Source organism: Bos grunniens, chromosome 7 (genome assembly GCF_055505025.1).
Source record: "Bos grunniens cultivar Pamir isolate PY7600 chromosome 7, Bosgru_T2T1.0, whole genome shotgun sequence".
NCBI lineage: Eukaryota > Metazoa > Chordata > Mammalia > Artiodactyla > Bovidae > Bos > Bos grunniens.
Window position 1 is genome coordinate 41,757,213 of NC_141171.1, and position 72,089 is coordinate 41,829,301.

At 37.0% G+C, this 72,089-nt stretch overlaps 3 protein-coding genes across 3 annotated transcripts; 2 read left to right on the forward strand and 1 right to left on the reverse strand.

Moving 5' to 3' along the window:
- Positions 1-12,669: 12,669 nt before the first annotated feature.
- LOC147369219 (olfactory receptor 2L2-like) lies at positions 12,670-13,892 on the forward strand. The gene has a single exon (XM_086411145.1). The coding sequence runs from the start codon at positions 12,937-12,939 to the stop codon at positions 13,873-13,875; it is 939 nt and encodes a 312-aa protein (XP_086267271.1). The 5' UTR covers positions 12,670-12,936; the 3' UTR covers positions 13,876-13,892.
- Positions 13,893-32,439: 18,547 nt separating this feature from the next.
- LOC147369220 (olfactory receptor 2L8-like) lies at positions 32,440-33,378 on the forward strand. Its single transcript, XM_086411146.1, has one exon. The coding sequence runs from the start codon at positions 32,440-32,442 to the stop codon at positions 33,376-33,378; it is 939 nt and encodes a 312-aa protein (XP_086267272.1).
- Positions 33,379-49,428: 16,050 nt separating this feature from the next.
- LOC147369221 (olfactory receptor 2L13-like) lies at positions 49,429-50,466 on the reverse strand. The gene has a single exon (XM_086411147.1). The coding sequence runs from the start codon at positions 50,464-50,466 to the stop codon at positions 49,429-49,431; it is 1,038 nt and encodes a 345-aa protein (XP_086267273.1).
- Positions 50,467-72,089: the final 21,623 nt, after the last annotated feature.

The following is a 72,089-nucleotide window of genomic DNA, read 5'->3' on the forward strand; positions in this document are numbered from 1 at the left end:
TAACAAACACATGAAAAGATGCTCAACATCACTCATTATCAGAGAAATGCAAATCAAAACCACTATGAGGTACCATTTCACACCAGTCAGAATGGCTGCGATCCAAAAGTCTACAAATAATAAATGCTGGAGAGGGTGTGGAGAAAAGGGAACCCTCTTACACTGTTGGTGGGAATGCAAACTAGTACAGCCACTATGGAGAACAGTGTGGAGATTCCTTAAAAAACTGGAAATAGAACTGCCTTATGATCCAACAACCCCACTGCTGGGCATACACACTGAGGAAACCAGAAGGGAAAGAGACACATGTACCTCAATGTTCATCGCAGCACTGTTTATAATAGCCAAGACATGGAAGCAACCTAGATGTCCATCAGCAGATGAATGGATAAGAAAGCTGTGGTACATATACACAATGGAGTATTACTCAGCCATTAAAAAGAATACATTTGAATCAGTTCTAATGAGGTGGATGAAACTGGAGCCTATTATACAGAGTGAAGTAAGCCAGAAGGAAAAACATAAATACAGTATACTAACGCACATATATGGAACTTAGAAAGATGGTAACAATAACCCGGTGTACGAGACAGCAAAAGAGACACTGATGTATAGAACAGTCTTATGGACTCTGTGGGAGAGGGAGAGGGTGGGAAGATTTGGGAGAATGGCAATGAAACATGTAAAATATCATGTAGGAAACGAGTTGCCAGTCCAGGTTCGATGCATGGTGCTGGATGCTTGGGGCTGGTGCACTGGGACGGCCCAGAGGGATGGTATGGGGAGGGAGGAGGGAGGAGGGTTCGGGATGGGGAACACATGTATACCTGTGGCGGATTCATTTTGATATTTGGCAAAACTAATACAATTATGTAAAGTTTAAAAATAAAATAAAATTGGAAGAATACAAAAAAGAAAAAAAAATAAAAAAAGAAAAAAAATAGAAAAGATCAATGAAACTGAAAGCTGGTTCTTTGAAAAATCAACAAAATTGATAAACCCTTAGCCAGACTCATCAGGAAGAAAAAGGAAAAGATTCAAGTCAATAAAATTAGAAATGAAAGGGAAGAAATTAGAACCAACACTGAAGAAAAACAAAGGATCATAAGAGACTACTTCAAGCAACTTCGAATAAATAAAATGGACAACGTGGAAGGGATTACAAGTTTTTCAGTTCAGTTCAGTTGCTCAGTCATGTCCGACTCTTTGTGACCCCATGAATCGCAGCACGCCAGGCCTCCCTGTCCATCACCAACTCCCAGAGTTCACTCAGACTCACATCCATCGAGTCAGTGATACCATCCAGCCATCTCATCCTCTGTCATCCCCTTCTCCTCCTGCCCCTAATCCCTCCTGGCATCAAAGTCTTTTCCAATGAGTCAACTCTTCACATGAGGTGGCCAAAGTACTGGAGTTTCAGCTTTAGCATCATTCCTTCCAAAGAAATCCCAGGGCTGATCTCCTTCAGAATGGACTGGTTGGATCTCCTTGCAGTCCAAGGCACTCTCAAGAGTCTTCTCCAACACCACAGTTCAAAAGCATCAATTCTTCAGCACTCAGCTTTCTTCACAGTCCAACTTTCACATCCATACATACCACTGGGAAAACCATAGCCTTGACTAGACGGACCTTTGTTGGCAAAGTAATGTCTCTGCTTTTGAATATCCTATCTAGGTTGGTCATAACTTTCCTTCCAAGGAGTAAGTGTCTTTTAATTTCATGGCTGCAGTCAACATCTGCAGGGATTTTGGAGCCCAAAAAAATAAAGTCTGACACAGTTTCCACTCTTTCCCCATCTATTTCCCATGAAGTGATGGGATCAGATGCCATGATCTTCGTTTTCTGAATGTTGAGCTTTAAGCCAACTTTTTCACTCTCTTCTTGCACTTTCATCAAGAGGCTTTTGAGTTCCTCTTCACTTTCTGCCTTAAGGGTGGTGTCATCTGCATATCTGAGGTTATTGATATTTCTCCCGACAATCTCAATTCCAGCTGTGCTTCTTCCAGCCCAGGGTTTCTCATGATGTACTCTTCATAGAAGTTAAATAAGCAGGGTGACAATATACAGCCTTGATGTACTCCTCTTCCTATTTGGAACCAGTCTGTTGTTCCATGTCCAGTTCTAACTTCTGCTCCCTGACCTGCATACATACTTCTCAAGAGGCAGGTCAGGTGGTCTGGTATTCCTGTTTCTTGAAGAAGTTTCCACAGTTTATTGTGATCCACACAGTCAAAGGCTTTGGCATAGTCAGTAAAGCAGAAATAGATGTTTTTCTGGAACTCTTTTGCTTTTCCATGATCCAGCGGATTTGGCAATTTGGTCTCTGGTTCCTCTGCCTTTTCTAAAACCAGCTTGAACATCTGAAAGTTCACAGTACACATATTGCTGAAGCCTGGCTTGAAGAATTTTGAGCATTACTTTACTAGCGTGTGAGTTGAGTTCAATTGTGCAGTAGTTTGAGCATTCTTTGGCATTGCCTTTCTTTGGGATTGGAATGAAAACTGACCTTTTCCAGTCCTGGGGCCACTGCTGAGTTTTCCAAATTTGCTGGCATATTGAGTGCAGCACTTTCACAACATCATCTTTCAGGAGTTGAAATAGCTCAACTAGAATTTCATCACCTCCACTAGCTTTGTTTGTAGTAATGCTTTCTAAGGCCCACTTGACTTCACATTCCAGGATGTTTGGCTCCAGGTGAGTGATGACACCATCATGATTATCTGGGTCATGAAGATCTTTTTTGTACAGTTCTTCTGTGTATTCTTGCCACCTCTTCTTGATATCTTCTGCTTCTGTTAGGTCCAAACCATTTCTGTCCTTTATCGAGCCCATCTTTGCATGAAATGTTCCCTTGGTATCTCTAATTTTCCTGAAGAGATCTCTAGTCTTTCCCATTCTCTTGTTTTCCTCTATTTATTTGCATTGATCACTGAGGAAAGCTGTCTTATCTCTTCTTGCTATTCTTCGGAACTCTGCATTCAGATGCTTATATCTGTCCTTTTCTCCTTTGCTTTTCACTTCTCTTTTCACAGCTATTTGTAAGGCCTCCCCAGACAGCCATTTTGCTTTTCTGCATTTCTTTTCCATGGGGATGATCTTGATCCCTGTCTCCTGTACAATATCACGAACCTCAGTCCATAGTTCATCAGGCACTCTAAATCTATCAGGTCTAAGCCCTTAAATATATTTCTCACTTCCACTGTATAATCATAAGGGACTCGATTTAGATCATACCTGAATGGTCTAGTGGTTTTCCCTACTTTCTTCAATTTCGGTCTGAATTTGGCAATAAGGAGTTCATGATCTGAGCCACATTCAGCTCTTTGTCTTGTTTTTGTTGACTGTATAGAGCTTCTCCATCTTTGCCTGCAAAGAATGTAATCAATCTGATTTCAGTGTTGACCATCTGGTGATGTCCATGTGTAGAGTCTTCTCTTGTGTTGCTGGAAGAGGGTGTTTGTTATGACCAGTGCATTTTCTTGGCAAAACTCTAACAGTGTTTGCCCTGCTTCATTCCGTATTTGAAGGCCAAATTTGCCTGTTACTCCAGGTGTTTCTTGACTTCCTACTTTTGCACTCCAGTCCCCTATCATGAAAAGGACATCTTTTTTGTGTGTTAGTTCTAAAAGGTCTTGTAGGTCTTCATAGAACCGTTCAACTTCAGCTTCAGCATTACTGGTTGGGGCATAGACTTGGATTACTGTGATATTGAATGGTTTGCCTTGGAAACGAACAGAGATCATTCTGTCGTTTTTGAGATTGCATCCAAGTATTGCATTTCAAACTCTTCTTTTGACCATGATGGCCTTTAAAATCACACACCCCCAAATAAAACTCTTAGAAATAAATTTGACCAAGGAGGTGATAGAGTTATACACTGAGAACTGCTGCTGCTGCTAAGTCCCTTCAGTCGTGTCCGACTCTGTGTGACCCCATAAACAGCAGCCCACCAGGCTCCGCCACCCCTTGGATTCTCCAGACAAGAACACTGGAGTGGGTTGCCATTTCCTTCTCCAATGCATGAAAGTGAAAAGTGAAAGTGAAGTAGCTCAGTTGTGTTCGACCCTCAGCGACCCCATGGACTGCAGCCTTCCAGTTTCCGCCTTCCGTGAGATTTTCCAAGCAAGAGTACTGGAGGGGGGTGCCATTGCCTTCTCCAATACACTGAGAACTATAAAACATTAATAAAGGAAATAAGAGATGATTCAAAGAAATGGAAAGATATAACATACTCTTGAAATGGAAGATTTAACTTTGTTAAAATACAAAGCAATCTACAGATTTAATGTAATCCCTATCAAACTGTGTGTGATGTGTTCCATAAGACTAGGACAAATTGTCCTAAAATTTCTGTGGAAATGTAAAGGAACCAGAATTGTCAAAGCAATCCTGAGGAAAAAGAATAAAGCAAGAGTCATAATCCTCCCAGGCTTCAATCAATACTACAAAACTACAATAATCAAAATAGTGTGGTACTGCAACAAAAACAGACATATTAATCAATGGAATAAAATAGATAACCCAGAAATATACTCACACACCTATGGCCAATTTTTTGTAAACAAAGCAAGAATGTAAAATGGGAAAAAGACAAATCATCAGCAAGTGGTGCTGGATAAGTTTCACACCTACATTTAAATCAGTGGAGTTAGAACATATCCTCACAACATATGCAAAAATAAATACAAAATAGCTCAAAATTTAAATACTTAAATATAAGACACAGCTTTATAAAAATCCTAGAACAGATCATAGGCAAAATATCCTCTGACATTAATCATACCAATGTTTTCTTAGGTCAGTCTTTTAAGACACAGAAATAGAAGTAAAAAATAAAAAATAAATGATGACGTCTAATCAAACCTATAACCTTTTGCATAGCAAAGGAAACCATAAACAAAATGACAACTTATGAACTAGGACAAAAAATTAGAAATAATGTGACTGACAAAGACTTAATTAAAAAATTAAAATTAAACAGCTCCTACAATTCAGTAATAGAAGAAGAAAAAAACTATTAAAAAAATGAACAGAACATCTAACTAGATGTTTCTCCAAAGAAGACATACAGATGGCCAAGAACACGGGAAAATTGCTCAGCATCACTAACTATTATAGAACTACAAATCAAAGCTACAATGAGGTATCACCTCAGCATTCAGAATGGCCATAACCAAAAAAAATTAAAAAATAAAAAAAAATAAAAAATGCTGGAAAAGTTGTGGAGGGAAGGAAATCCTCCTACACTTTGGTGGAAATTTAAGTCAGTTCAGTTACAATGGAAAGCAGTGTAGATGTTCCTCAGAAAATGAAAAATAATATTACCACATTTTCCAGAAATTCCAATGGTCATATATCAGGATAGAATTTAAATTGAAAAGATATATGTACCTCCATGTTCATAGCAGCACTATTCACAGTAAGTAACTAAGACATGGAAACAGCCTAAATGTCCATTGACAGATGAATGGATAAATGGATAAAGATATGGTACACATATAAACAATGGAATATTACTCAGCCATAAAAAAGAAGAAAATAATGCCATTTGTAGCAACATGAAAACAACTAGAGATCATCATACTAAGGGAAGTAAATCAGAAAGACAAATACCTTATGATATCACTTATATATAGAATCTAAAATGTGATAAAAAATGAAACATTAGCAGACTCACAGAAATCAAGAATAAGCTTGTGGTTCCCAAGGGAGAGGGGGACTAGGGAAGGGATGTATGGGGAGTTTGGGATTAGTAGATACAAATGATTATATATAGAAGGGATAATCTACAAGTTTTTACTATGTAGCACATGAAACTACATTCAATATCTTATGGTAAACCACAATAGAATATTATATATATATCTCCACGACTAGAGCAAGAACCACATTTGTTTGTGAAAGAGAGGACTAAATCTATCCAGAGACTATATGCTTTTGTCAGGAGGCAATGACTCATGACTCATTGGATATTTGAGGTATCTTTCTTGGTGAGTAAGTGAATATGATTTTATGGATATTAAGATGTTTACATACAAAAAGCTGGTAGCAAGAATGGCTCCTTGTAACATAATGTGGCAGATGATTTTGATCCACCAACAATTCAGATCCTATCTATAGAATGGAAATTGTTGGTGTAAGAGAGCTGATTAGTCACAGAGTCATATTTCAACTCTTGCTTCAAGTGGGTGAACACTTCCCTTTTTCACTCAAGATTTCCATAGTCTGAAATAAAATCTAATCCTTTGCTTTGGTCCACAGGAAAGAGCCCAAGCAACATAAATGTTAAGAAACTTAAATTTTCACTTCAGTTTTATCTTTACACAAAGTAATGACTGATTGACTTTAATACACACTGTGCATTTCTCAGTTTTCAGATGTCTGGTAAAGATAAAAGTGCCAATAAAAGACTGCAAAAATATTTCCCTACTGTTAAACCTAAGTTCATGAGAGAGATTAGATGTTAAACATCATTTAAGTAGTCTTCTGTGACTATGACTACATTAATGCAATGACATAAGTTTCAGGAGAAAGCATTAGCTTTTGAAGAGGAAGTGCTTAACATCACACAAAGAAAACAGACTCTGTACTGCTGATTGAAATGCAGGTATTGCTTTCTGCTGCTAATTATAAATTTTTGTGTTTATGCCCTGATTAAACATCTCATAAGTTTTAAATGGTCTATCATTATTTTCCCTAGATATTTTATGTGTCCCCAATGTTGTTTTATCATAAAAGTTTTTTATGTGTAGATGTTACAGCAGGAGTGTTTATATTTATGTATCAGTACTATCATCCTTACATCTTCTTAACCACTTAATAAACTGTTGTATCAGATATACAGTTGCACTATATTTTCATATGTAGATATTTGTCTTCCTCTGAATTATTGAGCTTAAGCGTTTCTAGAGAGATAATTTTTATTGTGTTTCACTTCAGAAAAAAAATCACAAGCATCATGTAAAATGTATTTATATCTTTCTGTATCTGATAAGCTAGGTTTCTTAACTAGAAACAGAAAAATTGATTCAGAAATTAATTATGACTGAAAACTCTACAGTTATGAGACATGTCTAAAATGAGCCTGAGAATGGATCCGTGAAGAGAGCACTATTTCCCTCTTGGGTGTCATTTACAGCATCAGAATCACAATATAGGCTTCTCCAGAAACTTCAGAAGTGCATTTATGTTGTATCCACGTTCACTAAGAGATTGTGCCCTTACACCAGTTCTCTGAGCTACCTGCTTCTAAGTTAAAGCATGCAAATATAATGTAGGCTTACATCCTGGTTGAAGGTATGAGTCAGGCAGGGAAGTGAATATTTGTAATATATCACAGATACTGAAACATTTGCTCTCTAAGAAATATCAAAAGAAAATCCTTTTAAAAATAATAAATGGGTTCTAAATTTTGTGCTTAACTAGGGGTCCTGTGATCCCTTATTATCCATGACTCAGGTCATTATCAGTGAGAAAAAGGGATACGTGAGAAGATTTTTTTTTTTAAGATATTAATATAATGTCTGGATAAAAGGATGTAGAAGGTGCAGAAAGTAAACATAATTTGGTCTTTATTCTTTGATTGGCCCATAAATAATTTGTCTGATCCTGTTTTGACAGACAGGGTGAAAGGTAGAAGAGACAGACAAAGACAGAGAAAGAGACACCTATCATTAATTTTGAAACTGGTGCACAAGCATTAGTGCCTTTAGGACCTGATGATCTAATGTGACATGGAGCTGTATAGAAAGGCCATCACTACAATTCAGTAATAAGCACAATGTGGTGGCTATAATACATGATAATCTTTCACTCTCTTTGTCATCTCAAAGGCCCTGCATCTCTCACATTTCTGGAAAGGTGACTTTGTGGGGAGGATCTCAACTGTCATTGTCATTTACTATCACAGAGTAGAAGAATCTGAAGATGACTGTGTTTCTATGACTGTAGTCTCCCAGCACTACAGTGTCTTTCTCTTCTATTTCCTTTTAAAACCCAGACTGACTTGAAATTCTTCTTGGAATTATTTAACTAAAATTGACGTTGATAATGTTATTTTCCTCAATGTGATAAGTAATCACTTCCTTTCAGTTGGTGCATCCCTACATCCACAGGATCACAGAACAATTTCCTGCCTAAAAGTATATATTCTGTTCATGTTAAATTGAAGGTAGTTGCTTTTAAAAATGTGATAAGTCACAATGAATCAAGTATACAACTTCCTGTAGCTTCAATTTACTGTCCAGTATTCTAACATAAAATCCTTTGGCTGGATAAATCACATTTCTCAATGTTCTAAAACTTGAAATCAGGTTCAATTTATGTAAAAAAAGTTGTATCCTTTCTCTCTTTTTCATAAGTCCCAATATTCTTTGGCAACCAAAAGTCTGCTCTCTATGGCTATGAGTCTGTTGATTTCTTTTTTAAATTTTAGCTCAATTTATTAGCAAAAAGTCTTATCACATATATGTCAATTTATAAAGCTAAAGACTCATCCATATTCTATTACCTTTTATAGCAATGTTTTATGATTCATGAATATTCTATAGTGTTTATAACAATATTTCACCTGTATTTTTCATCAGGGGTACACAGAATGGAACATCTTTTTCAAAATATATAAATGTTATTATTCATTAAGAGCTATGAGATTTAAAAAATAATCAAATTGGATTGAAATTAGGGGAAAAATATAATACACAACTCAAGATTTGTTTTTTTTTTTATTTTATTTTTTTAACTTTACAATATTGTATTGGTTTTGCCATATATCAACATGAATCTGCCACAGGTATACACATGCTCCCCATCCTGAACCCTCCTCCCTCCTCCCTCCCTGGACCATCCCTCTGGGTAGTCCCAGTGCTCCAGCCCCAAGCATCTAGTATCGTGCATCAAACCTGGACTGGCGACTCATTTCGTATATGATATTATACATGTTTTAATGCCATTCTCCCAAATCATCCCACCCTCTCCCTCTCCCTCTCCCACAGAGTCCAAAAGACTGTTCTATACATCAGTGTCTCTTTTGCAGATTTGATTTCAATTCTATATTCTTCACTTTCTCTTAGGATAAATGAATGCATGGCTTCATGCTCTTCTTTTGTGTGCCTCCTCTGGAGGTATGTGACACTCAATACCTATTAAACTTTTCACTGCACTCTTTATGGAATACATGCTGTTATTTCAGCATCAATTTATTCCCTGTGTTTGCCAGCACATGAAATGTTCTATGAGAGATTCAGTGCTTTTCTTACTGAACAGATGTTTATTGTGTTTACATTTAGTTATTGTCTGAAGGATGTGGTGAAATAGAACAGAATATTACAGCCTGCATCCTTTTGTGCCCAAACATGGGTATAAATAACCATCCAGGCACAGACATAACTTCACTAGACCTCTGGATTTTACGTGACAGATTACAGCACTCATGTGGAGCACACAAATGAGAACAGACATATTATATTGGGTGGGAAGGACAGTTTAACTCTACCTGAGTCACTCTTTCCCCCAGTAACTTGAAGAACAGTGCAGAGAGAGATTTATTCTCCCATGAGTTAGCAAAAGTCAAGTGAGCATCCAATTTTCATATATACTCAAATATCAAGCCCAATGGCCCAGAACCCTGTGACTATACCTACCCTTGGTTCATGATACTTACCTGCCCAAATTCTCTGGCTGCATTACTGGTTAAAAGCTTTCTGTCTCAGATTGAGTCTATAAAAATTGGAACTACTGAATACTTACCCAAATATGAGAACACCAATGCAAAAATATAAGACTACAAGTTTTACAAGGTTCATAAAGTAATGAATGAAGATCTATAATCTGCCTATTGATCTTCCTTCATAGCTCAGTTGGTAAAGAATCCTCCTGTGATGCAGTAGACCCTGGTTTGATTGCTGGGTCAGGAAGATCCGCTGGAGAAGGGATAGGCTATCCACTCCAGTATTCTTGGGCTTCTCTTGTGGCTCAGCTGGTAAAGAAAATGCCTGAAATGCGGAAGACCTGGGTTCAGTCCCTGGGTTGAGATGATTCCCCTGGAGAAGGGAAAGGCTACCCACTCCAGTATTCTGGCCTGAAGAATTCCATGGACTATGCAGTCCTTGGGGTCACAAAGAGTTGGACATGACTGAGGGACTTTCACTTTCACTTCACTTAACTTCATAATCTGCCTAACAATGAATACATAACATTCCTCTTTATCCATTGATCTGTTGATGGACAATTAACTCACGTCCATATCTTGGCAGTTGTAAATAATTCAGGATGAACAGTGAGGTACATGTATCTTTTCAAATGAGTGTTTTTGGATTTTTCAGATGTATACCCAGGAATGGAGTTGCTGGATGTCTAGTAGTTTTATTATTACCATGTGAGAAACATCAGTAGTGTTATGCACAGTGGCTTCTCCAATTTACATCCCGACCAACAGTTAGGATGGTTCCCTTTTCTCCACATCCTGTCCAACATTGTTTCCACATCTTTGCCAACATTTACTGTTTTTGTTTTTGTGTTCTTTTTTTTTTTTAAACTTTACATAATTGTGTTAGTTTTGCCAAATATCAAAATGAATCCATCACAGGTATACATGTGCTCCCCATCCTGTACCCTCCTCCCTCCTCCCTCCCCATACCATCCCTCTGGGTCGTCCCAGTGCACTAGCCCCATGCATCAAGTATTGTGTATCAAACCTGGACTGGCATCTCGTTTCATACATGATATTTTACATGTTTCAATGCCATTCTCCCAAATCTTCCCACCCTCTCCCTCTCCCACAGAGTCCATAAGACTGTTCCATACATCAGTGTCTCTTTTGCTGTCTCGTACACAGGGTTATTGTTATCATCTTTCTAAATTCCATATATATGCATTAGTATACTGTATTGGTGTTTTTCCTTCTGGCTTACTTCACTCTGTATAATAGGCTCCAGTTTCATCCACCTCATTAGAACTGATTCAAATGAATTCTTTTTAATGGCTGAGTAATACTCCATTGTGTATATGTACCACAGCTTTCTTATCCATTCATCTGCTGATGGACATCTAGGTTGCTTCCATGTCCTGGCTATTATAAACAGTGCTGCGATGAACATTGGGGTACACGTGTCTCTTTCCCTTCTGGTTTTTGTGTTCTTTTTACTGATAGCCATTCTAACAGTTGTAAGGTAATAATGTCTCACTGAGGTTTTGAGTTTCATTTTCCTGATTATTAGCTATGTTAAACATCTTATCATGTTCACACTGGCCATCTGCATTTCCTCTTTAGAAAAAAATGTCTATTTAGTTCTTCAGCCCATTTTTTAATTGGGTGTTGTTGAGTTGTTTTTATTTTGTTTGTTCAGTCACTCAGGCATGCCCGACTCTTTGTGATCCCATGGACTGCAGTATGCCAGGCTTCCCTGTCCCTCACCATCTCCCGGAACTTGATCAAATTTATATCCATTGAATCGATAATGCCATCCAACCATCTCATCCACTGTCATCCCATCCTCCTCCTATCTCCAATCTTTCCTAGCATCAGGGTCTTTTCCAATGAGTTGGCTCTTCGCATCATGTGGCCAAAGTATTGGAGCTTCCTCTTCAGCATCAGTCCTCCCAATGAATATTCAGGACTGATTTCCTTTTGGAAGGACAGGTTGGATCTCCTTGCAGTCCAATGGACTCACAAGAGTGTTTTTCAATTCCACAGCTCAAAAGCATTAATTATCTGGCACTCATCCTTCTTTATGCCCCAACTTTCATATCCATACATGACTACTGGAAAAATCATAGCTTTGACTATATGACATTTGTCAACAAAGTAATATCTCTGCTTTTTAATATGCTGTCTATGTTTGTCATAGCATTTCTTCCAAGGAGCAAGTGTCTTAATTTCATGTCTACAGTAACCATCCACAGCAATTTTGGAGCCCAAGAAAATAATGTCCTTCGCTGTTTCCATTTTTACCCCATTTATATGCCTTTACCTTCAATCTTTCCCAGCATCAGGGTCTTTTCAAATGAGTCAGTTCTTTGCATCAGGTGGCCAAAGTATTGGAGTTTCAGCTTCAATATCAGTCTTTCCAATGATTATTCTGGGCTGATTTCCTGTAGGATGGACTGGTTGGATCTCCTTGCTGTCCAAAGGACTCTTAAATGTCTTTTCCAACACCACAGTTCAAAAGCATCAGTTCTTCAGTGCTCAGCTTTCTTTATAGTCCAACTCTCACATTCATACATGACTAATGGAAAAACCATACCTTTGACTAGATGGACCTTTGTTGTCAAAGTAATTTTTCTACTTTTTCATATGTTGTCTCATGCTTAATTACTAAACATTAAGTATCATCTCTTGATTATATCCACTCTGGCCACAGTGGATGGAGACCTTCCCCTTCCACATACAACTGCCTCCAACTACCTTTTATCTTTCCCTTCTTTCCATCATAGTTAAATCCCACTTTGTGTCTATGATGGTTAGGTTGAGAACACTTTTCCATCTTCTAGGATACATTGCTAAAGTAGAAAAATATTAATTACTATAAAATCTTATATTTTAGTTAGTCTTTCCATATAAATAGTTCCTCTTATTTTGCTTTTCACAGTCAAGAAACTTTAAGGTGATACTGGGAATTTCAAGAAAATGTTTCAAGAGATGTTAAGAATTTTAGAAGAAAATCCTTTTTAATAAAATATTTATTTAGTTTTCTGTATTCTGCTCATGTTGTACAGTCACTCAAATATATCAGTTCTTAAAATGCTATTCTTTATAATTTTAACTTCATCATTATTACAATTTTTCCAATATAGATAACTCCAGTTCTTTATTACAGAGTAGTAAAACTTTAAACAATATTCAGCTGACTAAAATAATACTATAGAAATATATTATTGTTTTAAACTTGAATTATGTACTTTTGTGTCTGCCTTTAGGAATAATTACATGAATGACCCATGGGAAATTATAATCAAACATCAACTGATTTCATTTTATTGGGATTGTTTCCCTCTTCAAGAACTGGTCTGTTCCTTTTTATTCTCATTGGTTTCATTTTCTTAATGGCTCTAGTTGGTAACCTTTCCATGATTCTTCTCATCTTTCTGGACATCCGTCTTCACAAGCCCATGTATTTTCTGCTTAGCCAGCTCTCCCTCATGGATCTGAACTACATCTCTACCACTGTTCCCAAAATGGCCTATGATTTTCTGTTTGCAAACAAGTCTATCTCCATCATCGGGTGTGGGATTCAGAGCTTCTTCTTCTTGGCTATGGCATGTGCAGAAGGATTGCTTTTGGCCTCTATGGCTTATGATCGTTATGTGGCCATTTGCTTTCCTCTTCACTATCCCATCAGAATTAGCAGAAGAGTGTGCATATTGATGATAACAGGATCTTGGATAATGGGCTCTATCAACTCCTGTGCCCACACCACATATATTCTCTCTATCCCTTATTGCCAATCCAGGTCCATCAATCATTTCTTCTGTGATGTCACAGTCATGTTGACAATAGCCTGCATTGATACAACAGTCTATGAATACACGGTGTTTCTGAGCACCACACTTTTCCTTTTGCTGCCCTTCATTGGTATTGCTTTTTCCTATGGCCGTGTTCTCCTTGTTGTCTATCGCATGAACTCAGCAGAAGGGAAGAAGAAGGCCTATTCAACCTGCAGCACCCACCTCACTGTGGTTTCTTTCTACTATGCACCCTTTGTTTACACGTATCTACGCCCAAGATTTCTGCGTACTCCAACAGAGGACAAAGTTCTGGCTGTCTTTTACATCATCCTTACCCCGATGCTCAATCCTATTATCTACAGCCTGAGAAACAAGGAGGTGATTGGGGCCCTGAGAAGAGTAACTCAGAGAATCTCCCCTATGAAAATGTAGACTAAATATTTTTATGAATACCAGGAGTTATATATATATATATATATATATACATACACACACATATATATATATGTATGATATAAATCTGTTTATAACTGTATAGTCATTAAAATATTTTTATTAAATGAAAAGAGTAAAACTGATCTAGAGGACAAGAAAATAGTTCATATCTTGAAAAACCTCAATCTTATTTCTTGTTTCTTTTTTTTAAATCAATTTCAAATGCATTTTGATAGGCTGTCAACTAGAAAGATTCTGTCATTTAGTAGTGAACACAGACATTAACTGAATAACAGAATATCATTCACCATAACAGTTCCACAGTTTTCAATACATTTTTCAACAGGTCTGAACCACATTTTCTGAATGTCTAGATAAAATTAAAAGACAGAATACTTTTTGTTCTTCCTATAGTATAACCATAATTACCAGTAACACTTTTTTTTTTTTTTTAATTCCAACATAGGGAAACTTCTTGTTAGAGATTTAGCTGAGAATTCTGAAGTGCTTATACCACTCTGAACAGAAACTGAGAAGTTTATGTTAATTACAGGGTGATGCATCTATCATATTAGGTATACCTGGAAATCAACAATAGGCCTTGAAAATGCCACAAGAGATTGCTAAGACAATTATACAAGTGGGTCAGCAGTTAGTCTCATTAGTGGAAATTAAAACTGTTGAGGAAATCCATGCAAACAGCTACTCTCAAAACAGCTACTCTCAAAACATACTGTGTACCTGCTAAGTTGCCATTACAACATTTGTATTATATGATGTCTCTCAAATGAGTTTTTATTCTCCACTCACTACATCCCATAGTTTTACTGGGAAAGTTAACTTTGTAAACTAATTTTCTTAGTTCACATGATGGCTTGATCACTTTCTTAAACAGATCTCATCACTGTATCAACAAAAATTCATCAGTTCAAGTAAATTTCCATGCAAATTGTTATCCATTAGTGATCAATGCAGAAATGCACTTGACCTCTCACATGTGGCAGAGAAGGGGAGGTTCATATTCTACATAATATGCAAGGCAAATCCCAAAATGAACATATGAGGACTCTTGCTCAAAAATCAGAAAAAAAAAAGTTAGATTATTGCTGCTCAAATGTAGTTTTCTCTTCAAAATTAATTCTTTAGTTGTGAAATGAAATTACACATTCAAAAAAAAAAATATATATATACATATTGCATATAAACATAATGCTTCATTATCAGATTTGGGAGATCAATCCTTTCCACTTTATTTTCACTAAATTTAAAGCTTTAGAAACTTTATTCTCTGTTAATATAATTAAAGTGTTTTCAGCATCTGGTGATAAATACTAAGTTTCAATGAATTTGTGATGATTTTTAATATTTAAATTTTAAAAGATTCTTTCTGCTTATGTTACTGGAGCTATTAGGAGTGCTTATAGTTTAGGAGAATATCAGGCTGAATATTTGATAAATTATATTAAATATAAATTCTAGTACACACATATCTGATGATTCAAAAGGAGAAGAAATGTTTTCTAAAAGCAGTTATCTTATGAAACAGCTTCAAATTATCAATTAATACAAATCTGTTTTATATAAGTCTAAATTTAACTTTAAATATAAATTTAGTCAATGGCATTTTAATGATTCATCTTCAATGTCTGACAATTAGTTGACTTTGTATAAGAATGATGTTTCAATTATCTGCTCATTCATTTTATCACTACACATTCATTTGTAAGAAAATTAATTTTTAAAATGTTTTAATAATTGTTTTCTGTAAGTTTACATAAAAATGGTATGCTTTTCCACCTCTGATCTTTCAAATTAATTTTAAATCTTTAAGCAAGCTTTAAATATTATTTCTAAGCCTGTGAATATTTGTTTTACAATATTTCAACAGCTTTTAAAACCATAAATTTTATACTCTGATAATAATTCTATGATATGATCTTTTGTAATGATTATTTGTACACTTTTGTAAGTATTTATTGGAAAAGTTTACTCCCTAAACCTATCATTTCCTGTTCTAACACTTGGGTGAGATTGTTAATAATTTAGTAGATTACACAGAGATTAACACTGAATGGAAAAATAAGTCAGCCCCCATCTCCATAAGAGTCATTTCTCCAGCCAAGTAAATCTCCTTCTCTCTCCTAGGCGGTGGCCTAGTCACCACTGTTGTTGTATCTATATTTGCTCTTGTCACCACTACCACCAATCTGGGTTCAAGCTCCACCCAGCCACTTCCCTGGGGTCCTGTAGTGCCCTGAACACTAATGCATGTGTGGACATGGGGAGGCCAGGCATATTGCTTCATGTCCATGTTGCTTGCCCTTATGTGTACAAGTCCTGCTGCTGGACTGAAACTGCATACTAATGCCGCCACCCAGTATAGATCCTCTGCTCACGTGTGTACTCAGTGATAAAATTAAGAATTTCCAAATGGCAGCAGAGCAATAATTAAGCAAGGTTACTATCTGAGTATGAGAACGTATGTAAGCACACATGCTCTATGCTTTGAGAAATGTAGATTGAACAAATACAAAGGGGATGACATCATGTAAAACCAGCAAAATGATGTGGATGTCAGTTTTTGTCATTGGAAATATCCTAAGAAAGTGTGGAAGCAAGCAGGCAAATGCATTCCAGACTCCTTCCCATTTTAGGTAGTGAGTAATAGAAGGAATCAGGAGACATCAATCTATTTCTGTCCTGAAACAATATATTTTGTTCTGCCCTTTAAAAGAAACTGGAAACAATTTTATTTACTTTTTAAGTAACTGCCTAGAAAATGAAGATTTAGCATTATATAAAATTAATTTCCTACACTTACTCCTTGGAAGGAAAGTTATGACCAACCTAGATAGCATATTCAAAAGCAGAGACATTACTTTGCCAACAAAGGTCCGTCTAGTCAAGGCTATGGTTTTTCCAATGGTCATGTATGGATGTGAGAGTTGGACTGTGAAGAAGGCTGAGCACCGAAGAATTGATGCTTTTGAAGTGTGGTGTTGGAGAAGACTCTTGAGAGTCCCTTGGACTGCAAGGAGATCCAACCAGTCCATTCTGAAGGAGATCAGCCCTGGGATTTCTTTGGAAGGAATGATGCTAAAGCTGAAACTCTAGTACTTTGGCCACCTCATGCGAAGAGTTGACTCATTGGAAAAGACTCTGATGCTGGGAGGGATTGGGGGCAGAGGAGAAGGGGACGACAGAGGATGAGATGGCTGGATGGCCTCACTGACTCAATGGACGTGAGTCTCAGTGAACTCTGGGAGTTGGTGATGTACAGGGAGGCCTGGCATGCTGCGATTCATGGAGTCGCAAAAAGTCAGACACGACTGAGTGACTGATCTGATCTGATGTAAGTTCTGGCAGCTCTATGGTGGGATTATTGGCATCCTTCTCCGAGAAGACTTATGCCATTCCCAAGTCTGCTGCACTCAGAGCTCCTACCTCTGTGGCAGTCCACTGCTGACCTGTACCTCCACAGGAGATACTCAAACACAGTTCTGTCTCAGTCTCTGTGGGGTCTCTGTTTCTTCCACAGACTGAGGAAAACAGATTCCAGTCTTGGAGGGCACAAACAAAACCTTGTGTGCACAGAGAATCAGAGGAAAGGAGCAGTGATTCCACAGGAAACTCAACTAAAACTACCTGCTAGTGTTGGACGGTGTCCTGTGGAGACATGGGTCAGCAGGGGCTTACAACAGGGATGGGGGTGGGGGAGTGGAAACAGCTGTCTGGCAAGGTCCCCTTTGGCATAAACTCTCTTGGAGGTCACCATTGACTTAACCATAGCCTCCATAGATCGGGCCAAAACATTGCCAGAAAGAAAGTCAGCATATGGCTGGTGACTCAAAACTGACCAGAGGCAAACACATTAGAAAAGCTTAGAGTTTAATAATAAGTAGGAGAAGGCAATGGCAACCCACTCCAGTACTCTTGCCTGGAAAATCCCATGAATGGAGGAGCTTGGTAGGCTGCAGTCCATTGGGTTGCTAAGAGTTGGGCACGACTGAGTGACTTCACTTTCACTTTTCACTTTCATGCATTGGAAAAGGAAATGGCAACCCACTCCAGTTTTCTTGCCTGGAGAATCCCAGAGATCGGGGAGCCTGGTGGGCTGCCATCTATGGGGTCACACAGAGTTGGACACGACTGAAGTGACTTAGCAGCAGCAGCAGCAAACCATTATTCTGTAAGTGAGGCTTTTGATGATAAACTCAAATGATATTTGAAAAGCAGGATACATAAACTCTGAGAACCAAGGAGGTTTTGGTGGAACATAATTGTTATCAGACAAGGTAAATCTTCCCTGAGACAAGATTATCAAAATTATCACCAACCAATCTGGAGGGGTGTATTGCTGATCCTGTTCATGATGCCGACTATCTAGCTGTATCTCACTGTGTGCACTGTTCATTGAACCCATGGTAGGCAAGGCACAAGCTAAAATGCTGGAAGAAGACTTGAGGAGACATATGAACTGCAGACACATCTATTCTCTCCTGGCTGACGCAGTAGCCGTAGCAGTAGACACACTGTATTCTTTCCTCTCATAGCTGACCCCACAGACACAGCCGTGATGCAGCAGTAATGCTGCTGCTTCTAGGTGGAGCTTGCGTATCCCTACAACACACAACCCGTGACAAAGTGAGTCCCTCATGACATGCATGCACAGTGATAAGCGATCTCAGCTATTACATAGTCATTATTTACAAAATGTGGAGTGAGAGCTTGAATGTGCCATCTTGGCTAATTTGCTCTCTCCCCACAAGGGGTCGTTCTCTTTTGTTAGCCTCTCCTTGCCCTGAATATACAGAAGAGAATTATGAACCAACAATTAATGAGCTAGCTGAGAGATCACATTAAAGAATCTTGGAAAGAAAAGTTCATGATGGAAATTTCAAGTTGACCAACAACTTCTGTGTGGTAAAGAATAGCTCATATGTCAGATTTTTTTCGAAACCTGTGTAATGGTGTTGCTCCCTTATGCCAGGCTTTCCTACTGGTTCTTGTTCATGTAATAAACTTTAACAAAAGAGAAACTACCCAGTGCCAGAGTGTTGTAGCCCCTAGTTTGGGCAGTTTGGCTGACTGCTGAGACCCAGTTAGAGCCTGAAGGTTGAGTTAGAAAGTTAAAAGAAGTACTGAGTTCAGATAAAGACGTGCAGTTGTCCACTTCTCTGATCACTTTGGACTCCCTTTGTCACTCAATCAGTAAAGAATCCACCTGCAATCCAGGAGACCTGGGTTCAATCCCTGTGTCAGGAAGATCCTCTGGAGAAGGAAATGGCAACCCAATCCAGTATGCTTGCCTGGGGAATCCCATGGACAGAAGAGCCTAGTGGGTTACAGTCCATGGGGTGGCAAGAGTCAGACATGACTTAGTGACTAAATCACGTCATCACTGATAGCTTTGGAGTTGACAAACTATGAAGATAGAAGAGCAGCACAAAAATTTGGAGACCTTAGCATGCCATTTTACCAAGCTAGGAGGGCTCGAGCTGTCACGGATTAAGATTCAAGCACTTGTCACTATGCCTGATTAGTACTCTGAGAGGTAAAATTCCTGGAAAACGGAGAAGAGTAAAGGGAAATATGTTGTGGTTATTGACAATAAAATGGATGAATGGAAGATTCCATGCCATTTTATCACTAATACAAAGAACATTTTAAAATAGTAATTATTATCAACTTCTAAAAATAAATATTCCCCAAAACTACTAGAAGAAAATTTACATTCTTTTTTTTTGTCATTTAAAAGTATGGGTCTTATTATATCTCTAAAATGTAAGCAATGCCTACAATTGCTTGAAACTGAATAAATAAATACAGATGGTAAAATTATATAATTTTATATAACATATACATACTGTTAAACATCACCAGTTTGTTCTTTTCTCCTTCATATGCTCAGATTCTATTTATTGAATATTTGTTCTGCCTTCAAATATATACATTTCAAATCATGTCTTGGTTATTTCCAGCCTATTGAATTTCCATGTAATTATTAGAATTAGCTTGCAAAAGTTTTCACCAAAACGTGAGATTTTTTAGTGTGATTGTATGCAATTTGGAAAATAATTTGTGGAGAAAGAAACTAATATTCATTTTGATCGATTTACTAGTAAATCATATTTCACCATATGTATGTCAGTTTAGAAAGACTATGAAGACATCCATCAATCATATAATTTATTTCACATGGATATTTTACTTTATGAGTTCTTGTTATTTTTTTCAAGAATTTTTTGTGAAAATATTTATCACTTGAATTTTTCTATTTGGGAACAGAGAATGGTACCTCTTTTTCAAAATAAGTAAATGTGATATTTCTTTATAATTGTGTGATTTAATGAATAATTTTACTGAGCAGAGAAACTTTTCAAATCCTTTGAAAAAATACACAACTCAGGATATTGTTCAACTTCCATATTCTTCTTTCTTAGGGTAAAGGAAATCCATGATTCCATGCTCTGCTTGGTTTTGTACCATTTTCAAGGGAGATAAGTGATACTCAGTACTCCCCACTTTCCCCTGTACTCTTGGAATTAAAATGACTATTTTAGAATCAAATTATTCAGTGGGCTTGTTGAGGCATGGAATGTGCTGCGTGTGTCTATGTTAGTACTTCTTTGACTAAACACATGGCCATGGTGTTCACACATGGTTATTGTGTTAGAAAGATGGTGGGATAGATTATAAACTTCATCCCTCATGGAAACATGAACATAAATAACTATCCATGCACAAACATAATGTCATTAGAGCTCTGGATCCCAGATGAGAGATTACAGCACTCAGATGGAGCACAGAAATGGGAAAGATACATTGAAGAGGATAGAAAAGACAGTTTTGTTCTGAGTCACTGGTTCCCTGATACCATGAAGTACAGGGCAGAGAGATTTCTCCTTTAGAGTTCTCTAATGAGAAAAAGAAAGCCAAGTGAACCTGCAATTTTAATATAGACACAAACATCAAGCCCACTCATCCATGGACCCTGTAAGCAATCACACCCATGTTATCTGTCTGTTGGCCTGATCCAAATAAAGGCTGTCTCTCTCCAATCTAGTCTAATAAGACTGGACATTGTGACTTATTCAAATGTGAAAACAAAAAAAAAAAATCAGAACAAAAGTTTCACATGTTTGCAAGAGGGTACTATCAAAGGACAAAATAAGGTATAGGTAATTGACCCTAAAGAATTGAAGAGCTAAAAACTACCTAAAAATTTTCAGAATATTTATCATAGAGAAGCTTAGTGAACTGAACAGAATACAGACAATTTAAAAATATCAGAGAATCAATATCTGAATTAAATAATAAGATCAAGAAAAAAAAGAATGTATACATTTAAAAGAACCAAACCAAAATTCTAGAACTGGAGAATGTAGTGACTGAACTAGGAAAAAAAAAAAAAATCAAGGCTCAACAGTGGATGTAATTAAGCCAGAGAAAGACTGAGAAAGATCATTTGAACTTATCTGGGTAGAGGGTAAAAAAAAAAAAAAAAAAAAACAGAATACAAAGGAGTGAAAAATCTAATATAATTTATGAATTTTTATAAACAAACAATATAAACATTATCCCACAAGGAGCAGACAAAGAGAAAGGGGAGAGGAAACTTATTTAAAATAATGACATGAATGTCCCAAATGTGAAGAGGGAAATAAACATCCACATCCATGAAAATAAACAACTGAAGATAATTTAAATGCAAAAATGTCTTTACTGAGACATATTGTAAAAAAAACTCAAATATTTTGAAAATTATATTTAACAAATTGAAGAACTCCAATATTATATCTTCATAAGTAAAAGGTATAATTAGTTGTAACTATGATAAATGTAACAATGTTAATGTATTATCTGCAATAAAATTACTTCACTCTATTTTCTGAATATTGAATCACAATAATATCATTTTCTTTATTTTGATTAATAAGTGAAAATTGTTTTATATTTTAATATGTGAAGTGAAAAAGTGAAAGTGTTAGTCATGTAGTCAGGTCTGACTCTTTGTGACCCTATGAACTGTAACCTACCAGGCTCCTCTGTCCATAGAATTCTCCAGAATATGTATTTCTATCCAAATGGAAACCACTGAAAATATTTATTACTTAAAGTAAACTCCCATATATTTGATATTTTAAGAGTTTGGCTGGTATGCTTTTATTAAGAAGGCAGAGCATGGAAGAATTGATGCTTTCAAACTAGGATGCTGGAGAAGATTCTTGAAGAGTCCCTTGGAAATCAAGGAGATCAAACCAGTCAATTGTAAATCAAATCAACCCTGAATATTCTTTGGGAGGACTGATGCTGAAGCTAAAGCTCCAATACTTTGGCCTCCTGATGCGAACAGCTAACTCAATGGAAAAGACTGAGATGTTAGGAAAGAATGAAAGCAGGAGGAGAAGAGGTGACAGAGCATGAGATGCTTGGATGACAGCACCAATTCAATCAATGGACATCAACTTGGGCAAACTGGGAGATGATGCTTGGATGACAGCACTGATTTAATCAATGGACATCAACTTGGGCAAACTGGGAAATGATGTGGCAGCCTGGCATGCCACAGTCCATGGAGTTGCAATGAGTCGGACATAGCTTGGCGACTGAACAACAACTTGCAGTCATATCATTAATGTGACTTCCTGGAAAGCAATATATAAAGTATATGACCCAAAGTGTTTAGAGTCATAATAATATGGGAATAATCTGAATAAACAAGTCATTTATTTCCCCATTGAAATGACCCTTAAAACGTCTTTCCCAACTTTGGCATCTGGCCATCCTAGGCTATTAGTAACTTAACCTACATTTGCTAAATCTCAGTGGACTTTCCTAAGTCAATAGCAAAAAAAAAAAAAAGTATTAGAATAAACTTTCAGGTAACAAAGTTCTAGAATCATTGGTGCTCCTAAGTTTCCATGGAGGTATTTAAAATGTCAACTATAGAGAAATAAAATATTAATGTGTATATAAATACATTCATTTAGAAAGCTTTCAAAGATTTTACTGAGGAAACAACTTTGTTTATATGATGACCCTTGGACCTCTGCAGCTAATCAAGCCAGTGAGTGAATGGAAGTGCAGATATAATTAAAGGTACTAATACTCTTTGTATTTTTATTTTTATTTTTATTCACTCCACAGTAAGATGGGCTTTTCAGCAAGTACTCAGAGATTTATTCAGAATTAAATGCTTATGTTTATGTGTGTTAGTCTCTTAGTCATGTCCGACTCTTTGCTACCCCATGGACTGTAGCCTGTCATGATCCTCTGTCCATAGGATTTTCCAGGCAAGAATACTGGAGTGGGATGCCATTCCTTTCTCCAATTAACATTTATAATAAGATATAAATCCATTCAGGTATCTCATTAGCCAGAGAACTCCAAAAAGAAAGCTGTATTTGACTGAAACTGTTTAAAATAATACATATACTAGAATATATATCCTTAAAAATATTAAAAAAAAAAAAAATGAACTGCTCGAACACATAGTCATGTGTTTTAAGATGTAAAGCTCTTTTAAACCTGAAACCTGTCATACAATTCCAATAAATGATCTGATTGAGAATGATTGTGAAATGATAGTAAAACCTAGCAAAATCAGTAATAAAGGCAATTGTTGCTATTGTCTGAACTACTGTTCTGGACTTATGCTGAATGGCCTTACTCTTAACTACACCAATTCTTGAAAGATTACTGAATATAATTATGATATTCTATTATGCAGTATGTAATAAGATTTTACATTCTTTAAAATTGCACTTCAACTATTAGAAGAATTTATTTGACCTTAATCAGAAAAAGATCTGTATAGGAGAAAGGAAGTTGAAGGATAAATAATATTTATTAAAGATGGGAGGATTCATTATTGTGTGTATACTATAGCCTGTTGTATGTCCTCTAGAGAAGGGAAAGACTGCAGCAAAGTAGAGAAAGTTTGTAAGCAATATATTTATCCAGTCTTTAGGGGCAGAGAAATGTTCATGAAAGTACACTGTGTAATGGCACAGGTACTGATTCTGTTAATATTGTATTAACCCTTTTGGAAGTTTGGCTATTATACATATTGAAATTATTCAGGATTTAAGATAGTCAGTTTAGGAAATGTTTAATGTGTTCTATGTAAGACATAGGAAGCAAAGAATTTTAAAAGAAGTTTGAGGTCCAGGAGCAGCTGCACTTCTTACTATATAGTTTAGTAGTAACTGTGGCATATGAAATGGACAAAAGAAAGTGGTTTTGGAGTTGATTCATAAATGTGATTTTCTTGATGGGAAATGAGATGAAGGTCTTGGAAGATACTTTGGATGTGTTCAAGTGACAAAGAATAAATTTAACACAAGGATATCAGTGCTAAGAAATATGGAAGACTTTCTTATTTCCAATTTATTATAATTTTTTTAATGAATTAAGAGTGGTTAAATAATCAGTTCAGTTCAGTTCAGTCTCTCAGTCGTGTCCGACTCCTTGCGACCCCATGGACTGCAGCGCTCAAGGCTTCCCTGTCCATTACTAACTGCCAGAGCTTGCTCATTTCATGTCCATTGAGTTGGTGATGCCATCCAACAATCTTACCCTCTGTCATCCCCTTCTCCTCCCGCCTTCAATCATTCCCAGCATTAGGGTCTTTTCCAGTGAGTCAGTTCTTTGCATCAGGTGGCCAAAGTACTGGAGTTTCGGCTTCAGTACCAGTCCTTCCAATGAATATGTAGGACTGATTTCCTTTAGGATTGACTAGTTTTATCTCCTTAGTGTCCAAGGGACCCTCTCCAACACCACAGTTCAAAAGCATCAAATCTTCATGGTAATCTTAATGTTGGTTCCTACCTTGTTCTTTTTTCCTCCATGAATCCACTTTTTCTAATATCTAGAAATTATTTATATGGATTTTATATGAAAATATTAAATGGAGTATATTGTAAAGTTTATAATGGCTAATATTACTTTGTATGTATATACATATAAGTGTTTATAATTATACACATATAATTTGAGGGATAACTTCTAGAAATATTTCAGGTAACAAACCATATGTTTAGGTATAGTTCCAGTTCTAGTGAAGTTGCTCAGTGGTGTCCGACTCTGCGACCCCATGGACTGTAACCTACCAGGTTCCTTCATCCGTGGGATTTTCCAAGCAAGAACACTGGAGGGGTTGCCATTTCCTTCTCCAGGAGATCTTCCCTACTCAGGGATTGAACCTGGGTCTCCCACTTTGTAGGCAGATGCTTTACCGTCTGAGCCACCAGGGAAGTCTCTATGTTTAAGTATACCTAACCATTTTTATTTTAAAACAGAAATATTGTGAATTGAAGTATGTTATGCTGTCAATATTTGCATTTTGTTTTTTACTTCCTGTATACATCAATAACTTTCCAGTGAAGGAAAATAATATCTAAAAAAAAAAAAAAAAAACACTCTGCAGAGGTTTTTTGAATCAAATGGGCATAGCATGAAGAGACAATTGGAAACTGTATCATCATGCAATTGTGATGGATGACAACAATGTAAAAGTGAGTGTACATGATGGTGACAACAGTGACTGATAAAGGTGCTAAAATTTGTAACTACTTTCCAATTATATTTAACCCCAGGTATGTACTATTTTCATATTTTATCTAATGGATCGTTTTTAATATCTCATGTTTCTTTAAATCTGTTCTACAGAAAAGATGCATGTTCAGATAAATTCCTTGTTCTAACCTTACATTACCTATTAGAATTATCTATGTAAATCTAAATGTCTACACGAAGATCATTTTGCATTGCCATCAGTCATCTAAATAGTGATGTAAAATGACTTTCATAGAATCAGAATCCCATTACCTTAGAAATGTGTCCTCTAGTGTGTAGACAAACACTAGTCTACAGTATCCTTACATGGAAGCCTACATAACATTCCACATTCCTTTAAGTGTTTCTACATGTTCTACTAAAGAAGAGACAAAGATTTCATAATGGCTGATATACATTTACTGACTTAGGAATTTTACTGATAGTATGTAATAAGTAATGTGCTTTCAATTTTTGAAGTTATACAGTTTGGGAACCATAATTTTAATAGCATAAGAGATATGAAGCATATAGTGATTATTTCTATGTGTATATATGTGTGTGTTTCTAATGAATATAGTTCAATAAAGTTTTGCAATAATGAATCAGTATTACTAAACAAATAATTAAGTATACAGATATTCTGAAAGATGAAACTTATAATAAGTATATGTCCTTCATGTTTTGTTTTGCAATAAGAATATATTTATTCTCCTTCATTACACAAGTAGACCAGAAAGAGTTTAGCTTTACAACTATTTATATTAGATGTTGAACTAATTATACTAGAATTAAAGCTTATCATATTAGAATTATAATACTACTTCCCTACAAGTAGAATTTATAGAAACACTTTAAGGAATGTAGAATGCTATGTAGGCTTCCATGTATGGATACTGTAGACTAGTATGTTTGTCTAGATACTAGAAGACACATTTCTGGATAATGTGATTCTGATTCTGTGTAAGTCATTTTACAACACTGATGAAAATGACTGATGGCAATGCAAAATAATCTTGTAGACATTTAGATTGACGTAGACCTTTGCAACCCCTACCAGGGGTAGCCTGCCAGGCTCCTCTGTCCATGGAATTCTCCAGGCAAGAATACTGGAGTGGACAGCGGTTCCCTTCTCCAGGGATCTTCCCAACCCAGGTATCTAACCCAGGTCTCCACATTGCAGGTGGATTCTTTACAGTCAGAGCCACCAGGGAAGCCCAAGAATACTAGAGTGGGTAGCCTATCCCTTCTCCAGGGGATCTTCTCAACCCAGGAATCGAACTGGGGTCTCCTGCATTGCAGGCAGATTCTTTACCAGCTGGCCTACCAGGCAAACCTAGTGAGTTTTTAAGAACTAGAATTGATTTCATGAAACTAATGTTTTAGAAGACTCTCATTATAATTGAACTGCTAACCTGGTTTACTGTTTTCTCAACCCTACATATGAGTAAGGAAAATCAGTTTGGAGAGGTCCAACATATCAGGAGATTTTAGGGATCTAGGAAGATAGGCAATGGCACCCCACTCCAGTACTCTTGCCTGGCAAATCCAATGAACGGAGAAGCCTGGTAGGCTGCAGTCCATGGGGTCGCTAGGAGTTGGACACAACTGAGCAACTTCACTTTCACACTTTGAAGAAGGAAATGGCAACCCACTCCAGTGTTCTTGCCTGGAGAATCCCAGGGATGGGGGAGCCTGGCCGGCTGCCCTCTCTGGGGTCGCACAGAGTTGGACACGACTGAAGCGACTTAGCAGCAGTAGCAGCAGGAAGACAGAAAGTGATCAAATTTTCTGAAAACTTGTTGGAAAGAATTTTATGCTTTACAAATTTTAACAAATCTAATCTGAGATTTCCTATAACACTCACAGCAAAGCCAATCCAAGTAGACTTCTTTGGTGAATCTACAGTCTTGCTATTCCTCTGTGAATTCTCATACCAGCTTTATTTTGTAAAGAATGATTTCTGAGATTGACTTTGATGAATACTGAGGAAAGTGTAGAATATAAAAAGTGTGCATCAGTGGAAAATTCTGCATTATCAGAATTTAGAGAATACTCTTCCATGTTTTCTAAGTTGATCACTAAGTCACTATACTATACAGCCTTGAATGACTCACTTCATATCTATAATTCAGGTTTTTAAAACTTTTTTTTAATAGTTGAACTATAGATCTAAAAACTATTTGTTCTAGAATATATATACAATATATATTTTTAATAAATTTATTTATTTTAATTGGAGGCTAATTACTTTACAATATTGTATTGGTTTTGCCATACATCAACATGAATCCGCCACAGGTATACACGTATTCCCCATCCTTAGGAGAATTCACTTGCAAAGGATCATCCATATTAACTGCTGTCTATTCAGATTTCAGATTTCTGTATTCTGTATGATGAATAAAACCATTCAAATGCTGCCCACATGTCAAAATGAATTATGTAAGGCCATCTCTTGGAGTCAATATGCATCAGTTTAATTGCAGATATTATTCCTATGTTTATAGTTAAATATAAAATACTGAAAAACACCTCATTTTAGTGATTCTTTAATATATTCTTTTTACGTGTCTCCTAAGTAGGGACAATTTTGTAATGAGGGCTAGACAGGAATTGGATTCTATTTAGAGATTTTGGGATATCATTTTTGGAAGATAATATCTGTAGTGCTGGGCAAAGTGAAAATGCATTAAAGTCGGTATATATGAGAATATAGAAGAACACATTAAAATGAGTAAACATTGAAATAATTATTTATGTTTTAAAGAACTTTTCACATACATTCTTGTCCTTCTACCAACTGTATAGATCTTTTATTTTAATGATTTAATTTCTGTTTTTTTCTTTCTCACCTTTTATTTATTTTTTGTGTTGAATAGTAAAAAATGACACACCCTTGTTTCAGATGCATTACTTTAAAATATTTAATATTATAAGATAAGATAGAATAGATAAAGGGTGTATTTTTGAGATAGATGGAGATAAATATATGGTAGAACAATCTGGAATCCAGCTATCCAACTATTATGTATTTTAAGATAAAGTCACTTTAAATCTCTGAATCACAATTTTATTATTTAAAAAACATCAGTTGTGATTTCAAACTCAATAGAGAGTGGTAAAGATTAAATATAATTTAATTCTAAAACATCCTGACACACTTTACATGACAACCTATGGAGACAGTCAAAAAAGTTTGTCTCTCCATTTCTCTTCCAGATAAAGGCTTGCTTTTTCTCCCCAGCAAAAAAACATCATAAGACTTTTTTTTTTCCTGCTAGCTCTTTCATCTTATGTTGATATCATCAATGCTAATGCACAGATTAGAATCTTTTCAAGAAGTTTAGAATATAAAGAGATTGAAATGTTTTATAAATTGAAATAGATTATTGTTCTTCCAGTAGATAAAAGAAAACCAAATAAAAAAATAAGTTATTTGGTTTTATCTTTACCTCTAGAAAAAAAATATCCTCCTTACATTAGACTTTGTCGTATTCAAGGCTGATATATTCAACAATTGATTTTGCTTACCTCTAAGACACAGAGGGCTTTTATATAATATCATGTGAAAATATTATAATATAGAACAGTGCAACATGAATAACCAAAGGAAAATGCTCCATTGTCAGTTATAATACATGGATTCAAATCTCAGGATATGGTGTACCATTAATTATTTCCATTCATTGATCATTTTTTCATGTTGAGAGTGTGATAAAATTACCCAAAGGACACTTTTTTAATAGACATCCCTATATAAAATATGCATGATAATAATCACAATAATTTCTTTTATAGTTTCAAATACTGTTTTTAATCTATCAATAATTAAATGACCAATATAAATTGCATACTATGGTATAGTCTAATATCCTATTTACTTTTGGATCCAAATATTATGTATAAAAAGAAATCTGAAATTTTCCATAGAAAGTTTTAATAGACCACATATATTGGAGATCAATTCCTCCATAAACGTTCAAGACCCTGCCATAGGTTTGCACAATATATTTGGAATAGAAATATGAAATAATTGCAGTTACATTTATGTAGTATTTTTTGCTTCTTTGTTGGGGCAAATTTATATGCTATAAAAGTTACCATTTTACCCATTTTTAAGTGTAATTATTGTTGACATTAAGTATATCGACAGTACTGTACAGACATTACCAACATCACCCCAGAATATTGTTATATTGTTCAAATGAGACTGTATATTCATCAAACTCTAACTCTCCATTTCTCACACATCACAGTCCTTAACAACCACCATTCCATTTTCATCTCTATGAATTTGACTACCCTGGATAACTAATATATGTCAAATCATGAATCTGTTTTTTCATGCCTGACTTATTTTATTTAGCATAGTATCTCTAATCTTCTTCCATGTTGTAGCATGTAGTAGAAGTTTCTTCTTTTTTAAGATTAAATTATATATGTTCTGATCATCCATTAACTCATCAATGAATTTTTTGGTATTGCTACAACTTTTCAGTAATGGTGAAGAAGCTTCTAGGAATATAGGTATAAACATATCTCTTAGAGACTCTGCTTTCAGCTATTTTGGACATACATTCAGAAGGGCAGCTGTTGAATCATATGGTGATTCTGTTACTTTTATAGATATTGCCATAACATTTTCCTAAGTGGTTACATCATTTTGCACTCCCACCAGCATTACATTTGCACATGTTCTAGTTCTTTTCACGTTTGTCAACACTTTGCTTTTTAAAAAATAGAAGATTCTTAAAAAATAATCTTTTAAAAATAAAAAGATGATAGCACATCTCATAAAAGTGAGATGTGCTATATCATAATAGTATTGATTTGAATTTTCCTAATAATTAGTGATGTGGAACATCTTTTCTTGTGTTTATCGGCCATTTGAATATCTTATTTGGAGAAATGTTTATTCAAGAATTTTCCCTATTTTAAATTAGTTTATCTGTTGTTACTGAGTTGTGTAGTTCTTTATCTATTCCCTATATAAGTCCATCATCTGATATATATTTTGCAAATACCTTTCCATTTTATGACTTGCTATTCACTCTCCAGATAAATTTCTTCCATGCACAGTAGTTTTTAATTTTAATAAAGTTCAATATATCAATATATATATGCTTTTGGTCACATACGCTTTTCATATCCAAGAAAGCACAGTTAAATTTTATGTCATTAACTTTCTCCCTGTCATTAGTTCTATTCAGTATTCAGTTCAGTCTCTCAGTCGTGGCAACTCTTTGTGACCCCATGAACTGCAGCATGCCAGGCCTCCCTGTCCATCACCAACTCCTGGAGTCCACCCAAACCCATGTCCATTGAGTTGGTGATGCCATCCAACCATCTTATCCTCTGTCGTCCTCTTCTTCTCCAGCCCTCAGTCTTTCCCAGCATCAGGGTCTTTTCTAAGGAGTCAGTTCTTTGCATCAGATGGCCAAAGTATTGGAGTTTCAGCTTCATCATCAGTCCTTCCAATGAATATTCAGGACTGATTTCCTTTAGAATAGACTGGTTGGATCTCCTTTCAGTCCAAGGGACTCTTTAGTACTTTCATCTATTTTAGTTAATTTTCATATATGATTTAAGGCAATCACCCAAGTTTTATTAATTGGACCAGTAAATCCAGTTTTCCAAGCAACTTTTGGTGAAAAGATCTCTAATGAATGGCTTTGAGACACTTATGAAAAATCTTCTCTCAAATTTATGCATTTTTTGTGGTTCTCTATTTTATTTTGTTGGTTTATGTCTATCTTCATGCCAGTACTACAATCTTAAAATCATCATAGTTCTATGGCAAATTTTAAATAAGAAACAGCTAGTTATCCAATTCAGAGAAGGAAATGGCAACCCACTCCAGTATTCTTGCCTAGAGAATCCTGTGGACAGAGGAGCCTGGTGGGCTGCCGTCTATGGGGTTGCACAGAGTTGGACATGACTGAAGTGACTTAGCATACATGCATGCATTGGAGAGGGAAATGGGAACCCATTCCAATATTCTTGCCTGGAGAATCTGTGGACAGAGGAGCCTGGTGGGCTGCTGTCTATGGGGTCTCACAGAGTTGGACACAACTGAAGCAACTTAGCATCAGCAGCAGCAGTTATCCAATTATTTTATAAGATGCTTTTTGTTATATTAAATACCCTAGGATTTCAAAAGAATTTTAGGATGTGTTTTTATATTTCTATAAAAAAAAACCTCATTCAGACTATGACAGATATTATAAAATACTTATCATATAAATATCAGGGAAGCAGAGAGATATTACACATACTTTTTAAAAGTGCTTGCACAGATTCAACAATATACAAGGAGTGCAATGTGTAGGTATTCAGGCAAAGGCTTGCTTTAATTACAGCACTGAGAAACTCACTGAAGAGACAGAAAAGAGTGACTCCTTTAAATTATACCTGACAATAAGTTTCATTTTAGATTTCACAAAAGATAGATCAAAATAATATTTGACTTCAAAGAACCTTGGTTTGACACTTCTAAGTGAACAAAACTAAAAAAAAAAAAATAGCTCCTCAGCATATTTGATAGGTTGCTGGTTTTAGAGGTAAGACTTAGAGATGAACTATGAAAGAGAAATCATATCTTGACAGTAGTAAATACTTATCCCTAATAATATTATACAGTGCTTGAATTTACATTGATTTCCTATGAATATATTTTGAATATGGTATCTGAGATTGGTATTACTTGAGATTGGATAGGGCACTACAACATTTGTATTCTAATGATCTCATAATTAAATGGCTTTATAACATTAAAAATTTATGGAAAACATTTTGTTCAAAATGTTTGTATCTTTATATTTTGATCTTTGGCTCTAAAATAAGACTTTTTTATAAAATTGATGAGTTCAGTTCTTAATTTAAGAGGTGAAAAATGTTAAATAATATATTTTGGTTAAAATAATAAATTAAAAATACCTTTTTGTTTTAAGCCTAGCTTACTCTTCTGTCTGCCCTTAGGAAAAATTATATGAATGCCTCATGGAAAACTGTAATCAAACATCAACTGATTTCATCTTATTGGGATTGTTTCCCTCATCAAGATTTGGCCTGTTTCTTTTTATTCTCATTGTTCTCATTTTCTTATTGGCTTTATTTGGCAACCTTTCCATGATCCTTCTTATCTTTCTGAACATCCATCTTCACAAACCCATGTATTTTTTACTTAGTCAACTATCCCTAATTGACCTAAATTACATCTCAACCATTGCCCCCAAAATGGCTTACAATTATCTGTTTGGAAATAAATCAATCTCATTCATTGGATGTGGGGTACAGAGCTTCTTTTTCTTGACATTAGCAGGTGCAGAAGCATTGCTCTTGGCCTCTATGGCTTATGATCGGTATGTGGCCATTTGCTTTCCTCTTCACTATTCCATCAAAATCACTAGACGAGTGTGTGTGTTGATGATAATAGGATCTTGGATAATGGGCTCTATCAATTCCTGTGCCCACACCACATATGCCCTCCATATCCCTTATTGCAGATCCAGGGCCATCAATCATTTCTTCTGTGATGTCCCAGCCATGTTGACTCTGGCCTGCATTGACACCTGGGTCTATGAGTACACAGTGTTTGTGAGTACCACCCTCTTCCTTTTGTGCCCTTTCATTGGTATTGTATGTTCCTATGGCCGTGTTCTCCGTGTGGTCCATCACATGAACTCAGCAGAAGGGAAGAAGAAGGCCTATTCAGCTTGCAGCACCCTCCTCCCAGTGGTGACTTTCTACTATGCTCCCTTTGTTTACACTTATCTACACCCAAGATATCTCAGATCTCCAACAGAAGACAAGGTTCTGGCTGTCTTATACACCATCCTGACCCCAGTGCTCAATCCTGTTATCTATAGCCTGAAAAACAAGGAGATGATGGAAGCCCTGAGAAGAGCAATTCAGAGAATCTGCTCTGTAAAAATGTAGACAAAGTTTTGGTGTGAATGTTAGTACTTGCATATAAATCCATTTATCATCAGCATTCAATAATTTAAAAGAGTATTTTTCAATTAAATGCCAAGTATAAAATTAATACAGAGGTGAAGAAAGTCAATCATGTTTCAACAAAATTATCTTGCATATATATCAAGCCTTAATCTTTATATTCTCCATGGTGTTGTTTCCCATCAGTTTCTAATATTTTTCCTCCCTATGTTTTCAATTAAAATTTTTCTTTGTCATTAATTAATAAAAATGGAAATGATTTTAATTAACTGAACTTATTATTTAACAGCATTAGTTATGTTTACCATTTATTTTACTAAATTTTTAAAACATGTTTTCTGAATGTATTGATCAAATTAAAAGACTTTTTGTTCTTCTCATAGTATTTCTGTAATTACCAGTAACAGTTATTTTTTTCCTTCAATATGAGGAAACTTTGTCTCTGAGATTTAAACAGACATTCTCAAGTCTTTGTACTGCTGTAAGTGGAAAATGGCAAGTTTATATTTCTTTTAGGGTGGTGGGTTTAATATCCAGCATATCTGGGATCAAAAATAAGGATGAGGATATGCCAAAGAGACTGAGAAAACGGAAGTTAATTATAGAATTAATGGTTTCAATGATTTAGTCTAATTAGTGAAACTTAAAAATAGCAAGGTCCTTCTTGCAAGCATCCCCACACTTGGAATATTTTACCTCCTAAGTTGCTCCTACTATTCTTATATTAGATAATGTTTCTCAAATGAGATTTTATTATCCACTCACTTTGTCACATAATTCTATCAAACCAGGTTGGAGAAAGTTAACTTTCAAATCAAATTTAGCCATTCATATTACGATTAGGTTAATTTCCTAAACAGGTTTCCCACTATATTAAATAAAAATCCATCAGCTCTACAGGAAGCCTGGGGCTGGTGCACTGGGGATGACCCAGAGGGATGGTGTGGGGAGGGAGGTGGAAGGGGGGTTCAGGATGGGGAACATGTGTACACCCGTGGCGGATGCATGTTGCATTATAAAATGCAATAAAAATTATAAACAACACATTTGTGTCAGAATTTTTTATCTAATGACATAGATATTTATTTATGTGATATATTTATTGATTGTAAGGTTTGGGGGGTCCACTTTTTCCTGAATTTTCATCTGAATTTATAATTTAGAAACTTTATTATCTATCTACATAACTGAAAGTGATTCCAGCCACTTGTGATTACATTTTTATTATTTTCTTTTTTTGTTTTGTTTTGTTTTAAAAAAATCATTCTGCCTATGTTATCGGAGCTATTAGGAATGTTAATAGTTTGTGAAAACACTGAGCTAAAATTAATAAATTAAATCAAAATGTATATTTTTAGACAGAAAGATTTGATGACTCTCAAGAAGAATTTTTTTATAAAAAGATTAATCTCAAGAAGCATTTTCAACCCATCAATTCTGAGTCAATTTAATGTAAATCTAAGTTTAATTTTAAATATAAATTAATCAATGGTTCTTTATTGATTTCTGTCAAATTTTTGGTAATTTGTGAACTTAGTATAAGAAACTAGAAGTGGCTTTGTGTTTCAAATGCCAATTCACACATTTTATCACTATAGCTTTATTTACAAATTAAGTTGATATTAAATTTTTTTGTTAATAATTGTTTTCTGAAACTTTACAGGAAAAAAGTGTTATTTTCCATCAGTAATTTTTCACTATAACTAATTTTATATCTTTAAATAATTTTTAAATACCATTTCTACTTTTAAGCTTATGGATATTTGCTTTTTGAAGTTTCGGTAGTTTTTAAGGCCATATATTCTCTACTCTTTGATGAATGCTGATAATTCCCTGATATGCTTTATTGGAATGATAATTTGTGCACTCTTAGTTTGCAATAATTTACTGACAAAAAATTGTTTCTAACAGACAAAGTCCCTAGTGTCTCCTAGGCAGTAACCCATTCACCATTGTTGTTGAACCTACAGTAGCTGTTGTCATCACCACCTTCCTTGACCCCTGTTTCAAATAACCAGTCCCTTGGGTTCCTATACTGAAGATCTTCATTTGTTTTGTTTATTTTCTAGGTAGCTTAATTACTAGGCAGATTGGCTTAAGGAAAACCTTTCATCAGTTCAGTTCAGTTCAGTACAGTTACTCAGTCGCGACTGACTCTTTGCGAGCCCATGAATCATAGCACTCCAGGCCTCCCTGCCCATCACCAACTCCTGGAGTTTACTCAAACTCATGTTCATCGAGTTGGTGATGCCATCCAGCCATCTGATCCTCTGTCATCCCCTTCTCCTCCTGCCCCCAATCCCTCCCAGCATCAGAGTCTTTTCCAGTGATTCAACTCTTCACGTGAGGTGGCCAAAATACTGGATTTTCAGCTTCAGCATCATTCCTTCCAATAATCTCTTATTATTAAGACCAAGTGAATAGGAAAATAAATTTTTTTTGTCTTTTAACAGAGAGAAAAAATCTCCAGTTTTATACCAGTTTACTTTTTACATTAAAAGTCATCAACTTAATTAAATTCATTTCAATCATATCTATTTCTGGACACACATAACATTTCTTTCCAGAATCTTTTTCCATAAATCTCTTCCCGAAAACATACATCCTACTTTCCTTGCATATGAAGATGCTTCTCTTATCTATCTAGTAACTTTAATCACATATATTAGGACTTTTTTAACCTCAAGAAAACTTTACTTTCTGGAGAAAACCAAAATGTATGAAATATAAACTGTTTTTACTTTCTCTTTCTTTACATTAGCATTCTATAGATTGGCAAACTTGCACTTTTTATAATTTCTGGAATGTGATTTCTCATAGAAAATTTCTCATTGTGGTACCAAAAGTATCTATTAATAGTCCTAAATATCTTAAGTTTCTCTGTAAAAGGAAGCCCATGTTCAGTAATATATGTTTCATTATTTTATCTTTTAAGGAAATAATCTAGATATTAAAGGAACTTAACTGATATTTAACTTAACTTACTAAAATCTAAGAGTTTAAGTTAACCAGAGATAATTGGGAAAATAAGTACACTAGATGTACTATAAAACTATTACTGCTAAAAATTACACTAAAACGTTATTTATGTTTTAGTAATTTTTTTCTTAAAAACCATGTTTAGATTATCTTTTCCCCCCAGAAGTCAATAACTCTTCACTGGACATTAGAAAACCTCAACCATTATCCTAAGTGATTTTTCTGGTTGCCAAAATTTTTAAGAGAGAGTACAAGGTTATTTGAGCTCAGAGAGTAAAGCGTCTGTCTACAATGCAGGAGACCTGGGTTTGATCCCTGGGTCGAGAAGTTCCCTAGATAAGGAAAAGGCAACCCACTCCAGTACTCTTGCCTAGAAAATCCCATGGACGGAGGAGCCTGGTGTTCATGGGGTCACAAAGAGTCGGACGCGACTGAGCGACTTCACTTTCTTTTCAACCTTCATTTAAGGAAGTCCCTTCATTTAAGGGACTTCCCTGGTGGCTCAGATGGTAAAAGCATCTGCCTACAATGTGGGACACCTGGGTTTGATCCCTGGGTTGGGAAGATCCCCTGGAGAAGGACATGGAAGCCACTCCAGTATTGCTGCCAGGAAAATCCCATGTACAGAGGAGCCTGGCAGGCTGCAGTCCATGGGGTGGGTCGCAAAGAGTCAGACACGACTGAGCAACTTCACTTCACTTTCAACCTTCATTTAAGTACTATATTTAATATCTTTTGAGGGAGGTCACCATTATCTTCATTACCTCAACCATAATTTCAATTCAGTTCAGTTCAGTCACTCAGTCATGTCAGACTCTTTGTCACCCCATGGACTGCAGTATGCCAGGCCTCACTGTCCATCAGCAACTCCCGGGGTTTACTCAAACTCATGTCCATTGAGTCAGTGATGCCATCCAACCATCTCATCCTCTGTTGTCCCCTTCTCCTCCCACCTTCAATCTTTCCCAGCATCAGGTCTTTTCAAATGAGTCAGCTCTTCCTATCAGGTGGCCAAAGTATTAGAGTTTCAGCTTCAATGTCAGTCCTTCCAATGAACATTCAGGACTGAGAAAATTGGATTAAAGATTTACTGAGAATGGCCCCACGGATAAGAACAAGACTCAGTTTCCCCCTCAGTCAGTCTATTCCATCAGGAAGGTTTCATAAGTCTCTTATCCTTCTCCAGCATAGCATCAGTTCAGTTCAGTTCAGTTGCTCAGTCCTGCCTCACTCTATGACCCAATGAATTGCAGCACACCAGGCCTCCCTGACCATCACCAACTCCCAGAGTTCACTCAAACTCATGTCCATCAAGTAGGTGATGCCATCCAGCCATCTCATCCCCTGTCGTCCCCTTCTCCTCCTGTCCCCAATACCTCCCAGCATCAGGGTCTTTTCCAATGAGTCAACTCTGCATGAGGTGGCCAAAGTATTGGAGTTTCAGCTTCAGCATCAGTCCTTCCAATGAACACCCAGAACTGATCTCCTTTAGAGTGGACTGGTTGGATCTCCTTGCAGTCCAAGGGACTCTCAAGAGTCTTCTCCAACACCACAGTTCAAAAGCATCAATTCTTCAGTGCTCAGCTTTCTTCACAGTCCAACTCTCACATCCATACATGACCACTGAAAAAACCATAGCCTTGACTAGACGGACCTTTGTTGGCAAAATAATATCTCTGCTTTTGAATATGCTATCTAGGTTGGTCATAACTTTCCTTCTAAGGAGTAAGCATCTTTTAATGTCATGGCTGCGATCACCATCTGCAGTGATTTTGGAGCCCTCAAAAATAAAGTCTGACACTGTTTCCCCATCTATTTCCCATGAAGTGATGTGACCAGATGCCATTATCTTAATTTTCTGAATGTTGAGCTTTAAGCCAACTTTTTCACTCTCCTCTTTCACTTTCATCAAGAGGCTTTAAGTTCTTCTTCACTTTCTGCCATAAGGGTGGTGTCATCAGCATATCTGAGGTTATTGATATTTCTCCTCCCGGCAATCTTGATTCCAGCTTGTGCTTCTTCCAGTGGATGGACAGAATGAAAACCACAACTACAGAAAGTTAACCAATCTAATCACATGGACCACAGCCTTGTCTAACTCAATGAAACTATGAGCTGTGCCGTGTAGGGCCACTGAAGATGAATGGGTCATGGTGGAGAGTTCTGACAAAATGTGGCCCACTGGAAAAGGGAATAGCAAACCACTTCAGTATTCCTGCCTTGAGAACCCCATGAACAGTATAAAAAGGCAAAAAGATAGGACATTGAAAGATGAACTCCCCAGGTCTGTAGGTGCACAATATGCTACTGGAGATCAGTGAAGAAATAACTCCAGAAAGAATGAATAGAAGGAGTCAAAGCTAAAAAGACACCCAGTTGTGGATGTGACTGGTGATAGAAGAAAGGTCCGATGCTGTAAAGAGCAATATTTCATAGGAACCTGGAATGTTAGGTCCATGAATCAAGACAAATTAGAAGTGACCAAACAGGAGATGGCAAGAGTGAAGGTTGAAATTTAAGGAATCAATGAACTAAATGGACTGGAATGGATGAATTTAACTCAGATGACCATTATGTCTACTACTGTGGGCAAGAATCACTTAGAAGAAGTAGAGTAGCCATCATAGTCAAAAAAAGAGTCTGAAATGCAGTACTTGGATGCAGTCTCAATGATGACAGAATGATCTCTGTTCTTTTCCAAGGCAAACCATTCAATATCAGAGTAATCTAAGTCTATGCCCCAACCAATAATGCTGAAGAAGCTGAAGTTGAACGATTCTATGAAAATCTACAAGATCTTCTAGAATTAACACCCCCAAAAATATGTCCTTTTCATTATAGGGGACTGAAATACAAAAGAAGGAAGTCAAGAAACACCTGGAGTAACAGGCAAATTTGGTCTTGGAGTACAGAATGAAGCAGGGCAAAGTCCTAATGACTATACTATGGAAGTGAGAAATAGATTAAAAGGACTAGATACGATAGATAGAGTGCCTGATGAACTACGGACTGAGGTTCGTGACATTGTACAGAGAGCAACACCGTCCCCAAGAAAAATAAATACAAATATGCCAAATGGCATCTGAGGAGGCCGTACAAATAGCTGTGAAAAGAAGAGAAGCAAAAAGCAAAGGAGAAAAGGAAAGATATAAGCATCCTAGTGCAGAGTTCCAAAGAATAGCAGGGAGAGATAATAAAGCCTTCCTCAGTGGTCAGTGCAAAGAAATAGAGGAAAACAATACAATGGGAAAGATTAGAGATCTCTTCAAGAAAATTAGAGATACCAAGGGAACATTTCATGCAAAGATGGGCTCGATAAAGGACAGAGATGGTATGGACCTAACAGAAGTAGAAGATATTAAGAAGAGGTGGCAAGAATACACAGAAGAACTGTACAAAAAAGATATTCAGGACCCAGATAATCATGATGGTGTGATCACTCACTTAGAGCCAGACATCCTGGAGTATGAAGTCAAGTGGGCCTTAGGAAGCATCACTACGAACAAAGCTATTTGAGGTGATGGAATTCCAGTTGAGCTATTTCAAATACTAAAAGATGATGCTGTGAAAGTGCTACACTCAATATGCCAGCAAATCTGGAAACCTCAGCAGGGGCCACAGGACTGGAAAAGGTCAGTTTTCATTCCAATCCCAAAGAAAGGCAATGCCAAAGAATGCTCAGACTACCACACATTTACACTCATTTCACACACTAGTAAAGTAATGCTCAAAATTCTCCAAGCCAGGCTTCAGCAATACGTGAACCATGAACTTCCTGATGTTCAAGCTGGTTTTAGAATAGGCACAGGAACCAGAGATCAAATTTCCAACATCTGCCGTATCATTGAAAAAACAAGAGTTCCAGAAAAACATCTTTTTCTGCTTTATTGACTACGCCAAAGCTTTTGACTGTGTGAATCACAATAAACTGTGGAAAATTCTTCAAGAGATGGAAATACCAGATCCCCTGACCTTCCTCTTGAGAAATCTGTATACAGGTCAGGAAGCAACGGTTAGAGCTGGACATGGAACAGTAGACTGGTAACAAATAGTAAAATGAGACATCAAATCTGTATATTCTCACACTGCATATTTAACTTATATGCAGAGTACATCATGAGAAGCACTGGGCTGGATGAAGCACAAGCTGGAATCAAGATGGCTGGGAAAAATATCAATAACCTCAGATATGCAGATGACATACCCTTATGGCAGAAAGTGAAGAAGAACTAAAGCGCCTCTTGATGAAATTGAAATTGGAGAATGATAAAATTGGCTTAAAGCTCAACATTCAGAAAACAAAGATCATGGCTTCTGGTTCCATCACTTCAATACAAATAGATGGAGAAACAGTGGAAACAGTGGCTGACTTTATGTGGGGGGCTCCAAAATCACTGCAGATGGTGACTGCAGCCATGAAATTAAAAGACGCCTACTCCTTGGAAGGAAAGTTATGACCAACCTAGACAGCATATTCAAAAGCAGGACAGTACTTTGCCAACAGTGTGGTCCGTCTAGTCAAGGCTATGGTTTTTCCAGTAGTCATGTATGGATGTGAGAGTTGGACTATAAAGAAGGCTGAGTGCTGAAGAACTGATGTTTTTGAACTGTGGTGTTAGAGAAGACTCTTGAGAGTCCCTTGGACTGCACAGAGATCCAACCAGTCCATCCTAAAGGAAGTCAGTCCTGAATGTTCATTGGAAGGACTGATGTTGAAACTCCAAATCTTTGGCACCTGATGCAAAGAGCTGACTCATTTGAAAAGACCCTGATGCTGGGAAAGATTGAAGGTGGGAGGAGAAGGGGACAACAGAGAATTAGATGACTGGATGGCATCACCGACTCAATGGACATGAGTTTGAGTAAACTCTGTGAGTTGGTGAGGGACAGGGAAGCCTGGCATTCTGCAGTCCATGGGGTTGCAAAGAGTCGGACATGACTGAGCGACCAAACTGAATTTAATGTTGATAACTCCTAAGACATGTTCATGTTGATTAAGCCAATAGACTTAAACTAGGTTTTATTTAGTAAAGATCATATGGACTTAACATTTGAGTCTGTTCTTACTAAATTTTTGGGAATTTGTACAAGTGCTTAATTTTCTTTAAGTCAATTAGATACAATTCTTTCAGAAATTAACTTTGGCAATGTCTTTAGAGGTATATAAATGTCATATCTATAATGTACATATATAGACATAGGTACATACAGAAAGACTGACACACACACATACTTTAATTCATGAATCAAGTACAACACACCACTCACTAGGTTACAAATAACACCTGAAACCAATTAAGTCTACTTGCAGATGGCCAGATTCTTTTATTATTTTTGGAGAGGACTTTAAAATCTGTACTTGCCTTTGGTAAACAATTTTAAGTAAGTTGCTTCCCCTCCCACCTGCTCCCCCACCCCACCCCAATTCTGTGTGGCTTGAGGGATCTCAGTTCCCAAACCAGGGATTGAAACCAGGCCAGTGAAAGTGCTGTGTCCTAAGCACTGAACCACCAGGGAATTCCCAAGGAGGCTATCTTTAATTAGAGTTTAGGCAAGAGAGTCCTCTTACCAGTTTGTGTTCTAAAAGTCCTCTGTCCTCTTTGTTTGCTTGTTTTCTGTTTTGTTTTTTTCTTATAAATTGGAGAAGGTTTTGGTTAGAGCTCACAGAGTACACCAGATAGAACTCTTGCATCTCTAAGGTGTGCAGGTGCCTGCTAAGTCGCTTCAGTCATGTCTGACTCTGTGTGACCCTATGGACTGTGTCTGGCTTCCCTGGTAGCTCAGCTGGTAAAGAATGTGCCTGCAGTTCAAGAGGCCCCAGTTTGATCCCTGGGTCAGGAAGATCCCTTGGAGAAGCAAGCTTCTATCAAAATGTGTTTTTTTGTTTGTTTGTTTGTTAAGAATTGGGGTATAACTGCTTTACAATACTATGTTACTTTCTGACATAGGACAAAGTGTGTCAGTCACATGTATACATCATCTCCCTCTTGAGCCCCCCTCCCACCCCCTCCTCCAATCCCATCCTTCTAAGTCACTACAATTTAAGAGAAAAAAAAAAAAAGTGAAACACACATTTGGATAGAAGGTTACTACTAGTCATGAGGAACAGACAGCTTAGTTAATGGTATTAGTGCTTTCCTAAGTATGGGAAGATCCAAGGATTCAGGTTCATTAAAAAAAAAAAAAAAGTCTTGAAAATACCTATGCAAAGATCTGTTCTGCCAATTTTCTGGGAGAACTGAATGCTTCATCCTGATTTTCACTCTAAATTCTTTCCAGGGTATGCTGTAGATCAGCAACTGCAATGGCTGATGTCATGATTCTTATAGATCTGAATGGTGAACAACATCTTTTTCCTTTTATTTTTTTAAACAATTCCCTTCCCTTTCAGTCTCATTTTGACCAAAGTTTTGGAGGAATTTTGTGCTAAATATATTCCATGGCACTAGGAATGCTCATTCTCAGGTGAGGGGAGGATTTCACAGATAGGCCACTCAAAGTGCTATTACTGGACCAGACCCTGTTCAGTTCAGTTCAGTTGCTCAATCATGTCTGACTCTTTGTGACCCCATGAATCACAGCACGCCAGGCCTCCCTGTCCATCACCAAATCCCAGAGTTCACTCAGACTCACATCCACTGAGTCAGTGATGCCATCCAGCCATCTCATCCTCTGTCGTCCCCTTCTCCTCCTGCCCCCAATCCCTCCCAGCATTACAGTATTTTCCAATGAGTCAACTCTTTGCATGAGGTGGCCAAAGTACTGGAGTTTCAGCTTTAGCATCATTCCTTCCAAAGAAATCCCAGGGCTGATCTCCTTCAGAATGGACTGGTTGGATCTCCTTGCAGTTAACTGTAACCAAAAGCCTTCAAACTGCCTGGAACTTACTTAATATCTGTTATGATCTAGGAAATGGTTCCCTCTTGTTGTTTCTTCCCAGACCTAGAGTTACACAGTTACTGTCACTGATATTATATAACTAAGCTCAGTCACTCTGTCATGTCCAATTCTATAGTCTATAGTCTATCATGACTATAACTCACCAGGCTCCTCTGTCCATGGGATTTTTCTCACAAGAATAGTATGTTGCCATGCCCTCTTCCATGGGATCTTCCCAATCCAGGGTTTGAATTCACATTTCCTATGTCTCCTGCATTACAGTTGGATTCTTTACAGCTGAGCCACAGGGGAAAGCCCATTATATAACTATATATTTGATCAATTGTTTCAACTTGCTTAATCATTAATTCTCTCTGAGGCTCAGTGACTTATTGCCAATGCAGGAAACAATATTTTTGTCCAATAGGTATAAATGCAAATAATATAGATTGTAACATTAATATGGTCAATAAGTAAATATTTGAGCTAAGAAACTTGTTGAGTGTGACTCAGTCTCTCCTCAGGTTGTCTGACCAGTCTGTTCTGCACCAATCACTGTCTTTAAGGGAAATTCTATATTGGCATTATACATACATGTTCAACAAAGATGCCTGCATGCACAAGGTGAGTGAAGATGATCAAGACCCCTTACAGGATATAGAAAGGAATGTTATTATTTAAGAAATTTCATGACTGGCACCAGAATGAGAAAATTTTATCTTTATGGTTGAGCAGGTTTTTCTGCCATTAGAGAGGTCTGGTTAACTCATGATGCAGATGCACAAGGCACAGTATAGGAAATTCAGTTAAGTTCAGTCACTCTGTCGTGTGCAACTCCTTTTGACCCCAGTGGACTGCAGCACACCAGGCTTCCCTGTCCATCATCAACTCCTGGGGCTTACTCAAACTTATGTGCATCAAGTCAGTGATGCCATCCAACTATCTCATCCTCAGTTGTCTCCTTCTCCTCCCGCTTTCAATCCTTCCCAGCATCAGGGTCTTTTCAAATGAGTTAGTTTTTCACATCAGATGGCCAAAATATTGGAGCTTTAGCTTCAGCATCAGTCCTTCCAATGAATATTCAGGACTGATTTCCTTGAGGATAGACTGGTTGGATCGCCTTGCAGTCCAAGGGACTCTCAAGAGTCTTCTCCAACACCACAGTTCAAAAGCACCAATTCTTCAGTGCTCAACTTTCTTTATAGTCGAACTCTCACATCCATACATGACTACTGGAAAAACCGTAGCTTTGACTAGATGGACCTTTGTTGGCAAAACAATATCTCTGCTTTTCAATATGCTGTCTAGGTTGGTCATAACTTTTCTTCCAAGGAGTAAGTGTCTTTTAATTTCATGTCTGCAGTCACCATCTGCAGTGATTTTGGAGCCTCCCAAAACAAAACTTCTCACTGTTTCCATTGTTTCCCCATCTATTGGCCAAAAGTGATGGGACTGAATGCCATGATCTTAGTTTTCTGAATGTTGAGTTTTAAAAAGCTAACTTTTTCACTCTCCTCTTTCATTTTCATCAAGAGGTTCTTTAGATCTTCTTTGCTTTCTGCCATAAGGGTGGTATCATCTGCATATCTGAGTTTATTGATATTTCTCCCCCCGGCAATCTTGATTCCAGCTTGTGCTTCATCCAGCCTGGCATGTCTCATGATGTACTCTGAATGTAAGTTAAATAAACAGGGTGACAATATACAGCCTTGATGTACGCCTTTCCTGACTTGGAACCAGTCTGCTGTTCCTTGTGCAGTTGTTAACTGTTGCTTCTTGACCTGCATACAGATTTCTCGGGAGGCAGGTCAGGTGGTCTGGTATACCCATCTTTTTAAGAATTTTCCACTGTTTGTTGTGATCCACACAAAGGCTTTGGCATAGTCAATAAAGCAGAAGTAGATTTTTTTTTTCTGGAATTCTCTTGCTTTTTCTATGATCCAACAGATGTTGGCAATTTGATCTCTGGTTCCTTTGCCTTTTCTAAATCCAGCTTGAATATCTGGAAGCTCATGGTTCACGTACCGTTGAAGCCTGGCTTGGAGGATTTTGAGCATTACTTTGTTAGCATGTGAGATGGGTACAAGAGAATGACAAAGTGAAGAAAAAAAATTCTACGTTTAAACTTCTCTTGTCTTGCCTGAAAATGTGAATATTTATTTCATCAGTGTGTGTATTAATTGCTCAGTCATGTATAACTCTTTACAACCCCATGGACTGTAGCCCACCAGGCTCCTCTGTCCATGGAATTCTTCAGACAAGAATATTGGAGTAGGTTGCCATTTTCTTCTCTAGGGGATATTCTAGACCCAGGGATCAAACTCAGGTCTCCTGCATTGCAAGCAGATTCTTTACCATCTGAGCCATCAGGTAAGCTCATCATTTCATCAGCATGGTTAATGAAATCATTGGTCATTGGTGAATCAACTCTCGTTCACCTCCTCATTCTGGGCCTCTAGGGAGTAAGACTGAATGTTTCAACCCTTTAATTACAAGTTTTATTCCCCTTGCAACCAGATACTTAGAGCCTTTTTCAAAGTTGCCTCATTTACATAACAAACTTTATTTAACAAGAACATTATTTACATAGCTTTATTTTGCATAACTTTATTTACACAAAAGAAGACTACTGTATTTTTAGTCCCTTAAGAAACTCTAAGTGTTTTACGGGCTCTGTGCCAGGAATGGAGGAAATGAATATCAAATATATGTATCTTTTTGTAAATAAAAAAATTACCAAAACCCATATCAAAATGGCAAGACTCTTATTCATGCAGGGTAATGAAGAGGCAACGAATTTAAAGCTCTGATTCAAAGAAAACTATTTTCCAAATTGAGACTTACTCTTCCTAGCTCTATGACCTGATGGAGAGTTTATTGCTGTCCCAAACCTCCCTGTGCTCACTCAAAGTGGAGAAAATAACAGAATCATAGTATTGCAGAAGGGGTCGTAATTGCTAAATATTAACTGGCATTATTTTCTTAAATATTACTATATTCAATGAGCTTAAATCTAAAAGGACACAAGTATGGACACAGACAAGAATAAGATTCAGTAAAATATGTTATCATAAGCACTGCCATCAGAAAAAAAAGACAGTCTCTAAAACAAATGCACTTATTTGGGGTCTTAGAAAAGCAATTTGGGGAACACAGATTTCAGCAGTAAACAAAACAGGGTCCAGTTTTGGAGTCAAAGATTTTTTTTTTCTTTTTTTTTAAAGGAAAAATAGAGTACAATAGGTTTCACAAGTTGTTTGCCAAGAGCTACAACTGGAGGCTATTATTTTTTCTTTTACAACTTATTCCCTTGCGAAGACATTTCCCTCATTATTAAGAACACCACATTTTTGTACAGTTCTCAGAAATACCTTTCTCAACAGTAGTTCTTAGAAGGCTCTTCCTCAGCAAGTAACATGTTAATTTGCCAGTTATCAGGGTTAGTACAGTTCCATATTTTACCAGACAGAGTCCTGATATACAAAACAGAGTCACTACTGACAAGTACTTCCATAGCACTATAGGAGCGCAGGTGTGGGAGAGGAAGATATTAACTGAATAAGATGATGAGAAGAAAATGTTGTGTTATATATAAATAAAAGTGTAACTCACATTGGCAGTCTCAAAAAAAAATCTGTACCCCAATGTTCATTGCAGCACTGTTTATAATAGCCAGGACATGGAAGCAACCTAGATGTCCACCAGCAGATGAATGGATAAGAAAGCTATGGTACATATACACAATGGAGTATTACTCAGCCATTAAAAAGAATACATTTGAATCAGTTCTAATGAGGTGGATGCAACTGGAGCCTATTATACAGAGTGAAGTAAGCCAGAAAGAAAAACACCAATACAGTATACTAACGCATATATATGGAATTTAGAAAGATGGTAACAATAACCCTGTACACGAGACAGCAAAAGAGACACTGATGTATAGAACAGGCTTATGGACTCTTTGGGAGAGGGAGAGGGTGGGAAGATTTGGGAGAATGGCATTGAAACATGTATAATATCATGTATGAAACGAGTTGCCAGTCCAGGTTCGATGCACAATACTGGATGCATGGGGCTGGTGCACTGGGACGACCCAGAGGGATGGTATGGGGAGGGAGGAGGGAGGAGGGTTCAGGATGGGGAACACATGTATGCCTGTGGCGGATTCATTTCGATATTTGACAAAACTAATACAATATTGTAAAGTTTAAAAATAAAATAAAATTTTTCAAAAATAAATACATAAATAAATAAAAATCTGAAGGCTTCCCTGCTGGTCCAATGTTTAAGAATCTGATTTGCAATGCTGGGAACACTGGTTCAATCCTTAGTCTAGGATGTTACCACATGCTGCAAAGCAACTAAGCCCATGTACCACAACTAGTGAAGCCCTTGCATTCTAGAGCCTGTGCTCTGTAACAAAAGGAGCCAACACAATGAGAAGCCAGCACACTGAAATTAGAGAGTAGCCCCCACTTGCTGCAACTAGAAAAAGCACCTGCACAGCAATGGAGACCCAGTACAGTAAAACAAATAAATAAACATATTTTTAAAGGGTGAAGAAAAACTTTCCAGAAGTGGGAAATAACCCAAGCTAAATTTCAGATGTGGAGACGAATAGACGGCTACAAGGGCAAACTGGAGGTCTAAAGGAATTCTGGCACTAAGTCTGTAGGCTGGATGTTAGACACAGGTAAAGGTAGATTTGATATGCGTTTTAAAAGCACCTGAGCTTGAATTTGAGATTAGAAAGTTTTGTAAATACAATAGTAAACCAAAGATTGTGGAATGACATTTTCATATATATATATATATATATATATGTATATATATATATTTTAGGAAACTAACTTGATTGGGAAATTGTAGGATATATTTTATAATTGAAATGGACTTGAGTCATGAAAACACTTGAGAAGAAATTTAATTTAAATTTAATTTAAAATTTAAACCCTTGGGAAGAAATTTAATTTAAAAAGACCAGGAAAAGATCCTGGGAGCTTAAACTTGGGCAGCAAATGGAGAATGTGTGGGAGAGGGACTCTTCTAAGCCTTTTTTCCCCTATGATCATTAAAACTAACTCCTACATAATCCCAGTCATGAAATAACTTGTGTGTTAGTAAAACACCAGTAGTAAAACTTTCGTTAAACACAACATTATGACATATTAGCATAGAATTTCAATGTGTATAAGCTCACATTTATATTTTACATGTTATAACTGAAATCTGAGACATTGCTTTCATTTTATATGTTGCATGCTGTAGCTCCTCAGTCCTTTGTTTCCCTGCCATTAAGTAAATGACTTTGTTGAATACAAATTTCTTTAAGGTCATTTAAATACATACTTTTCTTAATTTGAACGTAGAATAACACTGTTGATTATTCTCACAATTCTACAAAGGTCACTTAATCTCTATATTGAAATCTGAAAAATTCTAAGCCACATAAGCCCCCTTAAAATAGTATCATAAAGGATATTACATTATGATGGACTCTGGAAGTTAATTACAATCAAAATAAAAGATTGAAACAGGTTAAAAAAAAAAAAACACCTCATAAACACACTAGTAAGCTTGCTTTGCTTGCTACTTGAAGTCCCACTATCCATATTTTATATATCACAAATATAATTTTATACACTACATTTAAAACATTTGAAAACATTTGATTGCATGTTCTAGGCCTGTGTTTTCCAACACAGTAACCACTGGCCCTATATGGCTAATGGGCAGTTAAAAATGTGCGTAGTCAAAAATTGCAATGGCCTATAAGTATAAATATAAGGGCTGTAAAGACTTAGAGTGAAAATAAAGTAATAGATTGCTTCAATAAGTTTGTATCAATTGCATGTAGAAATGATAATGTCAGTATGAGTGTATTATTATAGGTGATATATGCACATATATGTGACAAATATATTGCATAATATTTTACAATAATATGTCATTAATATCAATGTTCTTAATCTCAGTATTGATTATAACTTTGTGATTAAGTAAATACATTATTTAGATTAATTTCACTTTTTAAATGACACTTAGTAGCAATACTTTAAGTGAAAATTTTAAATTACAGAATAGCTCATATATTTCTATCAGATAGTAGTGCTCTAGGGTATTCTAATCACCATAGAAAGAGGGAATAAAAGAGGGTAAAGAGAGCCATAATTATTACTTTGTAAAAGAGAATATCCCAAACATTCTTGTCATGGCCCCCAGGACTTCCTTATTCCTCAGACTGTAGATAATGGGATTGAGCATGGGAGTGAGGATGGTGTAAAAGACTGCCAAAATTTTATCTTCTGCTGGTGAGCGGAGATTCCTGGGCCGAAGATAAGCGTAGACAAAAGGTGCATAGTAAAATGTCACTACAGTTAAATGTGTTGAACAGGTGGTGAGGGCCTTTTTTCTTCCATCTTTTGAACGCATACAGTAGACAGCAAAAAGAACTCGGCCATAGGAAGCAGTGATGCCAAGGAAAGGAAGGAGGAGAAAGAGGCTTGTGCTCACAAAAACCATGTACTCATAGACCCAGGTGTCCATACAGGCCAGAGGCAACATAGCTGGGACATCACAGAAGAAGTGATCAATGGCCCTGGACTGGCAGTAAGGAATATGGAGGGCATAGACTGTGTGTGCCAGGGAGTTGAGAGACCCCAAGATCCAAGATCCCATAATCATCTTCATACACATCCTTTTGCTCATGCAGATACAATAGTGCAGGGGGTGACAGATAGCCACATAACGATCGTAGGCCATTGAGGCCAGGAGTAAGCCTTCAGAGCATGCCATGGTCAGGAAGAAGAAAGATTGCACTCCACATCCCAGGTAGGAGATGCCTTTCTGGCCAGAGAGAAAGTTGAACACCATCTTGGGGACGGTAGTGGAGAGGTACATTAGATCCATGAGGGAGAGCTGGCTGAGGAGAAAGTACATAGGTGTGTGGAGCCGGGGATCCAAACGTATGAGATAAATCATGGCTGAGTTACCCACAGAGGCTAGAAAGAATATCAGGATGATAAGAAGTAGGAGAAGCCGACCAGTTTGATTTGGGAGGAACAACCCCAACAAAATGAAATCATTGGAAGTTTGATTCCATTTCTCCATGAAAACGTATTGCTTTAACTCTCTTGAAAGACTAACAAAGACAAAAAAGAAAAAGAGCATAAAACATGAAATGAAACAAAACAGGAGCATAAAAAGGAACATTTATTAATGTTTACTTAGAATGAATTGTTTTTCCTTCAATACTGAAACTTTTGTTGAATCAATTTCAATATCTGAATTGAATGCTTCACTTCCATTTTTCTCTGGTAAGCATCTTATCAAGTGATCTTTAGTTTAAAATCTAGTATAATAGCCAGCAAAGATAAGCAAGGTAACTAAAGCATTCATTTCTGTATAACTCCTAGCCAGGCTCATCACTCACAATTTAACAAATCACACAAATCTCTGCTTTCCCAGTGTCTGTCAGGTTGCTACAACATATTCACCAAAGTAATTGACTTATGTGACTCAGGGACTTTCTGTATGCTTAAATTCTAGGTCTTCTATTAGCCCTGTTTTTGAGCCTGTGTGGCTACTTCAAACTTCCAGTTGTTTAAATATTTCAAGTTTCCTAATTAGTAAATGCGTTGCTTTGTGTACCATGCCTTATTCAACACAACAGTGTAATCATTGCTCTTTTGAAAAAGATTTGGCTTAATTTCGTATAGATCAAAGCATACTGAAACTGGAGAAGATAGTTACTATTTTTCTTTACTTAATTTGCCACACAGTAGATGGCAGAAGAGTCCTAGCAATTGAAAAACTTTCACTTGGAAGAAAGTTAAAGTGAAGTAGCTCACTCGTGTCTGACTCTTTGCGACCCCGTGGACTGTAGCCTACCAGGCTCCTCCCTCCATGGGATTTTCCAGGCAAGAGTACTGGAGTGGGTCGCCATTGCCTTCTTCAAGGGATCTTCCCCACCCAGGATCGAACGCAGGTCTCCAGCATTGTAGGCAGACGCTTTTACCATAAGAGCCACCAGGGAACTCTCACTTGAAAAAGGGTATGACCAAAAAACAGCTTTTGGTTTGTAGCTTACTGTCTTTAGACTTGACTGTTTAAAGCAAGAAAAGTAATATATTACTTAGAATTTTAAAAATCAAGAAGAGGTAAAAATGAATAAACTTTCCTTTCTGGAAATTCTTCCAACTTTTTCTGTCTACACTTTTCCTTGGGAATTTTTATGTGTAACTCAAGTCAGATGCAACTTAGAGACTGAAGAACAACAATATTTTATGAGCTTCCCCAGTGACTCAAGGGGTAAATAATCTTGTAACACAGGAGACACAATTTCGATCCCTGCTTTGGGAAGATCCCCCCAAGGAGGAAATGGTAACCCACTCCAGTATTCTACTTGGAAAATCCCATGGACAGAGAAGCTTGATGGGCTACAGTCCATAGGGTCACAAAGAGTCAGACATAACTGAGCACATACACTCAGCCTGGCCTGCAGCTGCACCAGAGAATTTCCTTCCTTTTCTTTGGTCACACAGCTCCTGGAGCTCAGCTTCGATTTAGGCCCTACCTCTGCTTGTACAGTGCCTTCTGGCGTCTGTTACCCACCCACACAAGATGTGATGAAAGCAGCAGTCTGATTAGGGCTCACATGCTCATTCAGGCCAGGGAGAGGGACATAACATGGCAATCACCACTGGGATGTGTGGGGAGTGCCTGTAGTAACAGAGGCTGACAGGCAGAGGCCTCCAACATTTTATAGCTTCTTTTTCTCTATGCGTCATGTTAATTATGGGGATATCCTTGGTGGCTCAGATGGTAAAGCGTCTGCCTACAGTGCGGGAGACACGGGTTCAATCCCTGGGTTGAGAAGATCGCCTGGAGAAAGAAATGGCAACCCACTCCAGTATTCTTGCCTGGAAAATCCCATGGACGAAAGAGCCTGGTAGGCTAGAGTCCGTGGGGTCGCAAAGAGTCAGACACGACTGAGCGACTTTCTTTCACTTTCATGTTAGTTATGACCATTTGTACATTCCTTCACTCAGTTTCTCAAACACATATAAGCTGTGAATGCAGTATACTTCTTTTATTTTTAATGTATGTTTTATACCTCATTTGGAGAAGGCAATGGCACCCCACTCCAGTGTTCTTGCCTGGAGAATCCCAGCGGTGGGGGAGCCTGGTGGGCTGCTGTCTATGGGGTCTCACAGAGTCGGACACGACTGAAGCGACTTAGCAGCAGCATACTTCATTTACGCAGCTTAAGCGACAGATAGACTGTATGCTTTCTTTTGTGTTCTTCTATCTGAAGAAGACTCTTAATGCCATGTTATGTCAAAGATTTAAATAATGTTGATTGGGCTATTACTCTTTTAAACAGTAAGGAACAAGAATTAACGGTTTGTTGCAATTATTCCTGTTTCATAACTTAAAATCAACTGTTAGTTCATGTAACTTTGGACAGCATGAATAATATTGTGAGAAAAAAAAACAGCATAGAGAAATGGGGGAAAAATGTTTATATCTGTTTAGTTGGCAAATGCTAGCAATAAAAAATGCATAGTGTCACAAAAGAGGTACACAATATCATTGTTGCTAGAGGAGATCCTTATTGCCAAATAGCTCCTTATCGCCAAATTCAGACTGAAATTGAAGAAAGTAGAGAAAACCACTAGACCATTCAGGTATGACCAAAATCAAATCCCTTACAATTAGACAGTGGAAATGAGAAATAGATTCAAGGGATTAGATCCGATAGACAGAGTGCCTGAAGAACTATGGATGGAGGTTCATGACATTGTACAGGAGGCAATGATCAAGACCATCCTCAAGAAAAAGAAATGCAAGAAGGCAAAATGGTTGTCTGAAGAGACCTTACAAATAGCTATGAAAAGAAGAAAAGCAAAAGGCAAAGGAGAAAAGGAAAGATATACCCATTTGAATGCAGAGTTCCAAAGAATAGCAGGGAGAGATAAGAAAGCTGTGCCCAGTGATTAATGTAAAGAAATAGAGGAAAACAATAGAAAGGGAAAGACTAGATACTTCTTCAAAAAAATTAGAGATACCAAAGGAACATTTCATGCAAAGATAGGCTCAATAAAGGACAGAAAAGTATGGACCTAACAAACATAACATATTAAGAAGAGGTGGCAAGAATACACAGAAGAACTGTACAAAAAAGATCTTCATGACCCAGATAACCATGATGGTGTGATCACTCACCTAGAGCCAGACATCCTAGAATATGAAGGCAAGTGGGCCTTAGGAAGCATCACAACGAACAGAGTGGATGTGACGGAATTCCAGTTGAGCTATTTCAAATGCTAAAAGATGATGCTGTGAAAGTGCTGCACTCAATATGCCAGCAAATTTGGAAAACTCAGCAGTGGCCACAGGACTGGAAAAGGTCAATTTTCATTCCTAACCCAAAGAAGGGCAATGCCAAAGAATCTTCAAACCACCACATAATTGCACTCATCTCACACACTATCAAAATAATGATCAAAATTCTCCAAGCCAGGCTTCAACAGTAGGTGAACCATGAAATGTCATAAGCTCAAGCTAGATTTAGAAAAGGCAGAAAAACCAGAAATCAAATTGTCAATATCTGTTGGATCTTCATAAAAGGAAAAGAATTCCAGAAAAACATCTATTTCTGCTTTATGCTGCTGCTGCTAAGTCACTTCAGTCGTGTCCGACTCTGTGAGACCCCATAGACAGCAGCCCACGAGGCTCCCCCTGGGATTCTCCAGGCAAGAGTACTGGAGTGGGTTGCCATTTCCTTCTCCAATGCATGAAAGAGAAAAGTGAAAGTGAAGTCGCTCAGTCATATCCAACTGTTAGTGACCCCATGGACTGCAGCCCACCAGGCTCCTCTGTCCATGGGATTTTCCAGCCAAGAGTACTGGAGTGGGGTGCCATTGCCTTCTCCACTTCTGCTTTATAGTTTACATCAAATCCTTTTACTGTGTAGATCATAACAAACTGGAAAATTCCTTAGGAGACGAGAATATGAGACCACCTTACCTGCTTACTTAGAAATCTGTATTCAGGGCAAGAAGCAATAGTTAGAATGGGACATGGAACAACAGACTGATCCCAAATTGATAAAGGAGTATGTCAAGGCTATATCTTGTCACCCTGCTTATTTAACTTATATGCAGAGTACATCATGCGAAATGCCAGGCTGGATGAAGCATAAGCTGAAATCAAGATTGCCAGGAGAAATATCTATAACCTCAGGTATGCAGATGACACCACCCTTATGGCAGAAAGTGAAGAAGAACTAAAGAGGCTCTTGATGAAAGTGAAAGAAGAGAGTGAGAAAGCTGACCTAAAACTCAACATTCAAAAACTAAAATCATGGCATCTGGTCCCATCACTTCAAGGCAAACGGATGGAGAAACAATGGAAACAGTGACAGACTTTATTATTTTGGGCTCCAAAATCACTGCAGGTGGTGACTATAGCCTTGAAATTAAAAGATGCTTACTCCTTGAAAGAAAAGCTATGACAAACCTGCTAAATCGCTTCAGACGTGTCCGATTCTGTGTGAAGCCATAGACAGAAGCCCACCAGGCTCCCTCGTCCCTGGGATTCTCCAGGCAAGAACACTGGAGTGGGTTGCCATTTCCTTCTCCAATGCATGAAAGTGAAAAATGAAGGGGAAGTCACTCAGTCATGTCCGACTCTTAGCAACCCCATAGACTACAGCCTACCAGGCTCCTCCGTCCATGGGATTTTCCAGGCAAGAGTACTGGAGTGGGGTGCCATTGCCTTCTCCAATGACCAACCTAGACAGCATATTAAAAAGAAGACATTACTTTGCAGACAAAAGTCCGTCTAGTCAGAGCTATGGTTTTTCCAGTAGTCATGTATGGATGTGAGAGTTGGACTATAAAGGAAAGCTGACCTCTGAAGAATTGATGCTTTTGAACAGTGTTGTTGGAGAAGACTCTTGAGAGTCCCTTGGCCTGCAAGGACATCAAATCAGTCAATCCTCAAAGAAATCGGTCCTGAATATTCATTGGAAGGACTGATGCTGAAGCTGAAATGCCAATATTTTGGTCAACTGATATGAAGAATTGACTCATTGAAAAGGACCCTGATGCTGGGAAAGACTGAAGGTAGGAAGAGAAGGGGATGGCAGAGGGTGAGATGGTTGGATGGCATCACCAACAGGATGGACATGAGTTTGATCAAGCTCTAGGAGTTGGTGATGGATAGGGAGGCTTGGCGTGCTGCAGTCCATGGGGTCACAAAGAGTAAGACACGACTAAGCAACTGAATTGAACTGAACTGAGGGGCAATCCTATATATCTTCTGCTTTTTTAAAATTTCTAGAAATAAAAAATAATGACCTAACAGGTAAGAACAAAGAATAGTCACCATCATTAAAGTGCACTCATTCCTTCAAACAATATTCACTTACTTTTTATTTTTAACAGTACTGCTAGGCACTGAGCTGCTTTGTTAATTAAAACACAATTCTACAACCAAAAGTTAAATTTTAGTAAGTGAAAAAACAATAAAGCAACAAACTCAATGTTGCTATCTGTTGTTATATAATGGTTAGTACTAAAAGTAAAAATAACTAGGGTAAAGAAATAAAGATATATACGACAAAACTGAAAAAATGAATAAATAAATAAACCCAGTAGGCAATATTAATAATAAAACCAGTAGGCAATATTAAAGAAAGTCTGGTTAAAGAATTTTCAACTCAGAGTGAACAACAGGTAAAATGGAATATCTGTTTTGTTTCTCAGAACAATACCAATGAAATCAGGGTTTTTGATAAGTAGAACATTAGGGCATTTGTGTAGGAACTACTATACTATGATAGGAGCTTCCATTTTTTTCTGAGTGAGACAAAGAAGCCAGTGAGAATGGCAGGATTAGGTATGTTTCTAGAATTCATACAAGATGCTCTGGGTGAGTAAACAGTGCAAGGAGGAGTACATGTATGCATAGAATACTAGTTAAGAAGTCAAAACAGCCCCAGACAGTAACCTGCTTCATTTAGGTAATGGCATCAAAATTATTCCAGGCTTTGGAGGCAGTGCACATTTAATGTTAATGTTTGATCTTGAATTCAATAATAAGCTCATATCCCCAGATATAAATCTAGTATAAATCATAGCTGTGATTGCAGAATGCCTAGCATTTATTTTTCTAACTTATTTTGACTTTTACCAAGGTGCTGATACTAGAAAAGTTTTGCATATTTTATCGTTTGTTTATATTTGGCTCTATCATCTGACTTTTGAGTTTGTCATTTTATGCTGGAGATTGTCCTGATTTTAAAACAGAAGCCCTACAAGTCGGACATAACTGAGCGACTGAACTGAAGCCCTGGGAAAATCAGGACGGTTGTTTACCGATTTAGGGATAGGGTATTACCTGATGAATCATCCTTTCTCTGCACCCTTACATAGTGACTATTGCATAGTGGCTTTCAACATTTTATCTGTCTGATAAAATGAATGAAAGCATTGCCTGAAAAGTAGATTAGTGTGACACTCATAAAAGGTAGCCAGTTCAGTTCAAAAATCAGTCTTTAGTATATGTGGCTTGGAAATTAAGAGAACCGAGTCTCATAGGGCACTTTCCTCATTTCTTCATTTAATCCAGTCTAAATTCAGGGGAGGAAAAGTACCAACCAGTCCTCCTAGGAGGTGTGTTTCCAATAGCAAGTGCTATACAAACAGCGCTAGCTCTGTTAATGTATTGTATGGGCCAGTAATTTTGTAGAGAGACACATGAGCATGTTGATTCTATGCTGTATGAATTAGAGCTCAGAGTATCATAAAGATATTTTGATGATAGCTACAACACCTGTTTTTCTTTCTAAACTAAAAACTGACATTTTGTTAGACAATAGAAACCAACAGTTAATTTCAATATCCTATAAATCTGGAACTTGAAGCTTTTAGGACATGGATCACAGAAGCTGGAACTCGGGGTCTCTTTTTGCTGATACCCAACAGATTTCTTTATTGGGTATGGACTTTACTTAGTGCACCAAAGTTACATGAAACAACACCCTTTGGTTATATTATGGCTTGGAGAATATTGTCCCTGAGACTACAACTGGGCGTACAATAAATGCTTCTCTTGGTCATTTTAAGAATCATATTTCTGACATTCATAGAGTTAAAAGGAAAAAAAAAATCTCAACTTACAGAATCTACTATATGTAAATGTGTCAATGTCAGGGTCCTGAATTTATTTTTGCAAAAGTTACATTTCAGGGACCCTTTAAAAAAGTCTTGTAGACAGACAGCCCAAAACCAATAAACAAATTGTCTGAGCCTCAGCTAACTTAATTCCCACAACTTTATAGGACAATTCTGAAGATGGACCTAAACAGACTCTGTGTTCAGCAAGCACAGAGGTCCTCAGTCAGTGTCATTCTTCTTTGTCCATTCTATATCTTAATCATTGATAAATATCACATAGAGAGAAATAAAGTGTCTTAGTTAAGGTAACACACCACTCCAGAGCCACACATAATATATTTCTATCCGGTACATATTACTTCTTTTTACATTTTTATATTTCAGGTTCACACTTTACTTTTCCAATTTGCTTTGAAACGGCTTATTCTCTGTGCAGAACAAAATATTTTCCGAAGACAGGAAAACCATATCTTCAATGTTACTCCCTAGTAACCCAAATCAACTCAATTCTATAAAAATACTATGACTTACCTTTTCTGAAGTTCTTGTGTATTTTGAGAGAGAATGTAGCCTTATAATGGCACAATTTCTTGCTATCAGTACATTGAATTATTTAAAATGTTTAAGTACCAAATTGTACTGACATTGCTTCTTGGGCTAGGCTACAAGATCATGTCATTGGTCAAAAGTGTCTACATCAAATCAAAACTGTCTCTCTGACATAAGAATCTCTGCTTTATTTGCTAAAATTCATGAGAAAGAAATTTCTGAGAGCACATTGTGATATATATTCCTCATTGTTCCTCTGTATATAATTTTCTTTAGCATAAAACTATGGCCATTTTTAGCTTCCTTTTGTCCAAGACTCACTGGAATTAGAAAACAACTTAACTCTGTATAATGAAATATTTTTCCATTTGCATAGGTATTGGTTAGTTAAAGCAACTTTCTTTCCTATTACCTGTTCCAGTGAATGCAGACGAACACATTTTATACTTAGTTCCCGCAGGTCCTACTGTTGGAAGACAGAAAGGTAAGTTGTAACACTTTATATGCAGATTGTTACATCATCAACTCTTTAGCTATTTCTCTCTCTCCTGTAATTGATCCCCAATGTCCAAGTCCACTGTGGCCTAAATCTTGGAAATTTAGTTGACTTTGCTTATTTAAAAGTGAACTCAGTTATGCACCTAGAGAAAAAGAGTCAACTCAATTTATGTTGCATTCCCAGAATCCCCAAGAAAGGATGAACTTCATTATTCCAAAACATGACTTAATACCTGTGAGATGTCACATCATGTATATTAAAATTTTATAAGTTAGAAATCTACAGACTTAAGAGTTGCAGATAGTACTTATTGGTACTTGGCTGAATAATAGAAACAGTATCAGAGACAGTTTTCTACCTACTTGAGCAAATTCTGGGAGATAGTGGAGAACAGGGAAGCCTGGTGTGCTGCAGTTACGCGGTTGCAGAGTCAGACACAGCTTAGTGACTGAACAACAACAACAACAGAGGAAATATTGGTGATTGTGACTAAATTAAATTTTGCTATGTCAAATACTTTCTCCCTTTTATTGAGGAGTAGATAAGTGATACATAAAAATATTAATCCAGTCAGCTGTTCTACTGAAGTGGAAAGTTGACTCCTAGAGGTAATGCAATACAATAAGCATTTAGACACAGAGAGAAACCTAGCCTGCCAGGCCCAGCACTGGTTAAACAGTTGGCTGGGAAAATTTACTTAAGGTTCTAGTTTACTGCTAAGCTTCTACAGTTGTTCTAAAAAATATTCTAAGAACAAAATGGAATAATATATGTCAGATGTTTACACAGTACCTTTCACAGAGAAAAGCCTCAATACATTTTAGGATTTATTACCCCATTCAATTAACAGATTTATAATCAAGAAAAGTATTAAAATGGGGTCATTTGTCCTGGGAAAAGATCATGGAATATTGTTTAGCATGATTTTACTTAATAAATAACAATGTTGTACTTTATATATGGCACATTATATGTATTTATATAGTGAAAATAAAATAAAATATAAAACTGAGTGAATTAATTTTACTGCTTTGCCTTTGATTAGGGGATAAGTTATTAACATGTGCATAAATTTTCTTACAGTAATTATATTAATGTCTATGTCTCCCTGCCATATGGCATCCTCTTTGCATTTACTCTAACCTGGTTAAATCTCATCCTCAGCATGTTATCAAGACCAAAGGACCCACTGAGCAGCAAAACATGACTGTTTTGTATAAAACAGTATAAAATTAAGAACTATGTGACAAATCTCACTTTAAAATTATTAAAAAAGATAAATAAATCTTGAGTTAGCTTCTTGGCAAAGTCACAATATGGCCATAATCTCTGAAGACTTTCTCTAAACTAGTAATCTATGCATCCTTTTCTATGAAAAACTCCAACACACTTTAATAATCTGTAGACTCAGATGCAAAAGAAAAAAAATGTATTAAAACATTATCAATCACAATTCCGATTCTATTAGAACTAAATGTACAAGTGTTCTGAACTTTGGACCCATAATTCCCTATTATTTCCTGTGTCAATGCACAAAATAACCCTGTTACTATTTTTCAGTTGAAAAGTCTTGTCTCACTCTTTGCAGTCCTATCAGCATGCTAAGGCTCTCCTGTCCTCCTCTACATCCTGGAGTTTGCTCAAATTCATGTTCATTGAGTCAGTTATGCTAACAATCCTGTCCTCTGTCATGCCTTTCTTTTGCCTTCAATCTTTCCCAGCATCAGGGTATTTTCCAATAAGTCAGCTCTTCACATCATGTACCCAAAGTATTGGAGCTTCACCATCAGCAACAATCTTTCCAATGAATATTCAGGATTGATTTCATTTCAGATGGATGAGTTTGATCTCTTTGCAGTCCAAGGCACTCTCAAGAGTCTTCTCCAGCACCACAGTTCAAAAGCATCAGTTCTTCAGTGCTCAGCCTTCTTTATGGTCCAACTTTCACACTCATACCTGACTACTAAAAAAATCATGCCTTTAATGCATGGACCTTTGTCAGCAAAGTGATGTCTCTGCTTTTTAATATGCTGTCTATGTTTTTCATAGTTTCAATTCCAAGGAACAATTGTCTTTTAATTTCATGGCTGCAGTCAAGTACTGCAGTGATTTTGGAGTCCAAGAAAATAAAATCTGTCACTGTTTCCACTTTTTCCAATTTTATATGCCATGAAGTGATGAGCCTGGATGGCATTATCTTAGTTTGTTTGTTTGTTTTTCTAATATTGAATTTTAAGCCAGCATTTTTTTTTTACTCTCCTCTTTCATATCGATCAAGAGACTCTTTGGTTCCTCTTCACTTTCTACCATTAAAGTGGTCTCAGTTGCATATCTGATGATGCCACTCTTATTGATATATCTTCCAGCAATTTTGATTCCAGCTTGTGATTCACCCATCGTGGTATTTCACATGACATATTCTGCATATAACTTAAATAAGCAGGTGGACAGACTTGTCATATTCCTTTCCCAGTTTGGAACCAGTCCATAGTTCCATGTCTGAGTCTAACTGTAGCTTCTTGACCCACATACATGTTTCTCAGAAAACAGGTAAGATAGTCAGGTACTCCAATCTCTTTAATAATTTTCCACAGTTTGTTGTGATCCACACAGTCAAAGCCTTTAGCATAGTCAATGAAGCAGAATTAGATATTTTTATGGAGTTCCTTTGCTTTCCCCATGATACAATGAATGTTGGCAATTCGACGTCTTGTTCCTCTGCCTTTTCTAAATCCAGCTTGTACATCTGAAAGTTAACGGTTTAAGCCTAGCTTGAAGGATTTTGAGCATAAAGTTTCCATCATGTGAATGAGGGCAATATTAAAGAAATAGTTTCAATATTCATTGGCATTGCCCTTCTTTGGGATTGTAATGAAACCTAATCTTCTCCAGTTCTGTGCCACTGATTAGTTTTTCAAATTTCCTGGCATATTGAGTGCAGCACTTTCATGGCATCATATTTTGGAATTTGAAATACCACAGCTGGAATTTCACCACCTCCACTAGCTTTGTTCATAGTAATGCTTCCTAATGCCTATATGTTCCAAAGAAAAGCAAGGCCAAAGAATGCTTAAACTACCACACAATTGCACTCATCTCACATGCTAGTAAAGTAATGCTCAAAATTCTCCAAGCCAGGCTTCAACAATACGTGAACCATGAACTTCCAGATGTTCAAGCTGGCTTTAGAAAAGGCAGAGGAACCAGAGATCAAACTGCCACATCTGTTGGATTATCAAAAAAGCAAGAGAGTTCCTGAAAAACATCTATTTCTGCTTTATTGATTATGCCAAAGCCTTTGACCGTGTGAATCACCACAAATTGTGGAAAATTCTTCAAGAGATGGGAATACCAGACCACCTGACCTGCCTCTTGAGAAATCTGTATGCATGTCAGGAAGCAAGTTAGAACTGGACATGGAACAATAGACTGGTTCCAAATAGGAAAAGGAGTCAAGGCTGTATATTGTTACTCTACTTATTTAACTTATATGCAGAGTACATCACGTGAAATGCCAGGCTAGATGAAGCACAAGCTGGAATCAAGATTGCCGGGAGAAATATCAATAACCTCAGATATGCAGATGATACCACCCTTATGGCAGAAAGCAAAGAAGAACTAAAGGGACTTTTGATGCAAGTGAAAGAGGAGAGTGAAAAAGTTGGCTTAAAGCTCAACATTCAGAAAACGAAGATCATGGCATCTGGTCCCGTCACTTCATGGCAAATGGATGGGGAAACAGTGGTAGACTTTATTTTGGGCGTGGGGGTGGGGGGGTGGGGGCGGGCTCCAAAATTACTGCAGATAGTGACTGCAGCCATGAAATTAAAAGACACTCCTTGGAAGAAAAGTTATGACCAACCTAGATAGCATATTAAAAAGCAGAGACAATACTTTGCCAACAAAGGTCCGTCTAGTCAAGGCTATGGTTTTTCCTTTGGTCATGTATGGATGTGAGAGTTGGACTGTGAAGAAAGCTGAGCACAGAAAAACGAATGCTTTTGAACTGTGGCATTCAAGAGGACTCTTGAGAATCCCTTGGACAGCAAACAGATCCAACCAGTCTATCCTCAAGGAAATCAGTCCTGGATATAAATTGGAAGGACTGATGCTGAAGGTGAAACTCCAACACTTTGGCCACCTGATGGGAAGAACTGACTCATTTGAACTGACCCTGATGCTGGGAAAGGTTGAAGGCAAGAGAACAAGGGGACAACAAAGGATGAGAAGGTTGAATAGCATCACTGACTCAATGGGCTTGAGTTTGAGCATGCTCCTTGAGTTGGTGATGGATAGGGAGGCCTGGCGTGCTGCAGTCTATGGGGTTTCAAGAATCAGACACGACTGAATAACTGAACTGAACTGAATGCCTATGTGACTTCACAATCCTGGAAATCTGCCTCTAAGTGAGTGACAACACCACCGTGGTTATTCAGGTTATTAAGTGCTTTCTTGCATATTTCTTCTGTGTTTTCTTGCTATCCCTTTTTAATCTCTTCTTCTTCTGTTAGTTCCTTACAATTTCCGTCCTTTTTCATGCCCATCCTTACATGAAATGTCCCCTTGATATCTCCAATTTTCTTAAAGGATCTCTAGTCTTTTCCATTCTATTTTTTCCCTCTATTTCTTTGCATTGTTCATTTAAGAAGGAATTCTTATCTCTCCTTGCTATTCTCTGAAACTTTGTATTCAGTAGGGTATCTTTCCCTTTCTTCTTTGCTTTTTGCTTCTTTTCTGTCCTCGGCTGTTTGTAAAGCTTGCTCAGTGAACCACTTTGCTTTCTTGCATTACTTTTTATTGGAGATGGTTTTGGTCACCACCTCCTGTACAGTGTTATGAACTTCCATCCATAGTTCTTCAGGCACTCTGTCTACCAGAACTAATTCCTTGAATCTGCTTGTCACCTCCTCTGTGTAATCATAAGGGATTTAATTTAGGTCATACCTGAATGGCTTAGTGGTTGTCCCTACTTTCTTCAATTCAAGTATGAATTTTGCAATAAAGAGCTCATGATCTGTGCCACAGTCAGCTCCAGATTTTGTTTTTGTTGATGTATAGCACTTCTCCAGCTTCAGCTGCAAAGAATATAATCAGTCTTATTTTGATATTGACTACTTGGTTATGTCCATGTGTAGAGTCTTCTCTTATGTTGCTGGGAAAAAAGTGTTTGCTATGACCAGCATGTTCTTCTGGTAATATCATGTTAGCCTTTGCCCTGCTTCATTTTGTACTCCAATGACAAACTTGCCTATCACTCCAGGTATCTCTTGAGTTCCTACTTTTGCATTCTAATCCCTATGATAAAAAAGACATACTTGGGGGGTGTTAGTTCTAGAAGGTGTTGTGTGCAGTCTTCATGGAACTGGTCAACTTTAGCTTCTTTGGCTTTAGCAGTTGGGGCATCATGTTGGATCACTATGATGTTGAATGATTTGCTTTGGAAACAAACTGAGATCATTCTGTCATTTTCTAGACTGCACCCAAGTACTGCATTGTGGACTCTTTTGACTATGATGGCTACTCCTTCATCAAGGGATTCTTGCCCACAGTTTATATATATATATATATATATATATATATATATATATGAACTAAATTTGCCCTTTCTGTCCATTTTACTTCACTAATCCCTAAGATGTCTATGCTCACTCTTGCCATATCTTGCTTCAGTTAATTTCAGTCGTGTCCAACCCTTTACAACTCCATGAGCTGTAGCACGTCAGGCCTCCCTGTCCATCACCAACTCCCAGAGCCTACCCAAAGTCATGTCCATTGAGTCGGTGATCTCCTGCTTGACCACATCCAATTTACCCTCACTCATGGACATAACATCAAGGTTCCTATACAATATTGTTCTTAGAGCATTTGATTTTACTTTCATCACCAGACGCATACACAGCTGGGCATTGTTTTCACTTTGGCTGAGCCTCTTCATTCTTTCTGGAGCAATTAGTAACTGTCCTTCAGTCTTCCCCAGTAGTATATTGGATACCTTCCAACTTGGGAGGCTCATTTTCTGGTGTCATATTTTTTTCTTTTTTCATACTGTCAATGGGGCCATCAGGAAAGAATCCTGGATTGGGTTGCCATTTGTTCCTCCAATAGATCATGTTCTGTCAGAACTCTTCACTATGATCTATTTATTTTGGGTGGCCTTGCATAACATGGTTTATAGATTCATTGAGTTACTCAAGCCCCTTTGCCACCACAAGGCTGAGATCCATGAGCAGAGAAATGATCCTACTCCTATCCAAATCCATTCCTTTTACTTAAGCATGAGGCTAATCCCTTCTCACCATATTCTCTTTCCATTGTATTCTCTCCTGGATTATCATCATCAGCATGTAAATGCTTGAGAATTAAAAGAAAATATGGCTCCAAAGGATTTGATCTTGCTCTTCAAAATAATATAAAAATTGAACAATGGGGCAAAGTCAGCCTCTTCAATAAATGGTGCTGGGAAAACTGGATGGCAAATTGTAAAAGAATGAAATTAGAACACTTTCCAACACCATACACAAAGTTAAAATCCAAATGGATTAAAGATCTAAATGCAAGACCATAAACTATAAAACTCTTAGAGGAAAACATAGGCAGAACACTTGGTGACATAATCAAAGCAAGATCCTCTATGACCCACCTCCTAGAGTAATGGAAATAAAAACAAAAGTAAACAAGTGGGACCTGATTAAACTTAAAAGCTTTTGCACAGCAAAAGAAACTATAAGCAAGATGATAAGACCCTCAGAGTGGGAGAAAATAATAGCAAATGAAATACTGACAAAGGATTAATTTCCAAAATATACAAGCAGCTCATATAACTCAATACCAGAAAAACAAACAACCCGATCAAAAAGTAGGAAAAAGACCTAAACAGACATTTCTCCAAAGAAGACATACAGATGGCTAACAAATACATGAAAAGATGCTCAACATCGCTCATTATTAGAGAAATGCAAATCAAAACTACAATGAGATATCACCTTACACCAGTCAGAATGGCCATCGTCAAAAAGTCTACAAACAATAAATGCTGGAGAGGGTGTGGAGAAAAGGGAACACTCTTGCACTGTTGGTGGGAATGTAAACTGATGGAAGATGGTATGGAGATTCCTTTAAAAACTAGGAATAAAACCACCATATGACCCAGAAATCCCACTCCTAGGCATATATCCTGAGGAAACCAAAATTGAAAAAGACACATGTATCCCATTGTTCATTGAAGCACTGTTTACAATAGCTAGAACATAGAAGCAATCTAGATGTCCATCGACAGTTGAATGGATAAAGAAGCTGTGGTACATTTACGCAATGGAATATTGTTCAGCCATAAAAAAGAACATATTTGAGTCAGTTCTAATGAGATGGATGAACCTAGAACCTATTGTACAGAGTGAAGTAAGTCAGAAAGAGAAACATAAATATCATATTCTAATGCATATATACAGAATCTAGAAAAATGGTATTGAAGAATTTATTCACAGGGCAGCAATGGAGAAACAGACATAGAGAATAGACTTATGGACATGGAGAGGAAAGGGTGAGATGTATGGAAAGAGTAAAATAATAATAATAATATAAAAATTTGGAGTTCTCACCAGAGATCACAAGCATCTCTTTCTATCATGGGGATGAAACTTGCTCACTTCTTAAGGTAGAAAAGTGGTAGGTACTATGGGCAAGGGGTTGCCAAGATTGAGAGAATCCAGAGTGTGAAATATTCTGTGATGGTGTTTCCATGGAGTCACTGTGATGAAAATGAGTTGAGATCTTTTTCCTAATTTCTTAAGAAATTTTGTTTTATCTAGGGTTTTGTTTTATCTAGGGTTAAGAGATCATTCTGTGATAATTTTGTGAATACAGGGAACCTTGGTAATGACAGACATGTTTAAGAGTTTTACTTATGTGTGTGGAAGTCTGTGAGGACAGGGATAAAGGATTAAATGAGGTAGAGTTCCAATTAGTGTGAAGTCATTATTGTAGATAATGGCTAGATGTCTGGTCAGGGATTTGGGAAAAATCAATTTTAAAATGGCAAATTCTGGGGGTAGGCACAAATTGTTCATGTATTTCCATGCTCTAAATGGTCATCTCATGACAACATCACTTTGTAAAAGGCCCCAATACTGTGAGGGGTATGTTTGTTCTTCCTGTGATAGGCCAGCCTCTTTCTTGAGCCATTTTGGTGCTTATTTCATTGTGCTTACACAGTGACTATATATGGTGGCTTATATGCAATCAAAATGTGAGCTTAGTAACATGAACTTGGCCCCATCAAGCCTTCCTTGGTTAATGCCCCATATCGCAACAGAGTAAACTAAAGACAAGACAGTGATATGGCAACGTTCACTGAGGTAACCTGGGGGTAGGATGATTACATGGGGAATCTTCCATCCTACAGGAGCAACAATTTTTTCAGCCTTTGTATTGGTTCAGATAGTTCAGCCTTTGTATTGTTAAGCTACGTATTTGTCTTTCTGAACAATGGCTCCCTTCAAGAACTTGTACAATTCATCATTCATGGATATACATAGTACCTTACCCACAGAATCTGAACAGTATATGATTTCTGTCCAGAGATAGGAAGGAAAAGAAAGTGATCAGTGGACTTATCCCCATTCTACTCTAAATCCAAACAGAGTCTGCCATTGAATAGGCAATGAAGAAAAGGAAACAGAAAGAAGGAAAAACACACCACCTGAATGAGTGAATGATGGATGCACCACTCTGTTCTAACTATCTGTTCTGCTCTAAAGATTCTTTCCAGTGTATACAGGGATATGTAATAACATCACTCTACACAGAAGCTATAGTTTGAAGAGTTTGTGCTCTACTAAATCAGAGGGAAGTTAATATTCCGACAACACTGGGAGCACATTTACCTTATATACCACAACTTGAACTAAGTCTTCTACTAGGGACAATTTCTGGTCAGCTTGAAGGATATAGACATATTTAAAGCACTTTGTAAGTGCTTGATGCAATGCTTCTGCAGCATTATTCAAATTATTTTTGCTTAAGTATTAGACTTCAACTTAGGTTTTTTGTTTGCTTGTTTTAGTTTTGTAAATATTTGTCTCTCTCTTTTTTAAATTGAGGGTACTGGCTTTGCAATATTGTGTTGGTTTGTGGCAGAAACCAACTTAGTTTTATTTTATTTTTTTATTTTTTTATCTAAAAGTTTCAATGAAAAGTAATTGCAAAACATTGTGCCAAAGATTAGCATTCCTTGTTTTCAAATGCCATAATCATGGAGTAGAGATAAAGATTCTCCCAACAGGTTAGTGAAAGCTGACCAGTGAGGTATATACATTGTTGTGTATACTGCTATACAATTGATATAGCAGTTGCTAAGTATTGGACCTGAATGAAATCTCATTTTCTGGTGTCATATCTTTTTGCCTTTCCTACTGTTATGCTATATTAATATCTATTTAAGTCCTTCTGCTTTCCAATATCTTATAATTTTAATTATCAACAATATTAGCATCAATTATGCTCTTTCTATCTACAAATAAGTGTTATAATTTGAATGAGAATGAGATCATGCTGTATTTCTGCTTGACATTGGTGAAGAGAGAGGATTGTTTCAGTGTATGATCATTGAAATTACAGAAAAAAACTTAACACTGGTCTGCAAAACATTTAATTATGTAGGATCTTGGACATTATGTTACAAATATATAAAGAAAACAGTGAGTTCTTTATTGAGATAAGAAAATTTGACATTTTGGAGTTAAGTGGGCTAACTAAAGTGAAAAAATAAATGATGAAATTATGTTGATAAGTACTATGATTCAAGTGGTCTTCCCAAGTGATGCTAGTGGTAAAGAACTCCCCTGCCAATGCAGGTTACATGTAAGACACTTGGGTTAGAGCCCTGAGTGTGAAAGATCCCCTGGATGAGTGCATGGCAACCCACTCCAGTATCCTTGCCTGGAGAATCCTCATGGACAATGGAGCCTGACGGGCTTCAGTCAATGAGGGGACTTCCCAGAGGTGTGGGTCACATCCTATTTCTATCTGTCTCTATTTTTATTTTCTACTACCTGGTTACATGATCATACCAATGAGATTAAACCAGTCAATCCTAATACTGATTGGAAGGACTGATGCTGAAACTGAAGCTCCAGTACTTTGGCCTTCTGATGAGAAGAGCTGACTCATTAGAAAAGACCCTGATTCTGGGAAAGGTTGAAGGCAGGAAGAGAAGGGAGGACAGAAGACGAGATGGTTGGATGGCATCACTGACTCAATGGACATGAGTTTGAGCAAGCTCTGGGAGTTGCTGAAGGACAGGGAAGCCTGTAGGTGTGCTGCATGCAGTCCACGGGGTCACAAAGAGTTGGACACGACTGAACGACTTTCACTTATTGGAAATGCAACTTTAATAATAAAACACTTTATTAAAAATTACCTGAAATAAATAAAGATAAATTATATCTCAAGTGTAAGAACTGCACAGTGATATCACCTTTTTATGATTATATAAAAATAATAAAAATTGTAATAAAACAAGAGTAGATTACTGACTAACATGGTAGATATGATCATTGTGGCTACAAACTCAGAAATAAATGCAGTGGCATTCCAGCATCTGCATCTCATGGTAACTTTGAAGATAATAAACATTTTTGTATATTTTACAAATTAATATAAGTATGGTGATGTATAAATTAATATTTCCCTATTAATACAGGGTATTAATAGTATAATATTAATATATACCACTAACATAATACAGACATATGAAATTTTAAACAAATATTAAGTAAATATTATTTTCAAGACTTTTTGAAATTTTAATTTTTTATTTATTTTTATTGAATTACAGTTGATTTACAATGTTGTGCTAATTTCTGCTGTATAGCAAAGTGATTCAGTTATACACATACATATATTTTTTTAATATATTCTTTTACTCTGATTTATCCCAGGAGATTGGATATGGTTCCCTATTCTATAGTGTAGAAATTTGTTTATCCATTCTAAATGTAACAGTTTGCATCTACTACCACCAGACTTCCAATTCATCCCTCTCCTTCTCGCCTCCCTCTTGGCAACTGCAAGTCTCTTCTCTATGTCTGTGAGTCTGTTACTGTTTTGTAGATAGGTTCATTTGTACCATATTTTAGATTCCACATATAAGAGATAGGATATAGTATTTGTCTTTCTGTCTTTTCTCACAATTTTACTACATATTAAAATATCAGCAAACAAGTGGTCTCTGGATGATCAAAGGATAATATTGGTATATATAATATATATACTGCTCTATATATACCAGTGAGATATATACAATATATAATACACACACACACACACTGCTCTATTGGGGAAGAGCAGAGAAATACCTCCAAAAACAATGAAGAGGCTGGGCCAAAGCAAAAATAATTCTCAGTTATGGAACTCTCTGGTGGTGAAATAATGCCTAATGCTGTAGAGAAAAATATGCGTAGGAACCTGGAATGTTAGGTTTATGAATCAAGGTAAATTGAACGTGGTCAATCAGGAGATGGGCAAGAGTGAACTTTGACATTTTAGAAATCAGTGAACTAAAATGGATGGGAATGGACACATTTAATTCAGATGACCATTCTATTTACTACTGTGGGCAAGTATTCCTTAGAAGAAAGGGAGTAGCCCTCACAATCAACAAAAGAGTCCAAAATGCAGTACTTGAATGCAACATCAAAAATGACAGAATGATGTTGGTTCTTTTCCAAGGCAAACCATTCAGTATCAGAGTAATCTAAGTCTATGTCCCAACCACTAATCCTCCAAAAAGCTAAAGTTGACCAGTTCCATGAAGACCTAGAACTAACACCTAAAAAATATGTCATTTGCATTATAAAGGATTGGAATGCAAATGTAGGAAGTCAAGAGATACCTGGAGTAACAGGCAAGTTTGGCCTTGGAGTACAAAATGAAGCAGGGCAAAGTCTAACAGAGTTTTGCCAAGAAAGCACCCTCATCATAGTAAACACTCTCTTCCAAGAGATGACTGTACACATGGACATCACCACATGGTCAACACTGAAATCAGATTGGTTATATTCTTTGCAGCTGCAGATGGGGAAGCTCTATACAGTCAGCAGAAACAAGAACTGGAGCTGACTGTGGTACAGATCATGAACTCCATATTGCAAAATTCAGGCTTAAATTGAAGAAAATAGGGAAAAGCAATAGACCATTCAGGTATGACCTAAATCAAATCCCTTAGGATTATACAGTGGAGGTGACGAATAGGGACTAGATCTGGTAGATAGATTACCTGAAGAACTATGGATGGAAGTTCATAACACTGTACAGGAAGAGGTCACCAAAACCACTATAAAGAAAAAGAAACACAAGAGGCAGAGTGGTTGTCTGAGGAGGCTTTACAAATAGCTGAGAAAAGAAGACAAATGAAAGGCAAAGGAGAAAGGGGAATTTATACCCACTGAATGTAAAGTTACAGTGAAGAGCAAGAAGAGATAAGACAGCCTTCTTAGGTGAACAAAGAAATAGAGGGAAACAATAGAATGGGAAAGACTAGAGATCTCTTCAAGAATAGGAGATATCAAGAGAGCATTTCCTGCAAAGCTGGATACAGTAAAAAACAGAAACAGAAAAGACCCAACAGAAGGAGACGATATTAAGAGGTGGCAAGAATACACAGAAGAACTATACAAAAAAGATCCTAATCACCTGAATAACCACGATGGTGTAGTCCCTCATCTAGAGTCAGATATCTTGGAGTGTGAAGTCAAGTAGGCCTTAGGAAGCATTAATATAAACAAAGCTAGTGGAAGTGATGGAATTTCACCTGAACTATTTCAAATAGATGATGCTGTTAAAGGGCTGCACTCAATATGATAGCAAATATGAAAAACTCTGCAGTTGCTATAAGACTAGAAAATGTCATTTTTTATTCCAATCCCAAAGAAAAGCAATGACAAAGAAAGTTCAAGCCACCATACAATTGTACTCATTTTACAAGCTAGCAAGGAAATGCTCAAAATCCTTCAAGCTAGGCTTCAGCAATACATGAACCAAGAACATTCAGATGTACAAGCTGTGTTTCAGAGAACAGAGAAACCAGAGATCAAACTGCCTGCATTTTCTAGATCATGGAGAAAGCAAGGGAATTCCAGAAAAACATCTGCTTCATTGACTACACTAAAGCCTTTGACTGTGTGGATCACAAGAAACTGTGGAAAATTCTTAAAGAGGTGGAAACACCAGACTACCTTACCTGTCTCCTGAGAAACCTATAGACAGGACAAGAAACAACAGTTACAACCAGACTTGGAGCAACTGACTGATTCAAACTTGGGAAAGGAGTTACATCAAAGCTATATATTATTACCCTGCTTATTTAATTTATATGCAGAGTACATCATGCAAAAGAGTGGGCTGAATGACTCACAAGCTGCAATCAAGATTACTGGGAAAAATATCTATAACCTCAGATATGCAGATGATACCACCCTAAAGGCAGAAAGCAAAAAGGAACTAAAGAGCCTCTTGATGAGAGTGAAAGAGGACAGTGAAAAAGCTGGCTTAACACTCAGTATTCAAAAAACTAAGATCATGGCATCTGATCCTATTACTTCATG

Bases quoted from the DNA above. Each gene is read 5' to 3' on its own strand.
- LOC147369219 (XM_086411145.1), top strand. From the start codon at position 12,937: ATGGGAAATTATAATCAAACATCAACTGATTTCATTTTATTGGGATTG.
- LOC147369220 (XM_086411146.1), top strand. From the start codon at position 32,440: ATGGAAAACTGTAATCAAACATCAACTGATTTCATCTTATTGGGATTG.
- LOC147369221 (XM_086411147.1), bottom strand. From the start codon at position 50,466: ATGTTCCTTTTTATGCTCCTGTTTTGTTTCATTTCATGTTTTATGCTC.